This window comes from Protomyctophum parallelum (assembly GCF_964188405.1).
Source record: "Protomyctophum parallelum genome assembly, chromosome: 10".
NCBI lineage: Eukaryota > Metazoa > Chordata > Actinopteri > Myctophiformes > Myctophidae > Protomyctophum > Protomyctophum parallelum.
In genome coordinates, this window is record NC_139704.1 from 32,710,053 (window position 1) to 32,764,732 (window position 54,680).

A 54,680-nucleotide genomic window follows, 5' to 3' on the forward strand; every position below is an offset into this window, starting at 1 on the left:
CAGACCCATTGCAAGATGCTGTACTCTGTCGACGACCCTAAGCCATCCCAGCCTGTCAAAGTGGGCAGGGGTGAGGTGGGTTCGGGGGGTGAGGCCAAGTAGGAGCCTGACCAGTTTGTTTTGGGAGGTTCAGTGGTCCTCTAAGGATACAACCTTAGAGGACCACTGAACTTCAAGAAACCTGTGATGCGCACAAACTTAAAAACAAGGAGCATCTCATCTTACGGAGTCACACTGTGGAATGAGCTGGAGGATGAACTAAAGCACTGTGGAAACATAAACCAATTCAAGACTAGAGTCAAAAAAACTATCTTCGATAAATACAGAAGCGAAGAGTACTAATGGCATTACAAAAAGGGAACTATGACGTACTGTACTGTATAATTATATATTCTTATTACTATACTATACCATACATTATGAAATATATAAACATAGTCAAACCATATCACATATTATGAGTGGACCACTATTGGTAAACCACACCACATATGTATATATAATATATTATTATATGTTGCTTGTGTGTTATATATTATATATATATTATACCATTATTATCATTGTTGTTATTGTTGCTACTGTCATTATTATTATTTACAGTTGTTATTAGTATGTATGTATGTGTATATATATGTATATATATATATATGTGTATGTATATATGTACATATATATATATATATGAATGTGTGTAGATAAATGTACATACATAAGGACAGCATGAATGTATGTATGCACTGTGTAAGCAGGCACGGTCTGCTACACGTGCACAAATGGACTCCAGGGGTAGGGCCCGACAAGCCTATGGCTTCTCCCTAACCCTTTTTCGGAACGGACAGGACATGACCTATGGACACTATAAAAAATAAATAATAATAATTTAAAAAAAGAAGAAAAAAAAAAAAAAAAAGATGGAAACTGTGTGCAATGTATGAATGTATGTCCTCCTTCCGAAAATAAACTGAACTGAACTGAACTGAACTGAGGTCTGGAGCCTTGTTTTAACCGTATCTATCTTTCATAATTATGCAACGTCACTCAAGTATTAAGTAAGTAACTAAGTATTAAAGATAAGTTAATTAGTCTGCAGTTTTTGAGAAATCTTATCTTTGCCTGACTCATTTTTCTAATTCAATTAAATTAAGTGTCGCAGTCGCACCCAGGCTGTCCTACTATAGCACAACTTTACACAAACACTCCGAATTTAACATAATTATTTGCGAAAGCGATCATTTCTCTATAGACTCATGACTCGAGACATTTCTATATTAATAAGAACATCTGTCAATTCATTATTATGAGACTGACGTTGACCCCTCCTCCACTGATCTTTGCTCCTCCCAGCCTTTGGGTGATTTAAAGGCTATAAAAGCCTGTTTGTATTTCACTTTATTTTAGAGAAAAGGAAGCAGGCGAAACGAACAATTATGATCGGAATGTTTGCCTTGCCGTTGTTTTCAGCGACTACGTGGACGCTCCTTGTTCTGTGTTTTACTCTGCTGTTATTGTGAGTATATCCTTCCGCCTTTAGCCTATAGTTCAATTCTTGTTTTGCATTCCTCAAGCTGCGCAGTTATACCACGCAATAGCAATACCCATGTATTAATGTTTCGTTAAACCAGTTTTTGCCTTATTATGGTCACGTCCGAGAATAATACACCATTTGTACACACAGAAGAACCCCAGAACGTTGCGAGTTGCGACTTTATATATTTACAGACAATAGCACGCCATTATAGGCATATACGTTCAACATTGTTTACGTCATTTCAAACAGTATGACTGATCAAAGTTTGTGTGTGACAGACAGCGTGTGCGTTGCCGTTAATTGTATGTGTCAAATGAATGCCATTACCTAATTATGTGGAAAAACACCTGCTGTTTAACTTTTTAGTTGTATAAATCATACACAAATCTGTTATAATACATGATGACAAATTGACAATTAAGTTCTACGCAGCTCAACAGCTACAAATCAAAGCCAATTAACCGCAACAGTAGGCCTACTCTACATTTCCTCAATGTAACTGTTGCACAATGATCATGCTGCAGTGCAAATCATGTGATATTGCGCAACTTAATTGTGCAACAATAATTATTATGGGCATCCTGCTTTTGTGTCATCTAGATATAGTCTTTGGCCATATCATGGCTTTTTCAAAAAGCTGGGGATTCCAGGACCAAAGCCCCTGCCTTTCATGGGAACTTTGCCATACCAAATTAAAAAGGTAAGTGATATTCTCCATCCATGCGCCAGTGCAGCCTGTGAGTGCTGCCCGATATAATTATTTGACTCCAGAGGTCGCCAAATGCATGTTTTACTGTGAGTGAACCGATGTCATTTATGGCCTACTAAAGGTTACGTAATGGGACCTTTCCAGTTAGGTCGAATTTCTAATGGTTCAAACTTTTTAAAATGGCTTTTTGGCATGAAATGTTTAATAATAATAATAATTATTATTATTATTATTATTATTATCATCATGCATTGCATCATGCAAGTTCATCATGAATGAAGAAATCATGAATTCCTGTTCTGTACTTTAGCTACATAGAAATGTCTATTTGTATGTCTCTAAATGTTTTGATGAATTGAACAATGTGGACCCTGTTGTAAACAAGTGTAATGCTTAATTGGGTCGTCCACTCACAGTTAACAGTCTTTGTATTGAGTTTGTGCTTGAAATGTACTGTAAATTCTGCAAACTGTTAATACATATTTCAATCAATGCATTGACCACAAAAACAATTTAGGCCTATTCTATTCTGAACTCTTTTTTGATTGTCACAGTAGGCTGCTAATGCTATCACCATGTTACAATGTTATTGTTACTTTTCTCCTTCTTGGCATTTCTGCATTCTCTGTCTTTTTTTTTTTTTTTTTTTTAAGATATTTTTTTGCGGCTTACGCCTTTATTGATTTTTTAAGGGATAGAAAGTAGGCTGACAGGAAACGGGAGAGAGATGGGGGGATGACATGCGGTAAAGGCCGTGTCGGGTCCGGGAGTCGAACCCGCGGCACACCGCGACTGGATCACCAGTCCGGTGCCCAGACCGTTACGCTACGGCCTGGGCCTGCATTCTCTGTCTTAACCTGTAATACTAATACTATTATTCCTGAAATGTCATAGGGCATGGAGCATTTTGACAGTGAATGCTATAGCAAGTATGGGAGTGTGTGGGGGTAAGTTTAATTATTCAGATTCTTCAGCTTGTAATTAATTTAAGTTGTGTAACTGTCTAAATTCACAGAATGCTAAAAAATCATGAAGTTCATCTGTCAAGGGTTAGTCAACAAAGTCCCAAATTTGAACCGTCCATTTTGAGTGTGAATATTAATACACAATGTAAAACATGTACAGGTCCATTTTACATGTTAAGAATTAAATGAACACTTTACTGTGTTCTTGTTTCTCTGACTATTTCTTTCCTTATTTGAAGAACTACATATGCCAGATAAGTGCAAGAGCTTATAGTAAAACTAAATAGTATATTATAGTTTTTTTAATTATTTTATTATTACTGTATACTGTATTGGCTCTTGAGGTTGCAACAAATACCTAGGAAAATGTTAGTATGATCACTATTCGAGTATTCGGACACTAAGAAGTTAACACAAAACTTTCACAGTTCAGTATGGCATCTAGTATCTAATTACAGTATCTAACAAAATGCAGCAGTATAGCTTATATGGTATTTTTCACAGTATTAAACTAAAGATCTAAAGCTAGCTTTGTGTTGCACTCATATGTCCCAAACTGTTAGGCCAGATTCAAATTCTAAAATAGTAAAAAATAGCAGATCTACAAGCTCACAACACGTCACATCGTGAGGTGTTGTACTACTAATTGAAGAAAAGAGGACTCAACCGAGATTGTCTAACCTGTGTAGTTCGAGAGGTGGTTCAACGTCAATTGGAAGCCCTAGTATCAAAGGGGTTTCAGGGGAGAGCTGCCAGAATTCTGATGATAAGAGTCCTGGAGGTAAAGGGTCTTGAATGTAGAGTGTAGAATAATATCTCGAGTCCTGTCTTGTATTATGTAATAATAAAGTTATTACGCCTGCCAGAATAATCGTGTCATCCCGGTGATGTCAGGATGATTCAGAGTCAGCTATATGTTCATATATGGATTTCCAAGGTTAGCCATGTCCAAATATGGAATTCATGATGTCAGACTCGGACATGTACAGTAAGTCAGCTCCATATTTGGAATTCTAGATGGTTAATTGCAGAGCCGGGTCAGAAAACAGCGCTAAAGCGCTGTTCATGCAGCCCTGGAGTGTGACAAGCTGAAGTTTGAATATTGTTTAATTTCAACGATGGTAGCTCAAATATCAGCAAGTATAGGTATTAAAGGAGCATCCGTCTTATACAGAGCTACTGAGGGGGTTGATCCCGTGGTTAGACCTGGCCGACGCGCTGTTGTTATTGATGTACTGTTCGCTGTGTATGAGTGCTCCAAGGATGCAACACAGGCAGCTCTTCATGAGTTTAAAGATTTATTGCTTCACTGTGCAGTACAGCATCTGCGTAATTTCATAAACGGACCATAATTAGAACAAACAATGAATGATATTTCAGACAGACAAACATTCGCTCCCCCCCAGTGTTTGAACAGCATAACATACCTGCGGTCGAAAACCATTGCCCTTCCGGGTCAAGCCTCCCTACCCATGCCAGTGAAGCAGACGCTTATAAAGTCAAGCCTCCCTACCCATGCCAGTGAAGCAGACGCTTATAAAGCCAACAGCGTCACCCCATGGTCACAACTTCATTTTGACAATTACACTCATTTGGCCGGTACAATAGGCATGTGTGCAACATGACAACTGTTTTAAAGTATTGCACAGTTCTTCTTCTTTCGTGTATCATCACCCTGGTTAATTGTACCCACGTGGACCGACTAACGGAAATAACTACTGTATATGGCAACCTATCGAACACACTAGAATAGATGACGTAAAAGCCTCCGTAGCTATATATATATATATATATATAATTTTTTGTGTCCATTGGACGAAGAGAAAAACCCAACAATTTCGTTTTAAGAAAAATATAACCTAGCTATGTTATATAATGTATTTAGGAGGGGTGACTGAGTGTCACTAAATGAGAATCGCTGGTTAACCTTAAGGTGCGGTTAACACATTAGCTTGTTGTCTGAGTCAGAGACAATGTCTATTTGAGAATAATTTGGTTTAATCCAGATACAGAGCCCATGGATATCATGCAGGTGATTTTTAAGCTGGCAAAGGAGTCTCAAACAGGAGCATTTATTCACTGACAAACTTTACACACTACACTGCTGCCATGACTGGTCCCATACTCTCCCTTACTGTCCTTCCCCTCCCCCACACACAACCTACGTACCTACTCAAATTGACCCTTAGGACTAAGCGTTAGTGAGAATTTTCCCGTGGCTGTCATGGGTAAAGCTATACATTACACAACACATAATATGTTCATATTAAGCAGTAGTGATGCCGACCTAACCCGTCCCGTCCCCCACCCGCAGAAATGTGCTAAAGACCCGAGCCAACCCAAACCTGACCGTTCCATTCATTTTATTGTGTGTGTGTGTGTGTGTGTGTGTGTGTGTGTGTGTGTGTGTGTGTGTGTGTGTGTGTGTGTGTGTGTGTGTGTGTGTGTGTGTGTGTGTGTGTGTGTGTGTGTGTGTGTGTGAAGTTTACCTGAAAGAAAATAAGTTGAAGTCAGCTCAAATTTATTTTGTAGTTTTTGTAGTGTGTCAGGCCTCACAGAGCTCCAGGCACAAGGGCCATGTCAGCTTAACATGACAGAAAAGCAAAGACCTCATCTTCTATTTGGTGCTGAGAAAGGATATAATTTTCTGTTTGCATCATTGCATGTCTATTTTCAAATTCCATAAGAACTGACTGAACTTTCTTCATACTGTGATATCATGGGGTTCATGTGTAGGACATTTGAAGGACGCAAACCGTGTGTAATGGTGGCAGATCCTGAGATGATTAAAACTGTCATGGTGAAGGAATGCTTCTCCGCGTTTACCAACCGCAGGGTGAGATGGCTACACAGTACCATATTCATACAAACACTTCTGTCAGATATTATTTAAAACCAGTGGTTGTACAGTATGAGTGCTCAGGTCATGGTATATGCTATATAGCCTAGAGTTTGGAACATTTCAAAAATCCTATGGCCATATCTATCATTGTCATGAACATCATAACTCCATAAGGAGATAAATTCAGAAGTGTTGTTCAGAAGTGCTTTTCTGGTTTCATACAATTTGGTTAGCCAAACAGTGTTTAACAAACACAAGGTTTAATCAATGGGGTGTGGTTGTTTAGCTACTGATAGTTCTTTGTAACAGACTGATCTCCCGCTGTCTATTTAGGGTGCAAGCAGCTCCTTCTGATGTGGGATTAATGTCAATTTGACGGGCTTCGGTCACACTTTAATCGACTAAAACAGTCGCCACAAATGGTGTACAGAGGCTCTGTCTTCCTCATTCACAATTCCCACCCTCGCACACCAGGTGCAATCACTGGCATTTAAAGACAACAGGGTGACAGTGGGGTGATTGACACACGGCTCGGGACCATTCTGGGCTGTCACAATTCATAGACAAATGTGGTGCTAATCACAGTATATAATCATGTTCACAGGAATTTGATAAAGACTTTATGGGGCCTATGGCAGATGGCTTGACAGTAGTTAAAGATGAAAGGTGGAAGAGAATTCGGAGTACCATATCCCCATCTTTCACTGGTGGAAGGATGAGGCAGGTAATAATACATTTTGGTCCTAATCTATAGTGATCTATATAATCTATTAGGTTGGCTGTGAATTTTCAGCAGTGACACTGGTGAGAAGGCCATGTGTGTGTGTGTGTGTGTGTGTGTGTGTGTGTGTGGTTATTAACTTAATTCCTAAAGAATGTAAACCGACTCCTGAGTTGGGTGGGGTGCTCTTTTTCTTTTGTGTAAGATGCTCTGTAATAATAATTATGACAAAAGAAAGGTGTTCTCTTTGTGTATTCCTATGAAAGGAATGAAGATGCATGATACAGTACATATTACCCCACACTTGTACTAATGGTTTGTTTTGTCCTTTCGTGAAGGTGTTCCCTAATGTACGGCAGTATGCAGACAGACTCGTTGAGACTCTAGGGAAAACCAATCTGGATGAATCTGTTGACATTAAAAGGTATGTTTTCAAGCAGTAACCTGCAAGTGCAAATAATTTATATATTAAAAACAAAATCTGACACATTTAATAACTTTTTACTAAAATTAAAAATAGTGGAAATAAGAAAGTCTTTGGTCCGGTCACCGTTATTGATAATGAAAGATTTCAAACCGGATGTCTGATAAAAACCACTGAACAAAAGGGCATAAGAAATCTCACATGTTGCATTGCGACGTTTTGCGAACTTGGAAATGATTATGATGATCCCGGGACCCGTTACAGTGAAAACTAATTTACATGACACTGTAGATCCCTCAAAGAAACCCTCTATTTTGTTTCCCCTCATGCTTATGTTATGTCTCAGGGGAAATGTTTGTGTTGATATGTGTTAAAATAACACGGTGGCACAGTTGGTAGTCCTGTCGCCTCACAGTTAGAAGGTCCTGGGTTCGATTCCCGCTCGGGACGCTGTGGGTGCTGGCGGCGTGTTTCCTCCACCCCTGTCAGGTGTAAAGGAGCAAATTGGACACTCAGGCATGAAGGAAGCATGAGTTCAAGTCCGTTGCTCTCCCCTTGTCCCCCATATATGGGGACTAGGTTGGCGGAGGGTGTGTAGAGCCCAGGATCACATTAGATAATTGACACAGGGGTGAAAAATGGGTTACAAAATCGTGGGATAAATTTAAAATAAATAAATAATAATAATAACACGTATCTCAAACCCATAAATAATAATAATTAAAAAAATAACTCGTTTTGTTTTAGGTTCTTCGGGCCCTACGCTTTAGATGTTGTGACCAGCGCGTCGTTTGGTGTGGATACCAACTCTGTCAACAACCCAGATGACCCTCTTGTCAGTCATGTCAAGAAAGTTGTGAACATAGGAGGGAGAATATGGCTATTCTTTTTCCTGAGTATGTTGTCTGACCCGTTGGTACATTTTCAAATGACACAATAGTATCGATAGTGAATTAGTCTTTGACAATACAAATGTATTTTCAATGTAAGTTCATGCATATTTGAAGCATAATTTGTTTAAATTATATACACACATACATTATGTTATGTAGATGGAGAATGTTCAGGATGTAAATGGTTGTAGTTTCAACACGTAAACTGGTTAAAATCTGGAGTGAATTTGGTTAGAATCTTGGGCATGATACAAATGCACATATTAATGAATCTGTTGCTTCTGTGGTCTGTGAGCAAAATGAAAATAGTGACACGAGCACTGGTGCCTGGTGAATAAGCCAAAGAAACTTTAATAGTTTATGTTTATCATGTGTCAAAAGGGTAATATTGAGAACGTTCACAGACCAACAATGAGAGTGAATGGAATCTCTAAATACATGGCCTCAATCACAGCACAGAAGCAGTTGTTGATAACAAATTCTTTCTCCTTTTCAGTGTTCTTCCCCTTCTCATCCCATCTTTTTAAGCTGTTGGGTGTTTCACTATTCCCAAAAGAGAGTGTGGACTTCTGCTTAAATATCATCAAGAGATTTAAAGGCCAGCATCATGCAGATAACTCTGTAAGCTTCATTCATTTACTTAATTATTGTAGAAAAAAGTTGCAATGCAAATTGTGTGTGTGTGTGTGTGTGTGTGTGTGTGTGTAGAGATTCAGTGGTAAAATGTTGGCAGAGCCCACCACCCATCTTTACTGCCCAGTGTTGGCTTGTTACACCACTGTTACGCTCCATCACATCATCTTCCATCAGCTGAAGGTCCAGGTGTGATAAGGTCCAACTTGTAATAAACAGTGCAGGCACGTGCAGAGGGGAGGGGGGGTAGGCTAGGGGGGCTTGAGCACCTGCCCTTTTTTGCAGAAAGTGCCCTTTCTCTAAACCCCCCCCCCCCCCCCCCCCCACATAAGGACATGGGGGGGGGGGGGGGGGCTTGTGTGGGGGGGCAATAAGGGCTTATGTGGGGGCCAATAAGTGCCATTGGCCCTTCAAGACGAACATTTGACAAGTAATGATAAATTCCACTATCATAATGAATTATCTTTTAATCTGCCATCAGTCAGTTTTAGTTTCAGACTAATGAGAACATATTGCTTATTTTACTGTCCAATGGCACAAGGGAAGGACTCCACAAAAACACCACCCCCAACAATCGGCGCACGCTACGAGCGCCCACACATGTGCCCTTTTCTGGAGTTTGAGCCCCTGCCCCCCCAGTGCTCTCTGCACGGCCCTGAAACAGTGAAGGCATTTAAGACATTGTTGTCTCCACCAGGCCGAAGGCATGGGGAGAGAGTATGTTTTGCACTCTGTCCGTCCGTCCGTGTACAGCTAATCTCCGGCACCGTTAACAAGGTCGATGCCAAGTTTTGCACACACACTCCCTGGATGCCAACGATGAACCTCTGCCCCAAATTCTCCAGAACGGCCTGTTATAGCACCACCTGACTTTTTAAAAACACATCTTTTGATATTACTCCTCCAGATTCTGTCCAAAAATCCCGCAGATCGTTAAACACTATCCCTATAGTCATGTGTTCAGGCCGGATCTGTCCGATATTTGAGCCACGGACCACCGTTTGATGATATTTAGTCTCGCAGACCCAAAACGGAAGAATATTTTGGTATCATTGGCTAAGATTTTGTCCACAATTCTGCTGTGGCAAACGTTGATCAAAATATAAATTATTCTACATTCTGTAATTGTGTAGACTTCTTGTAAATTAAGTAATGCAGATATTTAACAATAATGTAACTGAAAAATGAAAGCGTAAGAGAGCGTAAAACGAAGCCAAATACGCTCTCAAGAGTTTAAGAGTTGGTAACCAAAATAATGGACCCTTATAGATCTTTAACTCTTGAGAGCATAAAATGAAATGGCCCAAGTGTGCGTCAAATAATGTTTATCTGAGTCAGTCTTACGTCCTTCATTTATTGGCATATTGGTAGTTTTCCGTTAATACACCATTTCAGGTTAAAAAGATAATCAGATAGCAATTAAGCTACTAAACATTTGTTTTTGTGGATACGTCAAGGGGCATAGGATAATTATGTAACATTTTATTTGTTGTCCAGAGTCGAGACTTCCTACAGCTGATGATTCAGAATGAGATACCGGAGAAAGCACTAAAGAATGATCAGCCAAGCAAAGGTACGATGTTGTATTTTTCAATTACATTGATTTTCTTCCACCACATTTATCCGTTCTAACCTCTTTAAAAAATATAAAACTAAAGCCTTGTCATTTACTTTTTGGTATGCCACCAACTCCAATAACTGAATACTCTAAGGATACATTTTATGTGTGTGTTTTTAGTAAAGCTTTGTTTGTTTTTGCTACAGGATTGACTGAAGCTGAGATCCTCTCCCAGTCATTTCTTTTCATCTTTGGTGGTTATGACACCACCAGTACCACTCTGAGCTACATTATTTATAACCTGGCAACCAACCCTGATGTACTGAAGACTTTGCAGGAAGAAATAGATGCCAGTGTCCCAAAAGATGTAATTAAATAATATATTATTACAATATTATGCATGTAAATAGTATGTAATTCTTTTTTGGTGTCAGCTCCTTCAAGTGTAACTGAATAGTTCTCCCAAAAATATTAATTATTTCACTATCAACTCACTCTCATACCAGTTGGAAGTTGATGGAAGTTATTTGTCTGGTACAGTACATTACACAGGAAGCTTGCCTAAATTTTCTAAAATCTCTAAAATAAATTAAGTTAATGGTACACACTACACAGTGTAAATGTCTGATATTTGGGTGCACAACAAAAAGGTTTCATGGAAATGTTTTGCCCTATTTGGTAACTCAAAAATAACTGGTCAATGTTGACTTCAGTTCTTTTGGAGAATCTGCTGTAGTTCTGGCAAACTTCACCTTTGTTACAACGGTGTTGGCAGAGCTGCCATTTTCCAGCGTTAAGAAGAGATCTAGGGTCTATAAGGTTGAGAAGATTAATTTTAATTTCTGGGTGAACTAATCCTTTTTATTTGAATCTCTGACGGTTCACAGCACATGATGAAAGCTGTCAATGGCATTAATGTATGTTTCACTGTACGATTTGGGAAAACCAGTCAGACTGAAAAAGGTCCACTCGGTTTCACCGTCGGAGGCACACTGTCTTTAGGTGACTTGAGTAACGCCTACAATAAACTGCTGATCCGTGAGCTTGTTGGGAGCTCGCAGATGTATTATGTTGTTTTTTTCACCGTTGTGTCGTGTTGAATCGGGAGGGGGGTTTTGTCAGGTTAGTTTATTCAACACAGGTCTGTCACATAACTGAGAATGAGATGCCTTGGCTCTCGTTGCCCTAGTGTTGATTACACAGCTCAAGAAAAAAAGTGCTCCTTTTTCAATCTGACAGATTTTCCAATCATACTGTAACATATGCATTTCAAGAACATCAGTGTAAGTTCACTGGATCCATCACATCTCCTGTCTGATCATTCATTAAATCTACCTTTTGGCTCCAGGCTCCGGTTTCATATGAGGGTTTGCTGGACCTACAGTACCTGGATCAGGTCATTTGTGAGTCTATGCGTTTGCTTCCTACTGCACCTCGGCTGGAGAGGATGTGCAAAACGACTATCGAAGTCAATGGCTTCACCATCCCTGAGAACACCCTGGTGGGGATCCCTGTGATGTTGTTACACAAGGACCCACAGTACTGGAACGACCCTGAGCTCTTCCAACCAGAACGGTATCAACATGCTTTTCTTGTCAAGGAACCGTCATACAACCACCATTATTGTGTTCATGTGTTCATGTCAATAAGAACAAAACACGCAGAAGAAAGGGGGCATGTTTCAATGGCACAATTGGTCATTTATTTAACCAACTAAATTGCTGTTGCATTTACAGCAACTCATTGGAATTGTTGCAAAACTGTCATAAAGGGATTGTACATCCAAGAAAATTGATCATTACTAGTTTTTGAACTTGAATGCAAATACCAGTAATGGTAGCCAATAAGCCATTCTTGATGCAAAGGAGTCAGAGATTATGTTAAACCAGCAAAACATAAAGTAACAAATTACCAATGTACTTTAAGTAAACATGTGTCATCATGTATTCCCGGCAACAGGAATTGATACGAAATGTATACTTTTGGGGTGTTGACAGTTTAGAATGCCTTCTTTCTTTCTTTTGCAGGTTCAGTAAAGACAACAAGCACAATATAAACCCATACGTCTATATGCCATTTGGAATCGGTCCTCGTAATTGTGTTGGGATGCGCTTTGCCGTCCTGGTCATGAAGATGGTGCTTGTACGTCTCCTGCAGACTTACACTGTGGAGTCCTGCAAAGAAACAATGGTGAGCTTATAATTGCACTAAAATACAAATTCCATATCGCTTTACTATATTTCATATAGCCTGAAATATTTGCGAGGCGTTGTGAGCTTATATATCGGCTACTCAATTCCAATGCTTCAACTCTTACAATTCCATGTGCTTGCCAGGGTGGGGGGATCCCCACTTTCCACAGTTCAATTATGATCATTTTGGGGGGTCACAGTCTGAAAAGGTAGAGAAACATTGGCTTAGAGTATGCATGTTTTTTTTTATTTTTTATCCTACGATTTTGTAACTCAGTTTTCTTTTCACCCAGTGCCAATTATCTAATGTAATCCTGGGCGCTACACTTCCTCTGACAACCTGCATGTTTTTAGTGGGAATAAAACTGATTTCACTATAGTGATACCAGACCATGTGTTTGGAGTGAAAAGCTGCATACTCTCTGAGTTCTGATTTTAACTCCCATGCTCTTGTTTCAGATTCCCCTGGAGTTCAACAGTTTGTTCCAGCCAGTTGAGCCAATCCAACTGAAGTTTGTTCCGAGAAACAATAATTAAGGTGAAGCCGTAACTGTTCTCAATGGCATCTACAAATATGTTTAGTGATGCTGATAACTCTCTGATAACGGCCAGTGGTAAAACGCCACAAACACTACACATATGATTCAACAGAGCATGAGATTATACAATTAATACAAACTTTTGCAACTCCCTTACCGCGGCTCTGCAGGAGGCGAGCCATCTATAAGCGCGACCCTCTGTGTGTGTGTGTGTGTAATTTTGCAACCCGCTGGACCAGACTTCGTATGCACACTACCAGCAGTAATGCCACGGTAACACATGCTTATAATGCTTATAATCTGCTTATAAATCTGTAAAAGTATATACCGCTATATATTTTATTTTAATTGCTTGTAATTTTTTACAACACATTATGAAGACTTTTATAAGTATACTTGTGAAGTATTGTCAAATGAAATATATATTTTATAGTATTATAATGCAGTACTTCACAATTGCTGGACACTGGTGGACATTTTGGTGCAGTAATGCTTCTAGCATCCCGTCTGGTGTTCCCTTTGGGGCTTTTTATTGTACTCCATCTATGTGCTTCGCTTTGGTAAACATTATTTGTACCCGTGCATTCATTTCCACTGTTATACGGATCCCACCAAAATCCAATATTGCAGGAAAAATGTGTCCTGTTTATTGTCATGTCTCTCCAATATCAAGCACTGGATTTCCCAAAGATTTCCTATAGTTAAATCGGGTAAATCATAAGATTTTATTCACCCTATCCATCCATCCTTCCGTCCATCTGTGTGTCTGTGAACAGGCGTGAAACTTTGCACTTTACTTAAAGGACGACTTCACTCATTTAGAACCTATCTTCATATATTATTGGTCTTCACTAATGCTCATAATATGATACAATCTTTGTCTACCCCATCTGTGTCTCAGATGATGCCTGGGGACGTTCTCATGGATGGAGAATCCAAGCTAATAGAAACTGTGGGCTTTCTATTCCTGGAAAGTTGGCATTCTATAATGAAAGCCATTAAACTCAAAATAAAACCCTGCTTAATGATGATGTCACTGGTAGACAGATTTCTGAAGTGTCCAACTGTCCATATATGAGACAGACAGAGTAGAAATAAATTGTATTTTATCATGAGCATTAATGACCACTTGTAGTTGTAATCGCACTATAATAATGCATTATACTGTATACAGTCATTATACGTTATTACACTGATCTTTACACATTTCTATGAGTTTCCAGCAATTATGAAGTATCATAATTCCTGTCATTATAAATGGAGACATTGGAGCTACTCGCTTCCTTGTGGAACCCGAGAACCACATTTGATTCGATTTCTCATCTCAATCCCCAATTAACATGATTAGACACAATTAACATTAACACAATGTTAATTATTTTGGATGATGGCTACCATAATTGCATTCTGCATTTCTCAGTTTTGTTTTGTCAGTTAGCCTATATGAAAAACACATCTGCAGTAGCATGTTGTGCTGTGGTAATCCGTACATCAGCAAAAGCAGTGACAATGTCACAGCAGTAGTGTATTACTGTAATTATTCCACAGTTTCATGATTAATATTTCAGAACAACAGCTGGTTTGGATGTTTTTGGAGTGCTGTATAAGGAGATATGGCTCAACTGATATAATTGAGCATAAATAAATTGTAAGATGAACACCTTGTGGGACGGGGAATCGGTTCTCTGTGTAATGAAATCCGAGTCAGTCGGTCTGTCTTTGTCTTTTCATATGATAAACCTGGCAATAAACACTTTTTCTTAAGTCTTAATTAATATCCGTCCATCGATCTTCAACCACTTATCCGGAACCGGGTTGTGGGGGTAACAGTTCCAACAGAGATTTCCAGTGTGCCTCTCCTGAGCAACATTCATCCACTTCCCCCTTGGGGATCCCCAGGCAGAATTCTCAGGCCAGTGCGGAGATGTAATCCTTCCATCTGCTCTTTGGTCTGCCAGGGGGTCTGCATAGAGGACCTCCCTCTAGGGAGACGCTTGGGAGGCATCCATAGATGCCTGAACCGGGTGCATGTGTTTGGTCGGCGTCCAACGTACTAACAGTCCGACACCCTATACCACTAATTAACCTCACAGGGAAGCCACTGGTGGTCTTTATGTCACATATGACGGGGGGGAGCCTCGGGTGACTCTTAACCGGCCACATATGTCGGGGGGAGCCACAGGTGAGTCTTAACCAGCCACGCATTGTGTAAGACTGTTGCATGTCGGACAGTCGGACTGTTAGTACGTCGGACCTACGTATGCGCCCTGCCTGAACCACCCGCTCCTTTCCAAGAGTAAGAGCAACGGTTCTACTCCAAGTATCTCTCGGGTGACTGAGCTTCTCACCCTATCTCTAAGGTAGATGCTGGCCACCTGTCAGAGAAAACCCATTTGGGCCACGTGTACATTATTATTCTTTATTCTTTCTTTTATTCTAACCTTATCCTTTCGGTCATGACCCAGAGTAGGAAGGAACATTAGCTCGGTTTAGATTAGATCATGTCATTCTTTTTCAGCATGGCTCTGCAGGAGTCTAGTCATCTCTTATTGTGTTTGTATCTCTTTGTGTGTCCCGGAGATAATCTCTAAAACCGCTGGACCAATTAGTGCCACATTGGATGGGTCAGAATAATCAAATATTTAAAAAATCGTAGGATAACATTTGAGTGAGGCACGCTCTTATCATACATCATCTACGTCATCTCATTCCAGCCAATCACAATTTGCGTCTTCACTTTTCTGTATGGAAACCGATATGGAAATTCTTGGCCGATACCAATACCGACGTTTAAAATAACAATTTAGCCGATACTGATACCGATATATGTCTATTTAGTTTTTGTTGTTTTTTACTTCCCCCTTCTACAAGCTCACTTCTGCTATTTCGACAAAGAGGATTGGAGTAATAGCAGACCAATTGCATCTATGAACTGTTTAATCGGCAAACACAATTTGATCCAATATGACCCCATGGTTCATCTCTCTTAGCTAAGGGGTTCTAATAGCCTGAACACGTTGAAGACTCCTGCCTTGTACTTTTTCAAATGTTTTAACTTCTTACACATTGGAACCATGCCATAGATCCCGAGATCTGTATTATTATTTTTAACCTTAGAAGAAGAATTTGCCACAACTAATTGTTGTTTCTTAATGTCCATAGCGAAGATAACTGTACCCCAGAGTTTTTGACCCAAGGCTTCAATTGAATTATGCAACAGTGATCGCATTTTATTGGAAGGGCTGCCAAATTACTTAACTTTCAGATGACTTATAGATAATATAATATAGATTATTACTACCACAAAGAGACTAGACTATAGAGCCTTGTCAGTGAAATTAAATTGTTACCTTCATTGGATGTTCAATGTCCTCGATGGTTTCCGGGAGCCGTGCATTAAGTGTTTCTGGCAGGAGCAAGGACACCAGGCCACATGTAATGGCCACTGAGCAGATAATGATCTCTGGAAGAGGTTTCCATACATTGTGCAAAAGAAGAATGAATGGTGCTATTGAGACACCTAGACGACCAATGAAGCTGGTATAGCCCACACCATTTTGCCTAGTTTAAGAGGAGAAAGCAATTAGTAGCCTGTATCATTTGATATTTAAAGATAATAATAATAATGTTAATGATATAATAGTATGGATTTTCTCATGTAGCCGATCCATGGAAGAATGTATATATGCTAGGGCATTCACTTCTAGTCATTTTTACTAGTTGACTAGTTGCCTAGTTTACTAGTCGACTAGTTGTTTAACCACCTACCTAAAAAAATATTTTTTTGGAAATAAATATTTGTATATTTACAAACTGTGTACATTGGTGACTATAAGTATAATCTACCTGATCTTGAGGCCTACAAAATCGTACCAGCAAGTACCAGCAAGTACCAGCAAGATCGACTAGTGGATTTAGTTGCTTAATGCCCTAATATATGCACATCCCTTGGTTGAGGTGCTGGGTTGGAAATTATAAAGAGAAATAATAAACCTGCACACTAATTACAGTAATTTATGTAATAACGTTTCGAGCCAAGGCTCTGCATCAACCCGATTCGGTGATGTTTTGACCAAAATGCTATAATAATTTACTTTAGAGCAGACAAGCGTGAGTGCTGATCCATGGAAACCCGGCATCATCAAGCACCTATCCGACTTCTTTCAAATGTAGTCTCGGTCAGTCATTGACGTGCACAGTAATTTGACTGACCTTACAACGGTAGGGTAAAGCTCTGTTGTGTAGAGGTAAACGGTTGTGAACGCAGCTTCTGACAGGCCTTTTCCAAGTATGGCCACAACGATACGCACAAGCCGCACATCTGCATAGAACCGACCAACATGACAAATTACATCATCAAAACATTCTGATTGAATGTATTAATACTGCAGGCCAGGATAGTTTGGGTTTGGTCAGCCTCAACTCTGTCACAGTATGAAATGAGTTATTTAGCGAAAGGCCGATGCACACCTCAAAACTCAAAAGGCTAGTGACAGGTACGTAGGGCAATAGAGCATAGGCTACATTAAAAAGGGGATCTTTGAAAAACAAAGAAAAGGTCCCGCAGACACTTGGCAAAATAGACCTTCATCAGCACAGACAATGTCTGATGAAGGTCTAATAATCGACCGAAACCTCAACCTAATAAACAGCAACATTTTGGCAAGTGTCTGACATTGTGTGTGACCTTTCCTTTGTTTTTCAAAGATACCCTTTTTACAGTATGAAATGAGAACACTTACACACAAAACTATACCTAAACGTTTGTCTCAGTGTTTTGTTAAACAACTATAACATATACGTATAATCTTTATACAACCTTTAGGAATCAAGATGTTTATAAGAATGCAGGTTCCGCATAGTAAAAGAGTGCCAGCCTGGCACTTTCTCCGTCCAATGATATTGAGACAGAAATAGACCGTAAGTTTGGCAGGCACTTCAATGGCGGCGTAGATGAAGTGGGTGAGGTAGATGTTCAGACCAAGTCCAGTGAGGTTCAGGCTGATTCCGTAGTATGTTGATGCTACTCCATACCTGCAAAGTAAGGCATCTGTTATGAACGCCAAACCTTTTGTTGTTTTTGTTTTGTCAATCCATTGAAACCAGGAATAAGCATCGTGCAATTTCAGATTTATAATATATCGTCTCTGTCTCGTGTATCTGCTACTTTTGATGCTATTTTGTCGTCAAGTAAGGCGTTAATTTATGAAAAAAAAAAAACGGAGATAGGAGCTTCCTGATGATATACAGTATGGCAACAGTTTATCAGAAAACTGTATTTCCTTTCGAAACAAGAGTCACAGGGTGCCATACAATAGCAAATTACATAAATAGATGAAGAAATGTATAAATAAAAATTATGTATAGTAAAATAGAAAGGTAAAAACTGAACTGAATATTATGATACAATATAAAGAAATTAAAGATGCAGTAAGTCATATTATAAATAAGTGTTAAATATGTCAGTAACAGTGTCTCCCTGTCTCACTGTAGCTCTTTAAGTAGGCCTCCACAGAAAATACATTTTCAGGTCAGGATAAAACATTCATCCAATCAGGAGAGCGTACTCATACAGGAGGAAACCGTGTATCCTGTGTGTTTATCTGATACACGATGAAGAAGTGGCAGTTATGACACGAAGAAGTGAGCAGACAAAATTGGTACTGGGACACAATGCAATTTAAGCAAATGAACGTACTCTCTCCTATCGGCTGAAATTGACAAAATGACATTTCTGTTTATTAAATAGCTCTTTAATTTTAACAAACCTCCTCATAGTGGTAGAACGGGACCCCTAATGTCCAATACAGGGACATAAAGCTACAGGTAATTGACCACATGCTGATAAATCATGACACTATGTAATGCTATGCTTACTACTTGCCCCCCAGTATTGCTGCTTGCACCTATATTGGAACTTGCAGTAATTCATTATAATAAAGGGATACCCTACACAGGCTGGGACGGCACTAGTGAGCAGGGAGTGTTGGGTGGGAGGAGTACAGAGGCTCAGACTGGGCTGTATTTTGCGTGTCTTAAGTAACAGGTCATATTACCTAACTTGAGTAAACTAAAGACCTGGAACAATGTCATTTGGCTATTCTGAGTGGCCAAAGAGCATTGATCACACCTCCAGGCATGGGCGGAGCTTGGGGGGGTTCAGGGGGTGCACTGCACCCCCTGAAAAAAAAAAGAAAAAAAAAAGGTTTTTTTTTTTTTTTTTTTTTTTAACTTTAATACCTTCTGGCTTCTGACTGTAGTTTGTAATCATCTCTCTTATCATGATATGATGACTCGCTGTATGGCTGTAGTGCATGTGTGTGAGCTGCTGTACTACCTAAATAACTCATTTTTAGGGGTTAGGGCATTGTAAAAACGCTAAAATAATAAAATAAAGGTTAAAAAAATCGTGGTGTCGTTGGCCAAGCAGTCGCACCCCCCAGCGTCAACTTCAAGCTCCGCCTATGCCTCCAGGTCTTTAGTTTACTCAAGTTAGGTAATAAGACCTGGTACTTAAGACACGCAAAAATACAGCCATCTATGTCCCCGGTGGGGGCTCCTTACTGACAGGTGAGTCAGTAGGATACAAATACAACAGCAGCAGTGACAACACTCAAATATGTGTGGGGAGGAATAACAACTAAATTGGGTAGAAAAAAGGGTAAAAGGAATAAAGCGATACTCACCAAACGATGCCAGTCAGCAGACACAATGATCTCATCTTTGGGGTCTTAATTAGGTCAAGGTATGTGTACGTCCTGTCACAGTTTTTAAAGGTCTCTGTATTGCAAAGGGTCTGAAAAAACAAGTTAGTTCTGTGCTTTTACAGTAAACTTTTGCAAAATACACAATTCAAACTAGTCCTGTGGAAAGTATACAAATAAATAAATAGCTGGATCTACAGAATTGGGACTGACTAATCCAATGCATTAGTGAAACTTAATTGATAAAAAAAACCAAGTTTAACTACAGTATACTATACTACATTGTAATTATAATAGTTTTTACCAACAAAATACATTACAGGATTAAAAAGAAACAACAACAAAGTAGTCCCAGACAAACAAAGTTTGTTGTTATCCCCTACACTGCATGAAAGCTCCTGACTAGTAAACTTTGAAATGAACACATAGTCGGAATGGTGGTGCGTCGGAATGCCACTCTGTCCCTGTTTATTGTTTCCTGAGTGAGACCTGACTGACGGTCTAGTGAGTCTTCCTCAGGTCCAAGACAATAATATGCATTACAAAATAGAATAAACATTAAACACGGTCCACAAACCATCAAACTTGCCTGCATCCTATATTGTGTGTAGGTAGAGTGTATCTATGGTATACGGTTATTATAACATATCTATCAACTAATCAGATTGTGTGATTTGACCAGCCCATTTTATAATGGGAGATACGGGTATAGCTGCAATGAGCTAAGTACTGTAAGCAGTCTCAATATTTAAACACTGGCAATGTCAAACACTATAAAATACTTACAGTATACATATGTACACCTGACCAGCCAAGTGTGTTATAGTATTTATAGCCTGGAAGATGAACTCCCTAAGAAGAATCAAACTCTTGTTGATACGGTATAGACAAATCCAAGGAGGGGTGCCCTCGCCTGGCTTTGGCCATACTGATAACATGGATTCACTCACGCTTCCTCGAGGCGTGATGTAATGTGTCTGGCCAAAGCCATGCTAGGGGTGCCCTGGGCGAAGCCATTATTGCGGTGTACCATTAAGCACAGTTCTACACCGCAGCACTGCTAGCTACGCCTGGCTGGCCTACAGGGCACTGCTCCATGGATTCGGACTCTATACTGACTGCAGGGAATCTGGAGGCCTGTTTCAAGACCAAATGAGGCCCCCATATACCCATGACATTATTTTGTTGATACAGCCGTACTGATACAAATAGTTTGACTGTTCAATATCACACGCAGCCATTACTCTCGACAATTAGCAACAACATCACCTCTCCTCATCCTGTCGTCCCTTCACAAATTAAAGTGTCTCCCCTTTACCTCACAATGCTGCACATTTTACCACGGCTATTTACATAAAATAGGTGTAACTTAACATTGTGGGAGAGAGCAAGGCAGTGAGTGAGCGAGATAGAGAGGGCCAAGTGTGGCGGGGGTTGACTGACGCCTGACGTTCATGCAGTTGGAGCTTGGAGGCCCCCCTGAGGGTGGAGGCCAGTTTCAATTGAAACTGGTGAAACATAGCGAAGGCCTCCTATGACTGACTGATATACTCATATACTGAGAAATGTCTTGTCTGTTTGGAACTTACCTCTAATTTATCTCTGGACAGCCTTTCTCTCTTGTTGATTTGTGCACATCTATTCAGGTAAAAATGTGCCTTGTCCACTTGACCATTGGCTAAAAGCCATCTTGCAGATTCTGGAATCCACCTGCAATTATTAAAGATATGTATGCATATTGCATTGACAAACTAATGACATCCCAATGTATTTTGTAGCTTGGCTATCAAATCTGATCCAGAATTATATAGTCACCCAATATGGAAGACAATTTACGGCACTTATGCAATGTCAGTTTAGTTTTTCTTGCAATTTTGTTCCTTGTGAAGGTGAGACGAAAGTTTAAGGAAAACTCCCCACATAGGCTAAGTATGATTAGTATTAAAGTCAAAGTTGCGAGGGAATAATTGTAATTCAGGCCTTTTAAATATTATTCAGCGGTGGAAATGGGCTTCCATACCCAATGAAGGTTTGTCTCTTGAGAAACAATTATATAGATTTATTGACACATAATATGGAAATACAAAAGGCGCTTACCACCAAGTCAAAACAGCAACACACATGGGCGCGGTGACAGTGATAATGAGCATCCGCCAGTCATTCACTAGATAGGCATAGCCTGCCAACAGCATGTTGCCGACTGACCAGCCCAAGCTGCCAATCACACCAATGAATGATCTATGATCAACGTCAACCCACTCGACGCCTGGATGGAGGTTAAGGTTAAAGCATATAACATATAATAATAAATGTACATTTTCCTTTAGGTATATACGTGGCTACTTAAAGGGATATTTCACTTTCAAGCATGTTTAAAGATGGAGTGCCACAATTTGTTTCCACCCTAAAACATGATCATCAGGTATATTATAATATGAGGAAGAACAAAAAAATGACAGTATCTGTTAAAAGCATGCTTTTATATGGACACGCCCACCATTTCATTAAGTATGCCTGGTTTGCCTGGTGGGTGGTGATGGGTGGTGATCCACCTGAACTGAAGCCGCACCCACAGCTGTAGTTGTATGATAAAGGGGGAGGGGTTAGGGCAGAGGCTGATAGTGTGATGTCACAAAATTACTGTTTATTTCATTGGCCCATTTGACTGTCAAAGGGTTCAGCCTCCAGGAAGAAACCCTAAATACAAAGTGAATACACCATTGCACATACAGTACTCCAGGGTGTCTAATGAAGTACTGTCACCTCATAGACACATGAAAAACTGGAAAAATACAAAAATTGTGGCACTCCATCTTTAAGATCATTGTAGCATCTACGCAGGCTTTTGTGTGCACCCCAGACAGTTATCAAGTTGTTTGATTCTTTTTTTTTGTGATCAAGTTTTTTATTTTATTTTTTGTTAAAAGAAAGAAAGTTGTTTGATTCAGATATTTGACATTCATTTAATCAGACATGCATGCCCCCTTCCTATACGAACCATAATTGTAACTTAAAACCCCCTTTTATTTTATTCATTGAAAACACACGCCCGTGGTTCTGCTGACTGATATTGTCCTAATGCATGAGGGGGTGATTTTTTCACTTATTTTCTTTATATTTTCTATATACTTTTTGGGAAATTAAATTTAAATATATAAATAAATTTTAATAAATAAATTTATAATTTAATAATTTTTTTTAAACATATTTAGCAGTGCTGGACTGGTGACTTATAGGCCTAGCTAAATAAAACTTCTACAAGTACAATAGTTACATTCTTTGTACCTGACTGAACCCAATGAAAATAATGACTAACATGTACTGCCAACACACAACACTGTCACCCCCTCATAGGATTTGAGGAGTATTTGACTAAGACAATATACCAAGTCATGTAACCTCCCTTTAAAAACCCATTCTGGGCGGGAACCCCTTTTGGTGTTTTAACTAAGCATTATGTTATAATACTTTAGCTATTCAAAAATAGCAGATCTACAAGCTCATAGCGCACCACCGAGTGGCGCGCTACGAGCTTGTAGGTCTGCTATTTTTGAAAAATCGTGAAAATGCGGCACAAATATTTGAATATAGGCCTATATTCTTATTGTTTTTTATTTCGACGTCAGGTCTAAATGGGTTAACGCCTTATACAGCATGCAAATGCATTTCAGGCATCTATTATTTGCTTTTTTCTGTGTCACTTTGGGATGCCTATATATTTGCAGTTTGCACCAATGAAAACAGAAATATAGCCTATCAAATCTAAATGAAATTAGTAACAATGAATATTTTTTGAGGAAAAGTCTCTGACTATGACTTCCTGTGTAACAATATAGGTGCCAGAATTTGTGAAGACCAAGATGGTCTTATCACTTATCAAACACTTCTGAATACATCATAAAATGTTTGATGGTGTTGCTACTATACTTACAGAGAACAACGGAGATTATGGCCATTCCTGAATTTCCAAATCCAGTGAAGAATCGCATAACCGCAAACAGGATGAATGAGTTTGCGAAAGCACTGCAGAAGCCAAATACAATGACCATAAGGTAAGCCACCAAAAGACAGCTTTTCCTCCCAAACCTGTAAAAGAGTGTGATGAATTAAAGATGGCAAAGGTTCATGAAATGCTTATAAATGTTATCTTAAAGATGGAGTGCCACAATTTTTGTATTTTTCCAGTTTTTCATGTGTCTATGAGGTGACAGTACTTCATTAGACACCCTGGAGTCATTTTAATGTCCAATGGTGTAATAACTTTGTATTTAGGGTTTCTTTCTGGAGGCTGAACCCTTGACAGTCAAACGGGCCAATGATATAAACACTGATAGTGTGACGTATTAGCCTACTATTGCACACGCACACGCACCTCCCCCTCATATATATATTTTTAAATACGACAACCTCTGTGGGCGGAGCTGCCTGCCACATACACACGTGTGAACTGAACGGCGGAGCCCCTCTGTGCCTAACTGTGTGGCAGATTTGCAAACAGTCATTTCACCCATTACCGGCACACAGGCACACACTACCAGTTAACAGCAGAGCAGACTGTTTTTCGTTAGATTGGAAGCAAGTAAATGTTCACGTCGGGTCCTCAGGATTAATCAAGGAAACCACAACAAACCAGCCTTATAGCCTCTGCTGTAGTTGCTCTTGCTGTTCAGGTTGTTTCTTTTATAATCTATAATTATTTTATAAACTATGATTTAATTGGATGATGAGATTGTGACAATAGGGTCAATATAATTGGAGGAAATAAAAAAATGATGAAAAAAATCAGAAAAAACAGATCTGATATGGTATGGATAATGGATGTGTGGATTATAGGCCTATATATGGATGGTGGCAGTATAAGTGCATAATGGTGCTTATCCGATATGTCAGAAATATGGGAAGTGTTCACTTCTAACATTCACAAAAACATGAGTTTGTTACATTACAGACACCAATTTGTCAATTTGTAAACAAAAGGGCAGAGCCATGGGCTGTCCTTTTATAAGGAGGGGGAGGGACTAGGACAAGTGGGTGGTCTTAAAGGAGGAGGCGGAGGGACTGGATTAGGTGGATGGTGCTAAGGTTAAACTCACGCATACCTAATGAACTGGTGGGTGTGTCCACATAAAACCATCATTTTAACAAATAGCCTACTGTACACTTTTTTGAAAAAATTATACCTCCTTATATAACAATAACACCTGGTGATCATGTTTAAGGGTGGAAAAAAATCACGGCACTCCATCTTATAAACACATTTTTATCCCACGATTTTGTAACCCAGTTTTCTTTTCACCCAGTGCCAATTATCTAATGTAATCCTGGGCGCTACACTTCCTCTGCCAACCTGGGGGGGCACAGGGCACTCCATCTTAACCACTTAAAGGGGAATACCACAAATCATCAACATTGAACTATGTCATTGATATAACTTATATAACTGGAAATAAAATTTAAAAAAGTCCCCCGTCCCCCTTTCTGTTTAGCCTAGAACAGGAGGTGTAGAACTTGGTTGGGTTGATTGGAGTCGTGTGATCAGTGAACATCACGGTCTGTGTTTCTGCAGGCCAAAGAATACACTAGACCTCCAGTTCTATAGGCTAAACGGAAGAGAGGGACTTTCTTCCACTACGTCAGTGAGCATCTTGAAGGTACCCAAGGACCCACCCACCTCAGACATCAGCAACATTATGAAAATCACATAATTAGCCTATACAATTGTTTGGGTGAAATTCACCCAACGTTATTCTAGCCTTATATACTACTGTATTAAGTACAGTAAATGTACTTAATAGTTACTGTTCACCACGCCAATTGTTTGACAGAATCTGTAAGAGATATGTACCTATCACAGATGAAGCCGAAAGCTATTGCTCCAACCATCACTCCAAAGAAGAAAATTGTGCCTGTGGCTTCAGCCATGCCTTTTCGATCACACACAAGGTCCCACTTTAAAAGAAAAGCAACACACAAATAATTGGTTTATCCTCACACAACCAAAACAGGCACTGCACATCCCCCGACACACATGCCAAGATTGTAGTTAGTTGGTCAGACAGTCCTCGAGTTATGCCCAGGACAGACACACTGACAGACAGACACAGTCTCTGTAATTTATAGATGGATGATCACTACGGCTTGCTGCAAATTGTTGCAGAGAGAACACACTTTCTAACAATATATATTATATATATTATATTATTTTAGTAGTAATAATACTACTAGTAGCGGAATGTATTTTAAGCTCATACTCATTCTTAAAGGGCCATTTCACCGCTGGAAGAAATTGCAATCACTCAATTTTAATAGTATTTGTAGTAGATGATACAGTAGCACAATTAGAAATGTGCACTCGGTGGCCAGAACAATATTGAAGTCTGTGTTTGACTCTGGTTTTACTGGAGGATTGAATTCCTACAATGACCATAATGCTTGGGTGCACTTGTGGAGGGGAGACCCTAGACCTAAAAAGGTAGACGCCCCCCTCTGCTCTGGGGCGTGTGTTTCTCGAGAGGAAGCAAGCTTTCCCGAGATTCCTTGCGAAGCATATAGGTGAAGCATGAACGGAAGCTTTGCCAAGCTTCAGCGTGTGTCACAGAAGGGGATGTTGGGTAGGCCAATGAGAGGCAATGTAAACGTTTGTTTTCTCATGCCAATAAAGCTCTGTTGGACTGACTGATAAGTCCCGGAAAAGACGTGCTGTGATTGGCCAGTATAGTCACTTGAGTGACAGGGACGCAGCAGTGTGCCTTCCACACTTCTGCTGGACTTCCTCCTTACACCGGAGACACATACGGTATATGGCTCCAATTACAGCAGCCACTGAGCATCTATTTTTATCTATGTCTATGGGGGAGTCTATGGAGGGGTCTATGGGGGAGTCTATGGGGGAGACACCCGTCCTTCCTGGACAACATCTCAGTCCAGGACGGAAGTGAGACCACGTTTCAACATCATTAAAATAAGATCTGGTTGCAAAAGGGGTGGAGTGGACAATAATAACGAAGCTGTCCATATTGTAAAATAAACGTACTGTAAACTATTTCAAAGCATAGAAGGCGTTTCTTTAAGACTATGGAAACGTTTATTTAAAATGCAAACTCAAGTTGCATCATTGATTGGTGGAGGATCATTCTGAACATAATGTTAAGAATCAGATGATGGCATTGATTTAACACTGCTATGCTTATTGCAAATTTTAAGTAACTCATATTTACCTCAGTGGCAAGAGTAGATTTGAAGGTTGTGTTATCATAAAGCCATCCACTCTGACAAGGGACCACGGATGCATTGGTGCCATCCAAAGCATGGGACAGGAGATGCAACTGTGGCTCTGGGAACATCTCACAGGAGTCCGGACTCCCATCTTCCCGTAGGGGAATGCCAATAGTCATTCTCTGCTCCTGACTTAGATTCCCGAAGTGTCCCCCATCACCCAGGACACTGCGGGTGTCACAGTGGTGAGATGGCACTGCTGCGATGAAGTTGTTCAGCAGGAAGTGACAGGGCAGAACTACCCGAGGGATGCACTGCAGTGCAATGAGCAGGAACTGAAAACGGCCAAAGCCATCTATCTCTTCGAGAATGTTGTCAAACTTCATCTTCAGACTTAGTGTGGAGGCTGTGCATTACATTATACACCATCATTACATTTGACCATAAAAACATGCCAGCGGTGAATCATGTGGATGAATTACAATACAAATTAATTACAGTATGGGTATTGAGAATATTGAGTAAAATTACTCACCTTTCAAGTACTTGAGTGATATTTAAACTGGATGAAAATCCCTGAGATGATGTGTACACTGTACAGTAGACACAATGTCATGTGTACTATCGCAGCGAGACAGGATTGTCAGTGCAACAGAGTTAGGGTAGCACTGGCACTGGCTTTTAAAGTAACTTCACCTTTGTACACTGATTAGTCTAGACCCTCTCTTCTGTAACCGACTGCCAGTCCACCATTAACAAATGGATAACTATTACCTTCTTCAAGTTAAATGAGTACCAGACAGACATACTGTACACCTTGTTGGTCCCGGGGTACCAAACTAGAACAGTGTCGCCATTTCAACACAAAAAGATGTAAAGTCTGGAACCCTATCAGTGAACGAGACAAGTGTACAGTACACCATACAATAAAATATCTGCTAGCTTTTAAGATTAAGAATGTTGGCTTCCTCCTTGCTAATGCCTAATTTAGCCTAGGTGTGGCAAGGTTACCTGGCTAGGAAACATTTCCTCATTTCCAACATAGGCTATTGATAGAAAAGGCACAGCAGAGTGATGCAGTTTGTCCCACAGCCAGGTGGTCATTCAAATGGGTCCCAGATTAACTATGGGTCATCGTTGTTGGGCTCCCGACCCCGGCTAGTTAGTTAAATAAAACTGCATCTTCAACTAGAATTGTACAAGACACAACAGTACGAACAATAACAATATACTCGCTTTAATGTCTCAATTATAGATTTACAGTATTTAACTTTAAAAACACTATGTGTGCATTATGTCTGAAGCAGCTTAAACTAAGTTTTCAAATGCAGCTTCATGGTAAGTTTGATTAGTTTGGTATGTTACACTATGTGTAAATCAATAATATTCTGTCTGACTCTGATAGCTTACTAGGTGCCATTCAGCACCATGGACAGCGTAAGGGTCAGAAAGCAGAATAAGGACAAATATGTTTGAGGGGAATTTCTCAATTCAGTTGAAGTGATGCCTGTTGTATAGTTGACACAAATTAAACCTTTATTGACAAGCAACATTTAGATTTTCCTTCCAATCTGGGAGCTACCTCTGTGTCTCATTAGTTGTTAAATATACATGGATAAATCTTATTTAATTAAACATTTTAATGAGAATTTGAAGGTTTTCAGAACAGCTAGGTTATGTTTTAGGAGGCATTTATTTTAGGATAAACGTGAACATAAGCTACTGCATGTTATGTCATGTGACTTAAAACCCATTTTGGCCTGACCTCGAAATTAAAAACAAATCTTCTAAATCCTCCAGTTTTCTGAAATAAATATTTTCACGATTTTTCAAAAATAGCAGAAGCTAGTGGCGCGCTATGATGAGCTTGTAGATCTGCTATTTTTCAATAGCTAAATTATAACATAATGTTTAAAACACCAAAAGGGGTTCCCGCCCAAAATGGGTTATAATATGGTAGCCTATTTACCTTAGGATGAACTCAAATTCACTGAGAGATTTGAACAGTTACACATCCTTTAGAATTAGTTAATCTATCATCACTTAAGGTTGTCCTCAGATAACTCTTAACGTCTTTCAACATATAGAGAAAAACCTCCCAGATAACCTAACTTGTTTCAACAGAGGAAAAAAAACTCCCATTTGATGTATTACAGCCATCTGAAATAACTAACATCTCTGAGAATGCTACAATATATTCAGTTTTGGAAAACATCTTGTCCTTCAAACATTTGATGTTTGATAGAATATTTATGTTCCAATTATGTTCCAATCCTTTATATTAAACACAACAGACATTGATTTGATATTGAGAAAATAAGTAGATCTTCCAGTGTGTATTCTGTACATGAGTCCATGGTAAGAAGAGTGGTGGTGGTGGTGGACTGACATGGTGAAAGTGTTTTCATGTTCATATCAGTGTTGTTTTTGGCAGCAACTTTTGATTTGAATTTTAGTCGTAGTCTCTTGAAAAGTTTTCATTTAGTTTTAGTCACATTTTAGTCACCTGGAATGTTTTACTGTTAGTCTAATTGGAGTCGACTAAATATCATAAGATTAGTCGACTAAATCTAGTTGATTTAGTCGACTAAAATGTATTTTGGCGGGCTGTGATGCCGTCGTAATGACGGATTTTACACTTGCTGAAAATAGCTTATCTACAAGCTCACAACGCGTCGCAGTGCGACGCCTTGTGAGCTTGTAGATCAGCTATTTTCAGCATGCAACCAAGTGTAAAATGACTTATAGTGGATCTCCAGTCCACTAGTCCCTTCCTAACATTGTAGTCTAGTTTTTATTTGTTGACGAAATCGTCTAGTCTTAGTTTTAGTCACCATAGCTTAGTTTTCATGTAGTTTCCATTTAGTTTTCGTCTGTGGAAAAAGGTAGTTCGGCGTACCTAGGTGCACAGCTACAGCAGGCTTTTATGGCCCGGACATTATTGAGGCATACAATGTAAAGGACTAGAGTGGATTTAGAATGAGAATTCGCACATTTTGGTGTGATGGACAAATTACACTCAAACCTAAAACCTACAACTGTGTTAAAGTATTGAGAGAATTATTTCTTTACTCAAAATATAGGCTTAGCTCACATAGCTACAGTACAAATGGAAGGAGATGGATAATTCTCCTTTTGATATGGTGGATGAAATTCAAAATGAATACTGCTATTTTATGTTATTGCAACCGAAGGTCGCAGTTAACTATATGGAATTGTGCATTTCCCGTCAGAGTGTGTGTGTTGGTTGGTTGGTTGGTTGGTCGGGTGAGAGAGCATGTGACATCATCAGGGATGGAGCATGTGACATCACGTGACATCATCAGGGATGGAGATCCCTGATGTCATCAATATTAAGCCCATATATGGAGATCCCTGATGTCATCAATGTTCAAACTCTACATCTGACCTCAAACCTCAAACCCTTAGATCTCCATATATGGAGCTGACCTGTTCTAACATTCCATATGTTGATCCTTCCCCATCCATCCTTGCTATTCGATGTCTCCCCTTTGACTAATACCTGTCCATTTAAACTCTAGACGGGCCTGCTCCAAAGTTAGTAGTGCAGCTGCGCCCGGCAGACCGGCGAAAGTAGAGTTCTTAAAAGGCCCGAAAATTAAGATCTTACCCCCCATGCCAAATCACCAGCGCTCGCCCAGAGGTCTGCTGTCACCCAGGTGGATGCGTGCACGCGACCTTACTTCTCGCCCTCAGGCATCTTACTGGTGTTATTAATGCTGTGACTGAAATGAACTATTTCAATCTGAAAGTAGTAAGTGAATCTAGTCACAGGAATATAAATTTGTAGCCTGACACTGAAATGTGAATCACTTACAAATAACATACTGTGTGGTACCATATTTTCACGTACTTCATGTACTTTGTAGTTTGTACCACTGAGAAATAGTATTATGGTAAAACGAGTAGCACATTGTCATGGGCATTATGGCATATTAAGAGTAGCCTGGTAGACCCATTCCTCTTGAAAACATTTCGCAGACTAAATATGTTTTTTTTTCAAGGGGGAGGGGTTTACGAGGCTACATAACTTTCCCCGCCAACAGTCCCAGTCGCAGAATGCCACGATCTACAGCCATATAGGCCCTTACTTTGAAGCCGATTCCAGCTGATTTGGTGAACTTCATTTCCTGAGCACTTTAATTTTCATCACAAGCGCTGAAACGGTCCCGTGAGGTCGCAATGGTATTTATGGAGCTCCTAAAACATGGATGTTTTGTATGATCACCTCAATCTGAGCTTCAATTCCAATAAAAAACGCTGCTAATGATCTCGCTAAAGATATTCTGGACGGAGGAAGATAATCAATGACATCACCAACGTGGAAGCAAAGCGGTAAAAATCATTATTAAACCTTATAAACTAAGGGGTTGTTCTATATCGTCCTATAGGCCATGAATAATTAGCCGTCCAATGTCGCCTTTAGCAGAGAATGAGCTAAGAGGAGTATACATTTTGTTTCTGGTATTATTGGCCACTCATTTTGTATAATCATGGCAAAGATCAAATTTATGAAAATGGCCATCCCAACCTGGAATGATGAGCCCTGCTCCAGCCTCATCAAGTACATCGTGCTCTATTCTCTTTTCACATCACAAAGGCTAGTAGAGCACACGGAACGTGCAATGAAATAATAAAGAAAACAAAATGAATCATTCATATATTCTGTACTATTTCAATTAACACCAGACCCATATATACGGTAGGCCTACTCTAGATAGCAACATCCTCCCCACCACTAACAAAAATTAAATGCCATAAATTATTTTGCTTTCGATAACAATTTAACACCACTTGAACCCTAGCATCCCTATTCAGAAAAATAGCCGATCTACAAGCTCACAATACGTCGCAGCATGACCTTGTAAAACAGCTATTTTAGGCAATGAGTGTGGTGTAGAGGGGGAAAAGGAGCCAGAAGTCAAGTTTACAAAGTATCAAGGATTTAATTTGTTAAATGTGTGAAATACACACTAACATGGAATGCAAAATCGAAAAGATAATGTGTCAAACACCCTAATAAAAAACATTAATTTCCACAACGCTGATGATAATGCATAATGCGTCAATCAAGCTATCTATGAAATCTATGAAAAGTTCCACTTCCTTGTCACACAAGACATACAGATTGTCAGTGGAATCATTTTTGGGAATTTCATGAACATTCTCTATTCATTCTGCAGGGCAAACAAAAGCTATACCAAAAAGTATTGCCTGCACCAAACTGGTTCGCATGGCAATACAAGCATCTTAAATTCCATTCAACTAATGGTGTCTTCAGACATGGGTTCCTGTTGCGCTTGGTGACTTCCCGTCACCAGTTCTAAATCAGGGATGGAAATGACCAGTTTATTGTTCACACTGGCTTGGTGTGGAGCTGGGGTTCCAGGGACATCTTTTAGATCCTCCGTTAGCTGGAAGATGGGCTTACACAGTTCATTGTGCTCCAGGGAGCTCTGAGTAGGAGCTTTGGGAGTTGCACCGCTCTTCTTTCCAGCCATTTCAAGGAGCTTCATTCCCTGTGCGAAACGACAGGGCAAGACTTTAGCAGGAGTATACGTGTTGAGAGGCGCTTTCTTCCCAGCCGCGGATGACGGCAAGAGACTTGAGATGGAATCATGGGATTTGGCAATAGACACAAGGAAATCATCCACTTGCTTCAGCGAGAGGGAGTTGTGCAGGGTCACCATTGAGTACAACTCGAAACCTGGCAGATCTGATGCTGATTGAGGACCCAATCCAGTAGTAAGCTTGAGTTTCGTAGGTCTCTGCTTATGGGCATTGTTCTCTGCCAGAACGTCCACAGAGCCTATCTTCTTGGAGCGGGTAAGCTTCCTGTTTATATAGTAGATTGGGTTTGACACAAGTCGTTTGAACATCCTGAGAGCCCGGTCCGGCTTGTCGCGCTTAGTAGACTCCTCATCACTATTGTTTTGTGAACTCTTTTGTGAACATCCCTCGTTCCCCCGAGATGCAGGCCTATAGCCAAACCCAGAGGGCAGGTTTTTGTCCTCCTCACAGCCCTTGGCCCCAGGACTGAAGTGCAGCTCCACATGAAACCTCTCCTCGGATGTGGGGTCCTTGTTGGGGTCCTCGTAAAGCATGATTACGATCTGCGTCATGTAGTTGAGCTCGCTAACAACTTTGAGGTATTCCATGGCCCTTTTCCATTGGTCATCTTTGGTGTCATCACAGAGTGCTCCATAGCACAGAATGGAAAGCAAGGAGTGTACATGGCTCTCACTGGTGAAATATAACCTGGTTCTCACATGGCGCTCGGGTGACGTCACACCACGGGAATACAGAGGATGCAGTTTGTTGACAGTGTCGTCGTCTTGCGTTCTCTGGAGGTCTGAGCGTATCTTGCGGATGAGGGGGATGCAGTAGCCCTTGGCAATGTCTAGCTTCTCAGCCTTAGTGATACCATATTCCTGTGGTAGAACAATATCAGCCAGCGCCTTAGAGAGGCGGTATAGTTCCATGTTGTCCAGCTTGAGGGAGCTGTTGTGTTGTACGTCATACTTAATGCAGTCATAGATGTCGGAAATCTTGCTGATGTTGTAGCGTCCATTTTTTATCTTGAAATCCTTCTCAAGTTTGGCCCAGCGCCGTAACATGAGCTCGAGGGTCTCATTGTGGTATAGCTGGATGTCAGTGAACTTGGGGTCTTCCATCATCTGACGGATCTGCACAGTAAGGTTCTGGATGAGTGAGTACACCTTTTCACACGTCCTCACTGGGTTCTTGATTGTCTGCATAGACTTGACCAGAGATGTGCCACTGGTGGGAACGAGCTTCTCGTAGTCCTCTGTGGTGAAGTCCCTGTCTTTCTGCAGAATATCGTGCAGTCGTTCTTTGACCCTCTGCTGGCAATTGCTGTCCGAGTCACTGTCCAGCAGTCCATTCATGTTGGCACTCTTCACCATCTGCACCAGGATAGGTGTTAGCTCCCCTTCCAGTGCCAGCAGACCCTTGGCGAAGGCAGCAGCAGTCATCTGCACCCTGCCCTCATCAGAGGCGTAGATCTTCAGGTCGTGGCGGTACGTGCTATGCAATCGCAGAAGACCACATCCAGGAAATCCAGCATCATCACCTTGCCCTCCAGGGTACATGCCACGGAATGCCCTCCCCAACTCCTCAGCCTGTTCTCTGCCTGCTGGGGTAAGCTCACCACCCCACTTCAGGGCGAGCAACAGAGACGGGTCATTCCGCTTCACATCTTCTTCACTTGATGCTTTAGGGCACCCATGTGGAAGGTAGGTCAGCTGAACTTTACGATTGATGCCGGAAAATTGGCCATACATTTCAAGTACTGTTTTCAGTTGTTCAAGCTTTGCTTTGGACTCCTCTATTTCGGAATCTGTGTTCTGTCCAAGTTCCACGAGGAGTTGCCGAGCAATGTCGAGCACTTCTTGTAACTGCTTTGGCTTTTTCAACTTCAGCTTTCCACGTTTGTATCGGTCACATTTCTCAAAAAGGTCAAAAAACATTTGGTGACGAACCTCCATCTTCATTTTCTGCTTGGGAGTTCGGTCTCCATGTCGAATGACAGCGATTACACACCGCAATTCCATCATGGTTCCAGAGGTGGTAGGGACAATTGGAATGTCCTCAGCCTCCAGAGGTATGGACCAGGGGATCTGGAACTGTGGAGCCAGTTCTCTCATAATCATGTTCCCCACTATTTTTGCACAGTCATCGTAGTACATCTTGGAGTTCTTGACAAAGCTGAAACCGTTGACGTCACAAACGTACGACTGACCATTGGCACGGAGTAAGTCAAAACCACAGACCGTTTGCTTGAATGCCCGACAGACTTTCCAAGCGATGAGTTTCTCTCTCGCATTCAGAATGACAGGATACCGCACCTCTTTGCCCTCGCTGTCCCGCTCCACCTTGCCATCAAGGGCTGGCGACTTCCTTGCTTCTGCATGGGCATAGTCAGGACCCACTGTGTAGACCTTGACATCAATACCATCGGTAGGCATGAACTCCTCGTAAATGTATGATCCTGTTTTCCTCACGCTGCTCTCAGTGGAGTAAACACTGCTTCGGCTGCCGATCTTTCGGAAGAGTCTCTGACTGCCCCCTCCGGCAGAGGTTGGGTAGTAGATGTAAACATTGTGGTCTTCTGCGTTCACCGGCTTCTCTACAAATGGCTTCTGGAACACCTCCCCGTTCACCTCAACGTGATCCTCTCCTTCCACCAGGTCACACTCCTGTGGTCTGTCTGGGTCCCTGTTAAGAACAGCGTAACGAGTTAGCTGGATCCCCTCTGCCTTCAGGATTCTGTACACCTCTCTCCTATCTTGGATATGATACTGGAGGTCCAGGTCATTGATGACGAGCGGATTCCTGAGTTTTGCATACGCCACTGCTTTGTCCAATGGAAAACCTTTGGAGTGGAAGGATATCAGGCAGTCGCAGAGAGGCCAGTTGTTGACAGGCTTGTTGAGGATGACATCCTCATCAAGGGTTATGACAGTGATGTACTTGAACAGACAGAGACGGTCAATGATTTCTTTCATGGGCTTGGAATTGGACTTCTTGGACATGGCACAGATGCCCACAACAATCTGCCGCTCTGGTGGCGAGTCCTCATCATCATCCTCGTCTTCCTCAACATTCTCGTAGATGCAATTGTACCTTGGGATCCTCCCTTTCTCCAGAGGCTCCTCCCCCCCAGCCTCACCACAGGACATGTAGTGCGGGTGTTCCCTGTCAAGAGGCTCATTCCCAGACATGGCCACCCTTCCACCCTCGTATGGTGTACTCCGTCCGGTTGAAATGCTAGGCTGACCCTTTGAAAAACACTGCTCCCTTCTTTGGCAAGTTTATTGGTTCAATTCTGTGACTATTCTGGAAAAGACACAAAGCAATGCTTGATTCTCCGCACATGCAGAGTACTAAAACTCTCTCCTCTGATGGAAGTGACATCATCACATACATCATACTCTGCTCTCCTAACCCTGTAACACCGTGACCCGGATTCATTTCTACTTGCAAAAAAGAGATTTCAACCTTGCTACTACTTTTTACTACTATGACTTATCAGAGGAAATTATGTAAAAAAATAAAAATAAAACGTTTTTGCAAATTGTATGCACATTTATAATAATTATTAAAATAATAATAATACATCAATAATTTACATTTGGGGGATATCTTTCACAATAATACATAAAACATGTTCTAGACATTCTAATGATCACAAAAAAACATATATTACAGTTATTGTACTTACTTTTATCAGGATTAAAGGTCAAAGGTCAAAGGTCATATGTTCAAAATTGTTCAAAATTTTCAGTTCAGTTCAGTTCAGAGATTTTTAATTTGTGTGAATTTGAGCCTCTGTGGGGGGTATTTATATGCAAATATCATGACCAATGGCAGTGCAATGGCATTGCAATGAACATCAATGATGACGTTTAGAAAAAAGAACATAAGAAATAATTAATTAATGAATTAATTCAAAATAATTATTATTGCAACGCTGGGTGTTACAGGGTTATACTGCCACAGTGCGCCTCGCTATTGAAGCATGCAATAATAAAGAAAAACAATAAAGGAACTCCCCCTGTCAGGTGAAAAGAAGTGGCTTGGACTCCTCATGCATTGAAGGAAGCATGAGGTCTCCCCAGGTTGTCAGATGGAGTGTAGAGCCCCTGATTACATTAGATAATTGACACTGGGTGGAAAAAATTGGTTACAAAATCGTGGGATAAAATGTAGTTTAAAAAATAAAGAAGTTTGATGTGAAAGACAAAGATGTTGCACATCTATCTATGTCCTATAGACTGACACCACGCTAGACAGGAACGCCCACAAATGTCACATCCGGTTTTAGCCCGGGGTAAGAATTTTCTATGGCTGCCAATGCAACTTGGTCCAATCCTTAATCACATACGGACAAACATCTATGCCGATAATATCTAACTTGCGGAGGTATAGCGTGCCTCGTCCACGGGCAACTGATCTTTCAACGTATGGCATTGCCAATACGTTTGATAATCGCTACTCTGCGCAATATTGTTTTGGAAATGCCGCAAATTGCATTGCAGTGAACGAGAGCAAATCACAACTTCCCCCGGGGGTGGGCGGAGTCACAGCTTGAAGCTCTGAATACGCGCCGTGGTGTCAGTATGTAGATCTGATCTCTGGATCTAGATACATGTGGCTTTAATGTGGAGCTTGCACTTCATGTGGCAAAGCCTTTTGACATCAGTCATGAGGGGTGCCTTTGGGGGCACGCATACATATGATGTCATGGGGTGCATGTTTAAAGCAAACATAATAAAAAGTCCATAAACTTGGCTGCCACATGACGTCACTGGGGAAACACACAAAGCCAGGAGTTCTCTTTTTTTTTTACTGTAGAATAGAGTAGACGTAGCTGTCTATGGCCGTGTGGACCGGTTGATAACAATTTTATTGAAACATTTCATAACTACACTGAAGTCAAAGCAGTTGAATCTTTGCAGTATATGCGTTTTTGGGAACAGAAATACTATAGTTTTTCCAGGTGAAAGGGACTGCATGTATAAGCCCATGAGGATGTCTAGAAAATAGGACACCAGGCCAAATATCATTAACAGAAACTAGGCATTTAATGAGTAACTATAGGCTTAACATATAGGCTTAACATCAGTACCATTTGCTACAAGTGAAAAAGTACTAGCCGAACACAGAATAAGGCCACACAAAATATGAACCGAGGCAAACTGCAGTTGTGCTGCTGTGCATATAGCTCTGTCGGCTGCAGCTGCCTTTCTATGAGATCTTATTAGATATTGAAGAGGTAATTTCACAACAGCCCATAGCACTTACCCTACCCCCTTAGATAGCACTTTTTAGACTTAGATAGCATTTGAAACAGACTTATAGCATGTCATGTAGACAACACAATAATTGCATTGGATGTAGTCATAGCACTTCATAGTAGCGTACATATGTATAGCATACTAAGCATAGTATAGTATTATGTGTAGGGGTGCGATCAGAGGACCCAAAAGCAGTACGACCAAAAGGCATGATTCACGGTTCAGGATGTTTATTAAAGTATAACTTCCCATAACATGGGGCAGGCAAAACAAGGACACAGTAAACACGCTGACATGAAATGATGATCTGACAAGGGACTGAACAAACTGGGGTATATAAATAGACAAAGACTAACTAGACACAGGTGAACTCAAAATACAATCAAACACAGGATAGGCTAACAGGACAAAGAGGACACAGGTGAAAACACTGACACATCACAAGGTAGGTGAGACAAGGTAGGGAACAGCAACTAGGCAAACATGGGAAACACTAGGGACCATACTACAAAATAAGATACACAAAACCAACAGGGTAACAGAAAACCAAACAGAACAAGACATGGCAAAATACTGAACATAAAACAACCACATAACCATAAAGGTTAAGCGAGGCGTGACAATATACATGTATAGTTTATATGTATAGTGTCATTATATAGATATATTCTAGTTACATTCTTAGCTTACGCATGTTTCGAGATAAATGCATTTTATATATGTGATGTATTCCCATGCTTTTTTGTTCTACGTCGCTCTGGATTAAGAGAGTCTGCTAAATTGTAAAATTGTAAATTGTAAACAACAACAACAACTATAGAGGGTATGCATGTGCATAAAGTGAATGGCAGATCGAGTGGCAAAGTGAGTGACAAAGTGAATTTTCATGTTGTTTAAAGTCATTTAATGAATCATTTAATCAAATTGGACTTTTCTGTTTGGATGTATGGGCTGTCAAGGCCAGAAAGTCGTTTTTTGCCACTTGACATTACACAGCAGGGTTGCCCAAAAGTTAGATCTTTATCTACCAGTAGTCAGTAGATAACAGAGGCTGTGCAGGTAGATGAATGAATGAATGAATGAATGAAAAACTTTATTCCGATTCCGAACATGATAAAATTAGACAAAAAAGTAAAATAATTAAAATACGTGCAATATAGAAACAAATAAAATAATATTCCCAAAACATTAAAAAAAATATATATATATTTTTTCTTTTTTTACTTTTATATGTTCGGAAAGGAGACAGTAGGGAGAAGTAAAAAACATATATAACCCTACCCCTTTATAACTTATTTCAGCGTCATCACTTGACGTCAGTACATAAATACCAACATGTATAAACTAAAAAATAATTCACAACAGAGAAATTAAGTACATTAAATAATGTAATAGTGTAAGTCATATATATTTATAAACATGTACAGTATATACGCTCTATTCTATATATCATATTATCAATAAAATATACTTTATATATGTCATATAATGCATACATTTGGCATATTACAAGTACAATTATCTAAATGATATGTCTGTGTCATTGTATCCTCTCTAAACCTATACATAATAATGCATTCTTTATATCTTTTTTTTTAACTGGTTCACACTTGAGCACTGCCTGAGTTCCACATGCTATACTGTTCCATAGTTTTACTCCAGATCACATGACAGATCACATGTGATCACACACGTTTAGATCACATGACGTGGCCCTAAAACAGATCTACAAGCTCATATCGCGCCACCGAGTGGCGCGATACGAGCTTGTAGGTCTGCTATTTTTGAAAAAAATCTAAGAACGACTGACATTTTTAGAATCTGATATCAGGTCAGAATGAGTAATGAGCAGACAAAATTGGAACTGGAACACTATAAAAAATTAAGCTCATAAATAGCTATACTCTCTCCTGATTGGCTGAAGATTTGTCACCTACTGTACCTGAAAATGTATTTTTAAGGGGCGCTGGCCCCTCCTATATTCAGCTATTAGTGTAGATTTTCGTCTTACACAAACTTCAATTCCCATTGACAATGAATGGAGAATGTACATCATGATATATACGATGATAAGAGCGGTAGAGCGCCCCTCACTTCACACGGGTGTGATTTCCTGTTCATTAAAGAGCTGGAGACGGAGAGACAGGGAGACTCTTGTTACTGAAAAATCACTATGATTACTATCGGAATATAGTGATTTATCCCTTTAACAAAAAAATAAATGTCATACAGTATATCTTCTACAAAGCATATAGGATTATATATTAGGACTTTATTTGAGTAATAAGGCCTTTCTCTCTTGTATTGAGACAGAAGCTATCAGCTACATTTTTACCAATAATAATAGATTGTGGTGACTGTGACTGTGACATATATTTCCATGCACCTTTACATCATTGTGTCTGCTGAACCCGATCTACAGCAGTGAGATTTGTTGCAAATTATACTTTCTAAAAGAGAGTGGGCTGGCCCTGTTTAGTACTTCATAGTCACTGTTTACCTGAGGCAGGTACATCATTTATGAATGGCCCTATACTGAAACGGTTAAACCAACTTATTTATGCCCTACCATGCAAATATAACTGACTTTGCATACATAACACAATTTTATTGTCTGATAATGTCCATATTACTGAGTTAGATACGAATGCATTTCAGTTCTCAAAAAGCTCAACTGTATGAATGTATAAACAAAATGTGGTCTCGACTGAGAAAACTGCGTTCTTCCACTAGATGGTGATCCAGCCATACCAGAGGAGTACTTTTTGAATACATGGTATCTGGTAAAATTATAGCATTAACCCATTCTGACCTGAGATCAGATTCATACGAGGTTTCCACTGGACACACACTGGTCTGATGAACCCATTTTGACCTGAGATCAGAGTCTAAAAAGTCGTTCTTCGATTTTTCAAAAAATAGCAGACCTACAAGCTCATAGCGTGCCGCTCGGTGGCGCGCTATGAGCTTGTAGATCTGCTGTTTTTCAATAGCTAAAGCATAACATGCGCATCAAACGGGGCATACGCAAAGTAACCACAGTATACCGCTAATCAATTTACAAATTACATATACATATACATAGAGGTATTTCCTTTAATCCACCCGACCGACACTGATCGACATATACGTCACGATCGAAAGCCGTCACTCATCCGTATTAATTACAACATTACGTCATTAATGGTTGTTAATTACGTAACGAAAGAATGAATTTGAAATGCTTAAATGGAATTACCTTCATGTTCTTCAACAGTTCTTCAACAGAAGAACATGAAAGTGCTGAGATTTGACCGTTTGTAGCGGTCGACAGTACTTGCAAGCTCTGTAGGCCATAATGGCCTACTAGTGCACAACAAGCAAGTAGGCACTCGACAGAGTGCAGTTCTAGTTAGATCTGTATTCATATGCATTAAGAGAGTCCTATATGATAGCTGCAGGGGTCGCACTTGGCTTTTGGTTTGGTAGTTTTTGAAGTGTTAGGTATGGGTATAATGATTTCAAAAAGCTGTGCAAACATATTGGGAGCCCCCCCTAGTGGTCTGTTTACACAGACTCAAATATTAGACACCAATATGGTAGTAAAAAAGGTGTCCAACAGGGCGGTAGCACAACCTCTTTCATACAGTTACAGTTTTCATTAAAATTTCCCCTTTACAAAAACTAAAGATTCTATGATATCTGCTGCCTGCTCAAACGTGTCCATTATATTTTACTTACAAATCCATGGGTAGCTTTGCACGTACAATTCAAGCAGCCATAAAATATTTGCATACATTTTGGGCTATTAACCAAAATGATAAACAACTTTATTTTATTTTAATCATAGTCAATAATAATGTGATAAGAAAATTCAGTACATGTATCATGACAACTTTCATAAAAATGCCACAGACGAAAAAGTCCACACTATTGATCCACAATGTATAAATGATAGATAAAGGTTCAGGACAACGAGGCCTTTTTGTGGAGGGGTTTGGATTTAGACGGTTTTTCGTCTAAAAAAAGCTCTCTCTCTCTCTCTCTCCCTCTATTTTCTACAAATGTGGCATTCGTCCAGCCTGGCTAACATGGGAAACTACTATAGAATGTTTTCTTTCGGTGAGATGTGAGCTGTACTGGGGCCAGTTTCTATCAGTTCTGAACTTCTGGCCACAGTGGCCAGTGTCCTGGGATTCGACCGGAAGATAAACAAACTGACCCCAGACCAGTTCATTAGACAAGAGACGTTTTGAGACCTACACTAAGTCCCACAGGACGGACGGATGGTCAGACGGGTGGACAGATATTTGGACAGAGGGACAGGCGGGTCAACACACAGGAAGAGATTGGAGACACAGTTTTCCACTTTAGGGCCTCTGAGTCCTGTCTCTTAGTGGATCACAGTAATTCGTATAGCCTGCCCTATAGTCAGTTTGATGAAACCATCAATTTGATGCAGGGTGAATCGACTGTTCATTATTAATTAAAACATATATGTTTTGTAATTTAAGATCAGTTCAGTCAGACAGACAACTCACGAATAGATTAAACAATATTTATTGCAGAATGAGTAATGAGTGTGCATATGATATTTGACTTGGCGTTCGGCTCTGCTGGATTTCTCCCTGCTCGGCATGATTAAGCAACATCATAAAACATAAGAGCAGGAAGATAGATATACAATAACCCCCCCATGGGGAGCATAGATAGCAGAGCCCACCGGTGGTGCTGGGGTGGTGGTGGGAGAAAACATGACATACAACCGGGAACCATGAGCAGAGGAAGGCAGGAAGAGCATGGAGTCTAGTGAGCTTAAGTAGCCTGCCCACTTAGTCAGCTGACTGCCGCATCAGCGAATGACGTGTGAGACTTGCACACACGTATACTCCCACATAGTAATGCAGCATGTTAACCCCTTGAGCATAGTATGGGCCCTTGAGCATGACAAGAACCTCCCTTGAGGTTGACTGACTGAACTGACTGAACTGACTCCGCCGCTCCGCACGCTGCGTTTGATTTCAGTCAGACAACTCACGAATAGATTAAACAATATTTATTGCAGAATGAGTAATGAGTGTGCATATGATATTTGACTTGGCGTTCGGCTCTGCTGGATTTCTCCCTGCTCGGCATGATTAAGCAACATCATAAAACATAAGAGCAGGAAGATAGATATACAATAACCCCCAACACACATACCTTCGGTGAACTCTCACCGTCGATCCGGGCAGGTGACCCACTATGAATGCACAGTGACGAAATGCAAATATGCATTTCTGGAGCCTGCACGGATTTGCTAACCCCCCCAACAAAGCAGAACCGAGAACGCCCTACGGGAAAGCTCAACCGACACACATCCGGGCAGATATCCCACTCGATAGTGACGAAATGCAACGGCTATGCATTTCTGGATCTTGCACGGATATTTTAACTTTACGTGAGCTATGTGTAGCCATGACTGCCAGCCGTGAGGCTTATCTCTGAGAAAAGTAATGTGTGGGGTGAAAGCCGGACTCAACCCATTTGGATTGGAGTGCAAGCATACTAACCTTAAGCTTAAATTGAAAAAAGGCCTGCATGGCTGTGCTCGCCAATAGGCCATTCCTCTATTGCCACTATAGAGGAATATTCTACAACTGCTTTCGCAGGGCTTACGTGTAGTGCAACGCCAATGTTCCTCTACTGCCAGTATGAGGACACACCATTGGCCCAATTACGCCGACGTTCCTTATGAGGAAACGCCATCAGCCTACGGGAATTCTCAACCGATCCGGGCAGATGTCCCACTCGATAGTGACAAAATGCAAGCTATGCATTTCTGGATCCTGCACGGATATTTTAACTTTACGTGAGCTACGTGTAGCTATGACTGCATGGCGCATGCCATAGCCGTGAGGCTTACCTGAACTATTTCACAGATCTTACATGTAGTGCAACCATTTATGTTACCCCGACGTTCCTCTAACACCAGAGTGAGGAACCACAATTACCCCGATGTTCCTTTAACGCCACTGTAGAGGAACATCAACGAACCATTATTAACATTAGCTTGTGACATGCCACCAATTGAACTACCCCCAGCGACCACCGTATATGAAGGTAATAAGATTACCATTCCTGATTGAATACAGCACTTGCACTCATTACATCCCGAATAAACAACTGAAAGCTCTTCCGATTAGATGCACATGATGATTCATGGGCAGCTGAGGACCATTGGCCGAGTTTCAGGTGGCGACTGGTGCATCAGCGTGGCAGTAGAATCGGGAGTAGCCAGGGAATGTGCTGAGGAGACCGATAGCCGATTAAGCAGGGCTTACGCCACCTTACGGAATCCGGAACGCAGCCAGAGCAGGTTGCCCAATGCAGAACTAAAAGACACGAGCTGAGACAGAGTTACTTATACTTCATCCTGACTGAATGAATTAAAGAGTGAATAGGGGATCCTAAGCACGGAGAGACTTCCCACACCCACGAGCCGAGATACCAATACTTAAAGAGAAGCCTTAGATCTTAATCCTAAACTAAACACCCAAGTGATAATAATAATAATGATAAACTTTTTTGTATAGCACCTTTCATACATAAATGCAGCTCAAAGTGCTTCACAGGGCGGGACACAAAAATATAATACAATAAAACACAAGTAGTTAAAATGATAGAACAATGGCAAAGAACAAAATTGAATATAAGAACATAAAATAAATAAAAACAAATAAAAACACCACATGCAGCAAATCAGTCAGGGCAGGGTAGGAACGTGCATAGTAAAACTCAACTAAAGCAAGAGTGAAGAGGTGAGTCTTGAGTTGAGATTTAAAAATGTCTACAGAGGGTGCGTGTCTGAGCTCGAATGGAAGTTTATTCCAGGCTGTTGGGCCGTAGAAGCAAAAAGCTGCCTCTTTTTGTGCACATTCTTTTAGGCACTTCAAGTAGGCCAGCATTGGAGGACCTGATAGAGACCCTTTATGAATTAACTTACATGAGCGGCATATGCTCTCAAGCGGCCTTTGAGCAATTTATTCTGAGCTTTAAAGAAGTTAAGCTTCATGTCATGCAGACCCGAGAACTGTTCGATACCACTCTCGTCCAGAACTAAGATGAGATGACCCATGCAAGCAATCTATAATGGTGCAGGATCGACAGCGCTGCAGCCTGCACATGGGTGATGGTGATGGACTTACTTCTTCGCTAGATACTAGAACCATCACTTTCGAAGAAACCCCAACCGGCCCACACCGGCTGAAGAAGCATTGGTGAATCTCCTGACTGAGCGACCCGGGACATCTGTGATTGAGCTGAAAGAAAGCTTAGGACCAAAAGATCATCTGGGGGTCATGACCTGATGAACGAATGAGCCACAGATAACAGATAAAACATGATATGCTTTGAGAGAAAGCATGCCTATATATGTGCCTGTCCTGAATAGCCACTTTTTTGTATTAAATATTAGTTATTATTAATAATTAATTAATATTATTAATTAATTTAACACAACGCTAAACAGCTTCTATGAAGAAGCAATGACAAAGGCTATGGTTGATTGACAACATCTATGCAATTAACTATGAATTGATTACTGTCATCCAATGCCATTAGTTGCAATAACTAAGATGAGCAGAAAACAGCCTTGCCGAGTCATGAGGCCCGAGGGCAGGAGCCTAACTCTTGTTTCAGTAGAGTGAGCAGATTGATGTACACGTACAGCCCCTGGACGTGACGCTAGTATGACGCAGGGACTTACTCCATTCCGACCATTGGTGCCGAGTGCAGAGGATCGAAGGAGGCACTGGGTCCCATTTTTTGAGCCGATGATCGAGCCGCAACCTCCCAGTCCGGGGGCGGACACGTCTAACCACGAGGCCGCTGAGCTAGTACCAGAAAAAGTAGGCTTACAGTAGGATTCCACCTGATAAAGTAGCTACCAAACAGCCACAAGAAAATCTGCCCCATCCCTACTAACTGCGACGTTGAATAGGTTAACAAGATATACTGGCCATCTTGCACGACTATAGACTACTTAACAGACGTTTAATGAGCACCATGAGCCAAACATTTGGATCCGTCGTCCTGATGACACTGCATGAGGTCACACAACTAACCAGGGGCGGCCTTGGGAATCTGGAGGCTCGTTTCGAGACCAGATATGAGGTCTCCATGTATACCTATGACATAATTATCCTGTTGGGTTAAGGTTAGGGTTACACTTGGATACATTTTGGTTACATTTTCCTAATGCTGTTACTCAATACTATAGTGGCACTGAGCGACATCAAATCAATTACTGATCTGAATACAACTGGCAGAGTACATTCCCCAGACTGCACTGGGGAAACCACAACCGATAGGTTGCACAAGCACTGCGACACGGAAGCCAAGCTTGCTGCGAACATAGACATAGTCTATGGCTGCCTTCCTTCAACCCAGATCCTCTCACGGATAAGTGATGAATTATTGCTTAGGAGTTTCAATTTAGAGCTCCTGGCAGTGGATGTTAGCTGTGCAGAAATGAAGCAACGCAGCGAGCTGCTAACCTACCACCTTCTGAAACATCTTCAGTTCCACGAAGCAACTGCCATTACCTAATCCCACTCAAGGACTGATCAACAGAACATACAATATGAATCTGAGACATTAAAAGTGACAAATGGGCAATGGGACGCACGGTGACAAGACGCTATATACGTATACGTATATATTGATCTGAACTTCTGACCTCAAAGAGAGTGAGGAGGGTATACACTAGAGAGACTAGACCGACAGCTAGATAGGCTTGAGGGGCGGACGGAGGCAGCAGTTTGTTAAGGCTTTCAGCTCTTCTCCAAGACAGCTCAACCCGTATAGAGAAGCTGAGACATGATACCACGACAAAGGAAGCACTAATGAAATGCCCATTAAGAAATACATCCAAAATAAACAGCTAGAAACAAATCTTACAGAAGTAAATAAACTAGACAGAAGGCTATGACACTTGACATGAGATTACTGCAAATGCAATTTGCAATCTTAACCTACTTTAATATGACACTGCACATAACTGAATCGATTGAGATGAATTAACAATAACTTATGTTATGATACTGTCCTGAATGGAAACATGGAAAACGTTAAGAATAATAACTATGCCACATATAAATTCAAAACTGAAACATAATAAATCACAGGGAGAAAGGGTGCTAGCTTTAGCATTAGTTTAGCATGAACAAACCCTCATGGCAATGAGGAAACCTCAACAACCACATGGCTACAAGCAGTAAAGCACCAAATCTATAGAGATTGCCATTAAGGTAGTTAACTCACGGCAATACTTTCAAAGCACATATAAAAAGTGTTAAGTAATACTAGAGTAAGCAGAGTGTGACTGAAGTCTTGCTTCAAAATGAATGAAACTGGAGACAAACAGGCAGCAGAGTTGCCAGATCTTGAGAAAGATAGCAACTAGGTGTAGAACCATCCCATACCTAGGACTCACCACGTGAGAACTTAGTTTACAATATATATATATATATACCCTAATGACTACAATGACTTGAAACAATACATTTCATGGACAAGGTCATTTGGATCTATGACAGAACCCCAGAACAACGATTAACTACAGAAAACAAGCCCAAAGTTGCTTATAAAAGCACATGTGGCAACCACTGCACAGGAGTTGAGGACCCATAGCTGGAGGGGACAAACACTACACCTGAGCTGACTTGGCAAAACATCAGCAAAATGAAAGCGTGGCTTTGACTGTAGACACTAGACACGTACCACATTACAATAGAAGCTGCAGCACTGTCTGTGCATCTGGCTTAATTACCAGAACAGGCTATTATGAAGCTTGTTGAAGCCACATAATCGAGCTCAGCAGCATTAGCAGAATCATATCAAACTTAATATTTTGCATACAACCTTCAGGCCCTTATCACAGCATGGACAGAAGCTGAGAAGCATAATTTAAGCAGCAGTAGCTGCACACGCGGACAGCAAAGGCAGCAGCAATAACCACGAGGAACAGAAAACATCACATACAACCGGGAACCATGAGCAGAGGAAGGCAGGAAGAGCATGGAGTCTAGTGAGCTTAAGTAGCCTGCCCACTTAGTCAGCTGACTGCCGCATCGGCGAATGACGTGTGAGACTTGCACACACGTATACTCCCACATAGTAATGCAGCATGTTAACCCCTTGAGCATAGTATGGGCCTTTGAGCATGACAAGAACCTCCCTTGAGGTTGACTGACTGAACTGACTCCGCCGCTCCGCGCGCTGCGTTTGATTTTAGTGATATATCTTTTCTGTGATGCCCTAAAAGAGCACCTGCCACAGGGGTGGACTGTTTTCTGTAAACTAGAGGTTTGGCCGTACCCGTTGTACTCATCTGTGTCCCTTTGGCCGTACCCGTTGTACTCATCTGTGTCCCTTTGGCCGTACCCGTTGTACTCATCTGTGTCCCTTTGGCCATACCCGTTGTACTCATCTGTGTCCCTTTTTTGGCCGTACCCGTTGTACTCATCTGTGTCCCTTTGGCCGTACCCGTTGTACTCATCTGTGTCCCTTTTTTGGCCGTACCCGTTGTACTCATCTGTGTCCCTTTTTTGCCCATATCTGGAGATCACTAATGTCATCAGTATATGCCCATAATTTAAATTCCCATATATGGGCATATTGGTTGGATTTGCGGTTCTGGACAAATGGATATCTGAACTACTCAACGGTACATTTGCCATGCCACATCCAGAACAATAACACAAAGGTGAAGATAAGGCTTTCAAACATGTTGTTCCTGCGACTGGGAAGCGGAACTGGTTCTACTGTACAATAGTGGCACCATTTTGCCCATCATCTTGTTGCTGTTTAGAAATTACTATTAGCTGTGAAAATGCAGAAACCTTGTATCTCCATATTGGAACTATTTTGTTTGTAATGATAATATTGATATTTTTGATATTGTAACGACATAATATAGCCTAGAGAAACAAATCTTGTTTCAAAAAAAATTGTGGTGTTTTATCATGAACATTAGTGAGGACCAATTTATATGAAGAGATGTTGAAAAGTGGTGAAGTGGTCCTTTAAAGACAACTTTAGTTTTTTCAACCAAGGTTCATGTTTTAGGTTGTTATTAGAGAAAGTAAAAGATGAGTGCTAAACTTTTTTCATTTGCTGCTTTCTTTCGTTTTAGGGATTTTAGCTGTTTTTGACAGGGGGGACGGGGGCATTCGAACATGGGGCTAAATATGTATTTTCTTTTACAAAATGTTATGGCAATTTATTTTTTTATTATTTACTATAGTCATAATAGACCCCAGGAAATTACATCTGGTCAAATTTACATATTTTCAACTGTTTACTTTTTTCAGGGGATAAATATATATTTGCCAAGCGAAAGATTATGATGATGTGTAAATCACTTTGGTTTCAGTTGCTGATTCATATAAACAATACAAATATTTGTAACCTCATGAACTTCTATAAGCATATAACATTTTTATCAACAAATAATAAATAACATTGGATTTTCTATTTTAAATAATTTCGATTAAACATATCAGGGCCATGTTCACAGCCACCAGGGAAACTGTGGCTCATTGTCTGTCTATCTGTCTGTAGGCTATATATTTTTTTAAACATATGTTTATTGATTTTTCTTTACAACATAGTAATTTCAAAGCAATTATTGACATATATTCCCCCCACATCCGCACATCTGTCTGTCTGTCTGATGACAATAAATAAATAAATGGGATAGAAATGATACAACCTTTCATGTTATTTCCTCTTGTTTAGATATTCTTGGCCCAGGGGATAATTAAAAAAAGGAAACCTCCCACATTCCATTGACTTTGCGCCGGCGCAGAAGATAGTGCCCTGACTGTCATCTGAGTTAAAAGAACACTTGTGTAGGGGTTCAATGCTAGGTGACATGCAACTGAATCTCTTTCTAATTCAATGACTTGACTTGCATTCTTGTTACAATTAATGATAATGGACTTTATTTATAAAGCGCTTTTCAAAACAGGGTTACAAAGTGCTTTACAATAGCATGATAAAATACAGTCAGGGAAAAAAAAACATCTACAGTAAATGAGCATAACAAGGGATTGAAATACGATCCTATTATGGACATATTCCAACTGTAAAATCTTGTTTCCACTTTGGCCAGCACAGACTGAAGGTGCACAGCTGTCATCTCATCCTTACTTAGGACAAATAATGTCTACGTTTTTGGGGGGAATTTCAAAACAGCAATTCGAGTTTAGTGCAATCTATAATAAATATCTCCAACCGAAATGTTGTCAAGGAACAGCAACATTATCAAAATTGCAGAAGCATTGAGCCAGCAGTAACTAGAAATCTCAATTGTATCATAAAGCTGTTTACAACAATAATTACGCTTTATTATGTTTTATAACTTGCTTTTCTTGCTGCTAAACCAATAAACTAGGATCCACATGAAACCAAAGTTGGTTTCATATATGGATTCATTCCTACTATTGCATATAGCTGTAAAACAGGTATTTGTAATTAAAAGTTAGATAAACGTTTAGATAAGTTTTAGATAAAAAGGATGCTTTATGACACAATGTATTTTATAGTTCCGGTTTTATTCTGTAATAAGGTCCCCAGAGTTACAGAAATCATCTACAGATATTAGGGAATGGACTGTGCACTTGAAGGCCTTTCTTCAAGGTGCAAGTCAGTACTGCAAGTTACATCAGTTAGAAACCAACTTTAAAGAAACATAGTGTTAATGAGCGTGGATCTGAGAAATGTAATACAAGTTGAAGTTGTCTCTAAAACAGATTACAGTTACATGGTCTATGAAGCACAGATGCTTTATATGCTACTGAAAAGCTGTTATAATGCTGTGGCAACTTGGCCTCAATATTCAAAATGCTACATAAAAAACAAGTTGCAAATTTGAAATTGTATATTCATCTTTAATCTGCCTTATTTTCTCTTCTTTTTTTTACTGGCCTGCCAACAGTCATTAGAAACATAAAACTGTGGAATATATCAAAATAACACAACACTGAAACAACACAAAGAGAGAAACAAAGAGAGAATCGGCATCAACATTATGGAATCTGCTCCGTCTGCATCTACATGGGGTAGATAGGACAAAGTACCAGGAAACATAACACTAAAAACAACCATCTTTGACATTATAATTCTCTCTTTTAAATACATAACGTATTATATATATATATCATAAGTTCTATGATTTACACATTTAAAGTGGTCACCGCACAAGACAAACGCCAAAAAAAAAGAAAAAAAGGAGTGAGACTGAGATGAAAGAGAGAATAATAAGAGAAGAAAAAAATGGAAAAAAGTCATCAGAGTTTAGATGGTTAAAGTTGACAAATGTTCACTTTCAATACGTTTCATTCATCAACAGGCTGCCATACAAGATCACCGGCTCTGTCGAGAGCAGGGGTCAAATTCTGTGTTACAGGAATATTCTGTTTCAACAACTTATAAAATACCTTGAATGTAATTATGTCTCGTGTGTGAATACCCTGATTGATTATGCTCCAGTACACAACCTGCTGTATTTCTACATCCTAAATAGTCATTGCAACTCTTCCTCTGTTGCTTCTCCATAATAATGTGACTTGTGCATTAAGTGCAGGCCTTAAATCCATAATTATGTGTACATGCATGTAGCACGATTCTGAACTGTCTGTTCAAACGAGAGAGAGAGAGAGAGAGAGAGAGAGAGAGAGAGAGAGAGAGAGAGAGAGAGAGAGAGAGAGAGAGAGAATACAGAAATGGAAAGAAAACATAGTTGAAGGGGCACACAAGTTAACTAGAAACAAAACAGCTTTACAATATCAAGCTTACAGTAGGTTATATAGGCTAGTATTTGTTTATTAGCATGTCTATGACATAGGTACAAAACTGTGAGAAACCGAGAGAGAAAGAGAGATGAAGAGAGTTAGACATAATGCAACACTGACATTATGGTGTCCCATTGATGTGGTTAAACAACATGGGGAGATTCAATAACAGCACAAAAACACAAAGGATTTCAATTCAATAATAGAAAACAGACTCGTGATGACTAATAACTGTATGTGTATAATTTATGAAGATAAAGTTGACCCAAAGAGACCAAAAGTGAAGCTAACTAATGCTACAGTGAAATACAGAGGGCTGGGGTGCTGAAAATGGGCACTGCATGACACTCCTGATGGCTTATTTGATAATGTGAGCGGGTGTGTAATTGTGGATAGTGATAATAGTTATACGGATATTATAGATTCAGGCTCTGTGCATGTTGAGGTTGCTAAAACATGGTCGGGCTGGTGGAAGGTCAAATAGTGTAGGTTTGTGTGCAGGTAGCATGGTGTCATACTGTAGGCTACTTTTATTAACCCTCTTAGGTTGTTAGATAGGGTTAATATAGTTTTAAGATCGGGTCTTATGGGCTATATATACAGGGCTTTATAGGGATGCTGGCTTGGTTGGCTAATGGCTATATCTGGTGTGCGTTTTGTTGTAATGGATAGGTGTCCTAACTGCACCACCGCTCTCTGAAACCATCCGAAGGAAATGGGACCCGATCAGCTATCCTTGACGAGTGACACTGAGTCGTATGGCAGTATATCACCTATAATATAAAATTATGTAAGTATATAAATGAGCTGTTATAGGCACAGATGTGGTTTGCTTGTGGCACGTGGCAAGGACAATGCCTTACTTTAAGGCAAGTTGATGACTTTTAAACCTCACGCCTTTGGTCTGAGTTCTCAGCTATAGTTTGGGTTTAGGGAAGATAAAAGGTCTATACTGTACAATGGTGTAGGAATGAGAACTATAACCAAGGACATAGATTAGGTGACTTATGTAAGGCAGGCTGTGGGATTTGAATACCATTCTGCGTGTGGACTGGCCTTATTCAGTATTTTAGTCTGACGTAATTTTGTAGTGCTACGTTACGTCCGGGTCCAAGTGGCACCAGCTCCCGTCCGCATCCCATTGTAAATAGAATATCTAAACGCGTGAATCTTTTTACAATAACGTTATTTTTCAGAAAGGAAGCCATTGAGGGTTAAAATGGGTCTTAATGCTTCCAACTCGGGTGCATATTTCGAATCCGTGCAGGCTTTAGTATGTTGAATCTAGTTTGCATTAATGAGGATTTAGTTGACACAATAACATAAAATGGCGATAGTATTCCATGTGGGGCAGACGGCCTGTCACAGCCAGATTTGGGAGAGCAGCGCAGCTTTGTTGTTGCAAGGAAAGCGGTAAAATTAGACTTTCGTGGTTGTTTTCGTCTCAGATTTAGTCCGACAGTCACAGTATAACTCCATGGGGACACAAAAGCGACACAAAAGTAGGACCCGGAAGTATCTCAGGAGGGGGCGCTCACGTCACAGCTAAAATACTGAATAGGCTCTGAGCAGGAGTGGGAGGGTCAATTAAGGCCTATAGGTCTCAGACTTTGGGTGGAGGTCCAGGACTGGGTGTAAGTCTGGGTTGCGGGACCCATCCCATAGTCTAGGTGGTCTGATCCAGGGCCCTCAGGAGGTCGCCGCCCTGGAGGAGGTGCAGGTTGCCCTGCAGGGGGATGTTGACCTCACAGTCGTACCGGGTCAACTCCGGCAAACCGTAGGACTCGAAGGAAGGGGCCAACAAACGACTGGCTACACCTGTGGATGGATGGACAGACAAGAGCACAGGGACAGACAGTTATAGGCAAACAGGGATTCGTGGAGAAATTAAAGGACCACTTCACCACTTTTCAACCTACTGTATCTTCATATAGTAGGTCCTCACAAATAATCATGAAAAAATTGCGCAATGTTTTTCTACTCTGTCTGCGTCCCATGGGAGGGCTGTGGGCAGTTCAGAAACCGTCTTCCAGTGACATCATCGATGGGGAATACAAGCTAATAGAACCTGCAGGCTTACTAGTCCTGAAAAGTTGCAATGCGAAAATGGAAGCCATTGTTCTCACGATAATGAAAATCTAAACATTTTTGTAAAAGAAAATCTGCCTAATGATGATGTCACTGGAAGACGGTTTCTAAACTGCCCACAGCCCTCCTATGAGACACAGACTGAGTAGAAAAAAATCGTGCCATTTTTTCATGATTATTAGTGAGAACCTATTATATGAAGATAGGTTGAAAAGTGGTGAAGTGGTCCTTTAACAGACAAAAATGGACTGGACAAAGTGGTGGGTATGAAAGAAACCTGTAAAGAATATGCATGAGGTAAAAGAAAAACGGAGAAGAAAGACAGTCATTCTTAAAATGGTTAAATGTTTTTGATATGAATGGCAATGCTTAATAATATATAGTTGAAACATTTGTAACTGTATTTACTGATGTTTAGTAATGCACGAATAATGGTTTACAAATGACGACTTCATGATGGATTAAGTATTTACTAATGCTTAACTAATGCTTAATAGTGTATAGTCATTATAAAGTGTTGCCATGCATTTTGCACGTGGATCGGAGCTCAATATTTGAAGCAGTTATTGGCGTTGATCCTGCTTTTTTACGCATGAAAGTTCCATGCACGTTTATCAGCGTATGTGCACGCAGTGCTTTCAAATCGAGGTTCAAGTCAACGTATTGTCCAGCAAACTCACCCTCTGTCTTGTTGGAAGACATCATGCCATATTCTGTGTAGCTATAGCTCTGCTGGGGGAAGGATTTCTTCAGCACACCATCTATCCCACATCCTGGATATTGAGACTTCCTGTGTTGCAACAGTGGGCTGAGACGTTGGGGTATCATTCTCCCCATGATGGGGTCTGAGGGGGGGGGGGGGTTACATTGACAGTATTAATAGTCTCACACACACACTCCCACACACACACACACACACACACACACACACATGCATACATCCACGCGCGCACACACGCAGCAACCATACCTGCCAGTGAGCCTGTGCTGAGGGAGCGGTCAATGATG

General features: G+C 40.5%; 4 protein-coding genes across 4 annotated transcripts in view; 1 reads left to right on the top strand and 3 right to left on the bottom strand.

Annotated features, from left to right (window-relative positions):
- Positions 1-1,351: 1,351 nt before the first annotated feature.
- Positions 1,352-14,696, top strand: LOC310865371 (cytochrome P450 3A56-like). Its single transcript, XM_083774461.1, has 13 exons — positions 1,352-1,510; positions 2,132-2,231; positions 3,135-3,187; positions 5,942-6,041; positions 6,652-6,771; positions 7,107-7,192; positions 7,940-8,088; positions 8,582-8,706; positions 10,216-10,291; positions 10,483-10,643; positions 11,625-11,851; positions 12,304-12,466; positions 12,928-14,696. The coding sequence occupies exons 1-13, from the start codon at positions 1,431-1,433 to the stop codon at positions 13,003-13,005; spliced, it is 1,518 nt and encodes a 505-aa protein (XP_083630587.1). The 5' UTR covers positions 1,352-1,430; the 3' UTR covers positions 13,006-14,696.
- Positions 14,697-14,767: 71 nt separating this feature from the next.
- Positions 14,768-27,315, bottom strand: LOC310865796 (solute carrier family 22 member 7-like; the record flags this gene model as incomplete). Its single annotated transcript, XM_083775005.1, has 8 exons — positions 26,929-27,315; positions 25,557-25,660; positions 19,694-19,765; positions 17,824-18,041; positions 17,220-17,328; positions 16,358-16,568; positions 15,356-15,382; positions 14,768-14,989 (listed from the first exon to the last, which is right to left on the bottom strand). The coding sequence occupies exons 1-8, from the start codon at positions 27,310-27,312 to the stop codon at positions 14,768-14,770; spliced, it is 1,347 nt and encodes a 448-aa protein (XP_083631131.1). The 5' UTR covers positions 27,313-27,315.
- A 4,893-nt stretch (positions 27,316-32,208) lies between these two features.
- LOC310865797 (inositol hexakisphosphate and diphosphoinositol-pentakisphosphate kinase 2-like) lies at positions 32,209-35,691 on the bottom strand (the record flags this gene model as incomplete). Its single annotated transcript, XM_083775006.1, has 1 exon — positions 32,209-35,691. One exon carries the CDS (start codon positions 35,689-35,691, stop codon positions 32,209-32,211), a length of 3,483 nt encoding a protein of 1,160 aa, XP_083631132.1.
- A 17,456-nt stretch (positions 35,692-53,147) lies between these two features.
- Positions 53,148-54,680, bottom strand: part of epas1b (endothelial PAS domain protein 1b) — a 72,164-nt gene continuing 70,631 nt past the window's right edge. The window contains exons 14-16 of the mRNA XM_083775466.1: positions 54,643-54,680; positions 54,353-54,517; positions 53,148-53,402 (exon numbers count right to left, since the gene is read on the bottom strand). The exon at positions 54,643-54,680 is cut by the window's right edge and continues 56 nt beyond it. Coding sequence (XP_083631592.1) covers positions 53,251-53,402; positions 54,353-54,517; positions 54,643-54,680 — 355 coding nt within the window. The 3' untranslated portion in view covers positions 53,148-53,250. The remainder of the gene's footprint in view (positions 53,403-54,352; positions 54,518-54,642) is intronic.

Bases quoted from the DNA above. Each gene is read 5' to 3' on its own strand.
- LOC310865371 (XM_083774461.1), top strand. From the start codon at position 1,431: ATGATCGGAATGTTTGCCTTGCCGTTGTTTTCAGCGACTACGTGGACG. The intron at 7,193-7,939 runs GTATGTTTTCAA...GTTTTGTTTTAG, and splicing joins GAATCTGTTGACATTAAAAG to GTTCTTCGGGCCCTACGCTT. The intron at 12,467-12,927 runs GTGAGCTTATAA...CTCTTGTTTCAG, and splicing joins AGTCCTGCAAAGAAACAATG to ATTCCCCTGGAGTTCAACAG.